This window comes from Babylonia areolata, chromosome 12 (genome assembly GCF_041734735.1).
Source record: "Babylonia areolata isolate BAREFJ2019XMU chromosome 12, ASM4173473v1, whole genome shotgun sequence".
Classification (NCBI taxonomy): domain Eukaryota; kingdom Metazoa; phylum Mollusca; class Gastropoda; order Neogastropoda; family Buccinidae; genus Babylonia; species Babylonia areolata.
The window spans coordinates 29,212,716-29,284,804 of NC_134887.1; the positions used below are offsets into that span (position 1 = coordinate 29,212,716).

A 72,089-nucleotide genomic window follows, 5' to 3' on the forward strand; every position below is an offset into this window, starting at 1 on the left:
GGAAGTGTCGTTATTTATCCAAAAAATCAAGCACGAGTTTTGTCCCTTTTCACCCGTGCGGCCGCGTGCGCTCGGTTCGCACGACCGTGCAAAACGCGGCGTAAAATTTACGGGTCCAAGACGGCTCAGCATAACCACTTTCACCCGTTCCCAGTAAGCCCAGAGAAGGATTTTCCTGAAACCGAACGCGCAATTTGCGCCGCAAAACGTGCGGCGCGTTTGGCACGGTTCAGTATAACCACGGCTTAATCTGTTGTAATTTAGAGAACACTACGGGGACAAGACAGAACTGTGCGTTGTGTGCGTTGGTTGGCGATGTCTTCTTGTTCTAGTACCTCAGTGATGTTTTCCATGCATGAATGCATGGACATGGCTGATCCTATCAAATTATCCATCCTGTGATTAGAAGTCCATGCATGACGATACTTTGTTTAGAAAAGCAACGGATCCAGCTGAATGATGAGAGCTGGATTTTATATCATCTGGACACAGGCTGCTGAAGCTTCTTGACATCCGAAGATATGGCGACACGGAATAGTGAATTGGCTGAATCGCTCACAAATGGTAGTGTAGTGCGTTTCAATCTAGAATTGGAAACTGGTGTTGGCTTCGAGTGACCAAACATCTGTGCAGTGAGTTCGAATGTTGCTTGTATATCCTTGGTTGTATTTGTTGCTCTTTGAAACGCTGAAGTGTTACAGTTTTGAAACTACAAAAGAATGGTGTTGAGTTGGAGCAAGATGGGATTGGTAGTGTGTCTGCGTATCTGTGTCATTATTATATTACTTTCCGTGATGTCCAAGGTGGGTTTGGTGTGTGTACATGTCAACATCATCATTGCATAACTTTCCAAGATGTCCAAGGTGGATTGGTAGTGTTGCGAATGCTATGGGGGTCAGGCGTATTTCAGAGGTGTGTGTTCAAGTGTCGACGTCATTATTATATAACTTTCCATAATGTCTAAATGCGGCGCCAAAATAGAATCAATTTAGCGACTCCAACTGGTAGAAAGTGTGCCCTTCTCTGACAAGGACGAGGAGTCTCGGCAACAGGAGGGTTCCTGCACACTGTAAACATGGATGTATGAGATTTGAGAGTCTACACACCCAGTTAGTGTTGTATCCACCAGTCCTGGAAGCCCCCACCAGGCCTAGAAGCCTCCTGGGACATAAGCTGGGCCATTTTCTGCCAGAAGATTCTTCCTCCTCTCCATTTCTGTAGCCTGACGTACTTTCTCTCTGCGACGGAGCTGCTTCTGTTCTTGGCTGTGATGACTGTGAGCCAACCTTGATCTGTCCCGCTGCTGTCCAAGTCTTGTGGTGTTATCTCCAACAAGAGGACCTTGAGCAGTCATAAAATTGTGGCTTGCTGTGGACCCCATGTTGAACTTGCCAACAGACAGCAACATTGTTGCCTCAACCTTGTCGAGAGAAGCGAAAGTGTGTTTGGGGTATCTACTCCAGATGACACCATGACTGCTTTCACTGGCATTCTGTGTCTTGCCACGGATGCGTCTTCTGAGCAGATCTGGATCTGCTAACTTTCTGTAGACTGGCTCCAGCTTGCAGAAAATCTCTTTTGAGATGTAAGTGTTCATGTTGCCCTGGTGTCGTGGAGCTGGCTGACCACGAGCTCTGGCTCAGTTGAAGAAGCACCATGACTGTCTTCCTTGAGGGCAAAAAGTATGGTGAGGTGCTGCATCAGTTGAGGTACAGTGCATCACTGAAGCCCACACTGCACGTGCCGTATTTTCCACTGTTTTATTGCTTCTGATGGCTTTGGTATAGTAAGCCTGCAGTTTGTTGATGGATATGTGTGTCAGCTTGCCGTATCCTCTGCCCCAAAGGGTCACCCCATGCTTGCTGTTGTCGGAAACCTGGTTCCTGACTGCAGTTCCCAGTCTTTTGGAGACATGGTTGATGCACTCCTCTTTGCTGATCTCAGTGTTATAGGGGTTCAAAGCCACAAGTTCATTGTATGTCTTGCACTGTTGCAGTCACCATCTGACAACATAGTGGTGTAGCAAAACTTGTGCTTTGCTACTGACCGGGTCCAAATGTCCTTTGCTCCAGTGACCTCCATCATGCCAGAGTATCCTTCAAAATTCTTCTTGCTGTCCTGCCTGTAGTCTTCCCACCAAATCTGATAAACGTTCTCTCCACACTCTTGCATTCTTTTTCCTGTGGTTTCACATTTTTGGCAAAACTTGCTCATAACATGGTAATCAATGCAAATACCAGTAAGCAGATCAATAACACACCCTATCCCAACCTTTGAATTGTGACCTCTGGTGTGCCAGGTCCCATCATAACTAACTGCAATGTCAATAATACCATCCACTGACTCACAGGATTCAAGACCTTGTGTGCTTCCCTGACAGCTTGGGCAGCATGCTCTAAGAGGTGTTCTCTTTCAGTCTGGGAGTAAACTGATAAATGGCTTCACAGTGACTTTTGAACGTCTCAGAACTAAGCCCATGGAGGTCCAGGTACTCAGAAAATTTTTTCAGCTTCCTGGCACCAAAGCCACACAGGATACTAGCAGTGACAGTGCGTCTGGTGATTTCAAATGCACCACTCTCACCTGGCATCCTTGATGAAGTGTAGTTTGCGCCCAGAAGAGAGTCACAGTTTGTGCATACAACCTCTAAATACACAGCAAACCCCCTTTTCATCTCTTCATTCGATGCTGAACTGTATGGTAGACTGCCCACATTCTGGACATGACAAAGCAGCAAACAGATTTGCAATTTCGTTCAGGTGTCAGATCGTTGTTGGAAGGCGAGGTGACGCAAAATTTATCGATCCACTTCTCGTGTTTGCACTCGAACTGTCTGCACTTTTGTCCCCTGAATCACTCGGCTTCCTAGATTTTGAATGGAATGACTTGAACTTCTTCGCACTAGAACCCATTTCTGAGGCGCATGCAGCTGAAGTCGATGGTAGCCTGTTTTGTTAGAGACAGGTTGATAATTTTTCAAACAGTTATGATCCAAAGATGGTTTCTTGATGAGTGAACGTACAACAGCAGATTTGAAGCTTTCAGGGAAACAACCAGACAGTAAGGAAGAATTGATGACATGAGTAATATGTGGCAGTAGAACATCAATACATTCAACCAACAAAGAAGATGGGACAGGGTCAAGCTCACAGGATTTCGGACAAGCGCTCAGACACACTTTCTTCACAAAATCTTCAGTAACTGGTTGGAAACAATGTGAAACAGGACCACTGTACACGCATTCTTGAACGGGTGAAGAAGGGAGACACAACAGAGTCAAGCTTCTTACGAATGCATGCTATTTTGCCGGTGAAGAAGTCAGAAAACTTTTGAGGGAGTTCCTGCACCGAAAATGTTGTAGGGAGAGGCGTGTTTTTCATTTTACCTAGTAGATTGTTGGTAGCGTTGAAAAGCTGTTTGGCTGTGGTGCATGCAAGGATTTTAGAAGAGTAGAACTCTGACTTTGCCCTGTCAACAATGTTTGTTACACTATTCCTGGCTGTCTGAAAAATGTCCCTACTGATGGTCAAACTAGTGGCACGCCAGTGCCTCTCAGCTCTCCTCTCCCGCTTGGCCTCCAATAGTTCTGGTCCCACGGTGTTGTACCAAGGCGACGGGGGACGATTGGAGATCAGTCGACGGGGCGTGCCTGTCGAGTACAGCACGTAGGACAGTGGATAGCTGGTCAGCAGTGGGTTCAAAAGGGGTATCAGTCAGCAGGTCAGCTTTAAATAAGTCTAAGTCAATTGAGGTCAGTGTGCGCACCTCCCTGTACACACGGGGCGTGGGAGGTTTGGTGAGGTTCAGATGACACGTTACACTGTGATGGTCGGAGGGCAGGGTGTGATAGACGGTGGTAGACTTCAGGAGGCAGTCCTCATTTCTGTGCAACACTCAATCGACGATGTGACCACGATTGTGTGTAGGCTCGGTTACAGACTGGTTAAGATTGAACAAACTGACAATTTCAAGTAATTTAGAGGTATAAAACTATGGGGGTGAATCAAAATGAAAATTAAAGTCACCGACAATAAGTAGGGAGCCTGGTAAACTGTTAGCGTATTCTAAGAAGTCCGGAAACTGTTCTATGAACATCGTATCAGAAAGTTTATTTTTCTTGTTTGGTGGCGGACGGTACAGGCAGAACACATTGAGGTGGGAATGTGGCAGCGACAGTGAAAGCTGGGCCAGTTCAAAGGAGGCATGGTTGAAGGGGAAGACGGTACGTTGTGTGTGGGAGCAGTCTGTCTGACACAACGAAGGCGATTCTTCCCCCGCAAGTTGTTTTAACACGAGGGAAGGAGGTGGCAGTGTAGCCAGGGGGAGCGAGATCTCGATACTCAGCTTCATCCCCAGTACTGCAAAGCCAAGTTTCTTTGATACACAGGACGTCGAGGCTGATTGAAAGCAGATGTCCGTTGATCGCTGAGCGTTTGAGGTGAGGACCAACTGACTGGGCGTTGAACAGACGTAGAGAAATTTGAGCTGAGTGGTGGGAGGGAAAGGAGGACAGAGGTACATGAATAAGGTTATTAAAGTTGATGCATTTAACAGTATGTTCAGTGGAAGTTACAGTCCAGTACCACACACAACAGCTATCTTCCTCTGTGACGTCCTGCACGATGAGTGCGAACACGTGGGAGGTGGCAACCTATACCCACACCTCTGATGGCGTCGATGACAGAAGGTGCAGGAGGCACGGACAGGAGCTGGTCCCGTGTGTAAGACACATGGGGGGAATGAACATCAAGCGAGGGCCTGTGGTAGAGGTCAGCTTCAGGAACACGTGGAGCGGGCTGCGCATGCGAAAGGGGATGGTGAAGAAATGGCGTGCTCTGACAAGCAAGAATACTTGCCAGGTCACACAGAAAACATTTCCAAATAACTTGAAGTTCCTGTGGCAGAATCACACAAAACAAGCACCAGTGTATACTCCACTCCATCATAAAGCACATACACAACTTTCACGTCAACGCACAATCACATTCCAACACAACTGACAAAAGAATGAGAGCTGGGACTATGCTGCCTGTCAGGCGTAGCCCTACTCTGCTGGTACAGTGCATCACTGAAGCCCACACTGCATGTGCCGTATTTTCCACCGTTTTATTGCTTCTGATGGCTTTGGTGTAGTAAGCCTGCAGTTTGTTGATGGTCATGTGTGTCAGCTTGCCATATTCTCTGCCCCAAAGGGTCACCCCATGCTTGCTGTTGTCGGAAACCTGGTTCCTGAGTGCAGTTCCCAGTCTTTTGGAGACATGGTTGATGCACTCCTCTTTGCTGATCTCAGTGTCATAGGGGTTCAAAGCCACAAGTTCATTGTATGTCTTGCACTGTTGCAGTCACCATCTGACAACATAGTGGTGTAGCAAAACTTGTGCTTTGCTACTGACCGGGTCCAAATGTCCTTTGCTCCAGTGACCTCCATCATGCCAGAGTATCCTTCAAAATTCTTCTTGCTGTCCTGCCTGTGGTCTTCCCACCAAATCTGATAAGTGTTCTCTCCACACTCTTGCATTCTTTTTCCTGTGGTTTCACATTTTTGGCAAAACTTGCTCATAACATGGTAATCAATGCAAATACCAGTAAGCAGATCAATAACACACCCTAACCTGACCTTGGAATTGTGACCTCTGGTGTGCCAGGTCCCATCATAACTAACTGCAATGTCAATAACACCATCCGCTGACTCACAGTCAGGATTCAAGACCTTGTGTGCTTCCCTGACAGCTTGGGCAGCATGCTCTAAGAGGTGTTCTCTTTCAGTCTGGGATTAAGCTGATAAGTGGCTTCACAGTGACTTTTGAACGTCTCAGAACTAAGCCCATGGAGGTCCAGGTACTCAGAAAATTTTTTCAGCTTCCTGGCACCAAAGCCATACAGGATACTAGCAGTGACAGTGTGTCTCGTGATTTCAAATGCACCACTCTCACCTGGCATCCTTGATGAAGTGTAGTTTGCGCCCAGAAGAGAGTCACAGTTTGTGCATACAACCTCTAAATACACAGCAAACCCCCTTTTCATCTCTTCATTCGATGCTGAACTGTATGGTAGACTGCCCACATTCTGGACATGACAAAGCAGCAAACAGATTTGCAATTTCGTTCAGGTGTCAGATCGTTGTTGGAAGGCGAGGTGACGCAAAATTTATCGATCCACTTACTTTTGTCCCCTGAATCACTCGGCTTCCTAGATTTTGAATGGAATGACTTGAACTTCTTCGCACTAGAACCCATTTCTGAGGCGCATGCAGCTGAAGTCGATGGTAGCCTGTTTTGTTAGAGACAGGTCGATAATTTTTCAAACAGTTATGATCAAAGATGGTTTCTTGATGAGTGAACGTACAACAGCAGATTTGAAGCTTTCAGAGAAACAGCCAGACAGTAAGGAAGAATTGATGACATGAGTAATATGTGGCAGTAGAACATAAATACATTCAACCAACAAAGAAGATGGAACAGGGTCAAGCTCACAGGATTTCGGACAAGCGCTCAGACACACTTTCTTCACAAAATCTTCAGTAACCGGTTGGAAACAATGTAAAACAGGACCACTGTACACGCGTTCTTGACGGGTGAAGAAGGAGACACAACAGTGTCAAGCTTCTCACGAATGCATGCTATTTTGCCGGTGAAGAAGTCAGAAAACTTTTGAGGGAGTTCCTGCACCGAAAATGTTGTAGGGAGAGGCGTGTTTTTCATTTTACCTAGTAGATTGTTCGTAGCGTTGAAAAGCTGTTTGGCTGTGATACATGCAAGGATTTTAGAAGAGTAGAACTTTGACTTTGCCCTGTCAACAATGTTTGTTACACTATTCCTGGCTGTCTGAAAAATGTCCCTACTGATGGTCAAACTAGTGGCACGCCAGTGCCTCTCAGCTCTCCTCTCCCACTTGGCCTCCAATAGTTCTGGTCCCACGGTGTTGTACCAAGGCGACGGGGGACGATTGGAGATAGTCGACGGGGCGTGCCTGTCGAGTACAGCGAGGACAGTGGATAGCTGGTCAGCAGTGGGTTCAAAAGGGGTATCAGTCAGCAGGTCAGCTTTAAATAAGTCTAAGTCAATTGAGGTCAGTGTGCGCACCTCCCTGTATACACGGGGCGTGGGAGGTTTGGTGAGGTTCAGATGACATGTTAAACTGTGATGGTCGGAGGGCAGGGTGTGATCGACGGTGGTAGACTTCAGGAGGCAGTCCTCATTTCTGTGCAACACTCAATCGACGATGTGACCACGATTGTGTGTAGGCTCGGTTACAGACTGGTTAAGATTGAACAAACTGACAATTTCAAGTAATTTAGAGGTATAAAACTGTGGGGGTGAATCAGAATGAAAATTAAAGTCACCGACAATAAGTAGGGAGCCTGGTAAACTGTTAGCGTATTCTAAGAAGTCCGGAAACTGTTCTATGAACATCGTATCAGAAAGTTTATTTTTCTTGTTTGGTGGCGGACGGTACAGGCAGAACACATTGAGGTGGGAATGTGGCAGCGACAGTGAAAGCTGGGCCAGTTCAAAGGAGGCATGGTTGAAGGGGAAGGCAGTTGTGTACATTGTGTGTGGAAGCAGCCTGTCTGACACAACAAAGGCGATTCCTCCCCCGCAAGTTGTTGTAACACGAGGGAAGGAGGTGGTAGTGTAGCCAGGGGGAGCGAGATCTCGATAATTAGCTTCATCCCCAGTACTGCAAAGCCAAGTTTCTTTGATACACAGGATGTCGAGGCTGATTGAAAGCAGATGTTCGTTGATCGCTGAGCGTTTGAGGCGAGGACCAACTGACTGGGCGTTGAACAGACGTAGAGAAATTTGAGCTGAGCGGTGGGAGGGAAAGCAGGACAGAGGTACATGAATAAGGTTATTAAAGTTGATGCATTTAACAGTATGGTCAGTGGAAGTTACAGTCCAGTACCACACACAACAGCTATCTTCCTCTGCTTGCGACGTCCTGCACGATGAGTGGGAACACGTGGGAGGTGGCACCCTATACCCACACCTCTGATGGCGTCGATGACAGAAGGGTCAAGTGCTGCATGAGGCACGGACAGGAGCTGGTCCCGTGTGTAAGACACATGGGGGGAATGAACATCAAGCGAGGGCCTGTGGTAGAGGTCAGCTTCAGGAACACGTGGAGCGGGCTGCGCATGCGAAAGGGGATGGTGAAGAAATGGCGTGCTCTGACAAGCAAGAATACTTGCCAGGTCACACAGAAAACATGTCCAAATAACTTGAAGTTCCTGTGGCAGAATCACACAGTCTCAGTGTGATAGGGGTTCAAAGCAACAAGTTCATTGTATGTCTTGCAGTCACCATCTGACAACATAGTGGTGTAGCAAAACTTGTGCTTTGCTACTGACCGGGTCCAAATGTCCTTTGCTCCAGTGACCTCCATCATGCCAGAGTATCCTTCAAAATTCTTCTTGCTGTCCTGCCTGTGGTCTTCCCACCAAATCTGATAAGCGTTCTCTCCACACTCTTGCATTCTTTTTCCTGTGGTTTCACATTTTTGGCAAAACTTGCTCATAACATGGTAATCAATGCAAATACCAGTAAGCAGATCAATAACACACCCTAACCCGACCTTGGAATTGTGACCTCTGGTGTGCCAGGTCCCATCATAACTAACTGCAATGTCAATAACACCATCCGCTGACTCACAGTCAGGATTCAAGACCTTGTGTGCTTCCCTGACAGCTTGGGCAGCATGCTCTAAGAGGTGTTCTCTTTCAGTCTGGGATTAAGCTGATAAATGGCTTCACAGTGACTTTTGAACGTCTCAGAACTAAGTCCATGGAGGTCCAGGTACTCGGAAAAATTTTTTCAGCTTCCTGGCACCAAAGCCACACAGGATACTAGCAGTGACAGTGCGTCTGGTGATTTCAAATACACCACTCTCACCTGGCATCCTTGATGAAGTGTAGTTTGCGCCCAGAAGAGAGTCACAGTTTGTGCATACAACCTCTAAATACACAGCAAACCCCCTTTTCATCTCTTCATTCGATGCTGAACTGTATGGTAGACTGCCCACATTCTGGACATGACAAAGCAGCAAACAGATTTGCAATTTCGTTCAGGTGTCAGATCGTTGTTGGAAGGCGAGGTGACGCAAAATTTATCGATCCACTTCTCGTGCTTGCACTTGAACTGTCTGCACTTTTGTCCCCCGAATCACTCGGCTTCCTAGATTTTGAATGGAATGACTTGAACTTCTTCACACTAGAACCCAGTACTGAGGCGCATGCAGCTGAAGTCGATGGTAGCCTGTTTTGTTAGAGACAGGTCGATAATTTTTCAAACAGTTATGATCAAAGATGGTTTCTTGATGAGTGAACGTACAACAGCAGATTTGAAGCTTTCAGGGAAACAACCAGACAGTAAGGAAGAATTGATGACATGAGTTATATGTGGCAGTAGAACATAAATACATTCAACCAGCAAAGAAGACGGGACAGGGTCAAGCTCACAGGATTTCGGACAAGCGCTCAGACACACGTTCTTCACAAAATCTTCAGTAACCGGTTGGAAACAATGTAAAACAGGACCACTGTACATGTGTTCTTGACAGGTGAAGGAGACACAACAGAGTCAAGCTTCTCACGAATGCATGCTATTTTGCCGGTGAAGAAGTCAGAAAACTTTTAAGGGAGTTCCTGCACCGAAAATGTTGTAGGGAGAGGCGTGTTTTTCATTTTACCTAGTAGATTGTTCGTAGCATTGAAAAGCTGTTTGGCTGTGATACAAGAGTAGAACTTTGACTTTGCCCTGTCAACAATGTTTGTTACACTATTCCTGGCTGTCTGAAAAATGTCCCTACTGATGGTCAAACTAGTGGCACGCCAGTGCCTCTCAGCTCTCCTCTCCCACTTGGCCTCCAATAGTTCTGGTCCCACGGTGTTGTACCAAGGCGACGGGGGACGATTGGAGATCAGTCGACGGGGCGTGCCTGTCGAGTACAGCACGTAGGACAGTGGATAGCTGGTCAGCAGTGGGTTCAAAAGGGGTATCAGTCAGCAGGTCAGCTTTAAATAAGTCTAAGTCAATTGAGGTCAGTGTGCGCACCTCCCTGTATACACGGGGCTTGGGAGGTTTGGTGAGGTTCAGATGACATGTTAAACTGTGATGGTCGGAGGGCAGGGTGTGATCAATGGTGGTAGACTTCAGGAGGCAGTCCTCATTTCTGTGCAACACTCAATCGACGATGTGACCACGATTGTGTGTAGGCTCGGTTACAGACTGGTTAAGATTGAACAAACTGACAATTTCAAGTAATTTAGAGGTATAAAACTGTGGGGGTGAATCAAATGAAAATTAAAGTCACCGACAATAAGTAGGGAGCCTGGTAAACTGTTAGCGTATTCTAAGAAGTCCGGAAACTGTTCTATGAACATCGTATCAGAAAGTTTATTTTTCTTGTTTGGTGGCGGACGGTACAGGCAGAACACATTGAGGTGGGAATGTGGCAGCGACAGTGAAAGCTGGGCCAGTTCAAAGGAGGCATGGTTGAAGGGGAAGGCAGTTGTGTACATTGTGTGTGGAAGCAGCCTGTCTGACACAACAAAGGCGATTCCTCCCCCGCAAGTTGTTGTAACACGAGGGAAGGAGGTGGTAGTGTAGCCAGGGGGAGCGAGATCTCGACACTTAGCTTCATCCCCAGTACTGCAAAGCCAAGTTTCTTTGATACACAGGACGTCGAGGCTGATTGAAAGCAGATGTTCGTTGATCGCTGAGCGTTTGAGGCGAGGACCAACTGACTGGGCGTTGAACAGACGTAGAGAAATTTGAGCTGAGCGGTGGGAGGGAAAGCGGGACAGAGGTACACGAATAAGGTTATTAAAGTTGATGCATTTAACAGTATGGTCAGTGGAAGTTACAGTCCAGTACCACACACAACAGCTATCTTCCTCTGTTTGCGACGTCCTGCACGATGAGTGCGAACACGTGGGAGGTGGCAACCTATACCCACACCTCTGATGGCGTCGATGACAGAAGGGTCAAGTGCTGCAGGAGGCACGGACAGGAGCTGGTCCCGTGTGTAAGACAAATGGGGGGAATGAACATCAAGCGAGGGCCTGTGGTAGAGGTCAGCTTCAGGAACACGTGGAGCGGGCTGCGCATGCGAAAGGGGATGGTGAAGAAATGGCGTGCTCTGACAAGCAAGAATACTTGCCAGGTCACACAGAAAACATGTCCAAATAACTTGAAGTTCCTGTGACAGAATCACACAAAACAAGCACCAGTGAACCTGGGTCTGAATTAAAGACTGAGGCTGTGATTGCTAGGTCTAAGGCTTGTTCTAATGTTTGGGGCGCCCTTAGCATAACAAATTTGGAGATACTGGGCAATAGTGCACTCACTATGGTCTCCATAGTTTCTTTTGGATTTTTCCCTAGCTGCTGGCCCTGTCGAGACATGGCAGCTAAGAAATCCTCCACCGACTCCTGAGGTATTTGTCGGCGTTGGTGGAATTGTTTCAATCACATTCACCTGGTGGATTCATGCGGTTGAAACCTCCTAATCAGTGTGTTACGAAGCGCACTGTATGAACCATGCACAACTGAGCCACTTTCTACGCTATCCAACCACATTTGAGCTTGTCCTTTCAGTAACAGGCTGAGGACAGCTCGTATATTTTCGTCACTCCAATTTTGAAGTGACGCATATTGGTCAAACTTTTTGATCCAGTCCTCTTATGTCCTGACTGGGTGATCCAGAAAAAGGTTCTGGCATCAGTTTGTGTGAAATTTGTGCCACTGAAGGCATTCTGAAGGAAGATATTTGCCCTGTCATATAATATACTACTCAAAGAAAGTTAAGGGCCAGGCAGAAAAACTGTCATTTGAATTGGACAAAGAATACAAAAGTTGATTTTTATTATTCGGAACTTGTTAGTTATTGTACATTATGGATTTATTTCTTCTCATCACAGTCTGATGGTTGTGTGTTTAATTCATCTGTTGGTTGGAGTCTACTCTCTGCCTGTCCCTAACTCTTAGATATTAAGGCTTTCCTCCCTGTCTGAAGTCTTACTGTGTCGGGCAAAGTTAGGCACCAAACATGGGGAACCAAAAGAAAAGTTACGTGTTGCACCTTTTTTCTTTTTTTTTTTTTTTTTTTTAACCAAGGCAGTTTCCACATGATATCAATGTTTGGACTGTATGTGTCATCAGTGGTGTGAAAATCATTCCCATTTTCAGCCCTGAAATGGCCCCTCTGTTGTCGGCTGGGCTATAAGTGACATGATTTAATTTGTTTTTGTCACCATCCTCAGTGTTATTTTTTTCAAGTTCATGTATCTGTTTACTATGGCCATATGGTGCAGATGGGTCATCTTCACACTGATCTTAAGTGTGACTCTGACTGCCACCAACAAAATTAGTGTACCTCAAATAGTATTGCTCAACAGACCTGGAGAAAATGTCTACAGCTAAGTCTGATTCCATACCACCTGAAGATCCTTCATGTGTCAAAGTACACTCACTATCATGTTTGGCTTTGCCAGTCCTTGAACCTCTGAGTATGTTTGTCTTGTTTCAGCCACTAATCACAAGACTTACATGACTTGCTTTTGCTAGCTGTGTCAAGTACTTTACCTGTGTCATACCCTACCAATGTAGCTACCCCTATCTTTGAGGTGTGACCGCGGGTCATATATGTACCATCAAAAGAGACATCAACTTGCCTCTTCACTGTTTCTTCTTCTTCTTTTGCTAGATTATGTTCACATTCAGCAGCTGCTTGCATACTTCTTTTCTGAACAGTACTGGCAGCCTTTTCAATTGTTTGGTTAATTTTGATATGAGAACTTCTTTTGACAGGAGGAGGCAAATCCATGACTCCACAGAAGGTTTGGAGTTCCGCAAGGTCACAGTCGATACAGCGCATGGCAGATGCTGCACGGCGAATCACTGAACTTATTTTAAAATTTCCTCCAGAAATTTGGGGACAAGAGGGTAAAGATGTCTAACACAAGCATTGTTTTCACAATGAAAAGCAAATTCACTGCCCAGTCCTGCCCGTATTACTTCAGTCAGCTGCACACTATTCTGACAAAATTTGCAAACAGTCTGAGATTCTATGTTTTGGTTCAGAATGGCCAGATCGATCAATCTATAACCCTGTGTCTGTGAGACTTCTGACAGATCAGTACAATCTTCAACTGAATCTGTTTCATCATCTGTTTCAGTACTGTCGCTAGATTCATCACTACTTGCTTTCATTAAATCATATAAATTTTAAAGCTTTACTTCACTTCGAGTGGGCGTGGCACTGAAGTTTTCATTGTTGGGGGAGCATTGTTGCATTGAATCGATCAATACTGAAGCAGACGATTCTAAATCATTACAACTAAACATTTCGACATCATTTTCGGTCTTTTTGTGTATCAATTTCCTTGAAAAGTCCTGCGTTTACCTGTCTTCCCACGCCTTTTAGGGGTAATGTTCAAATGTTCAATAGAATACTAAACTCAGGGGGACTGTTTAGACAAAAAACAAAGGGTGTCTTAGGCTCACCTCGATGCGCTAAGTTGAATGGAACCCTCAGCTAAGCTGTACGACCACTACTTTCCCATGAAACTGCGACAATTTTATACACAGTAAGCTCAGCCGATCACAACCAGAGCAACCACCTGCAAGCCATTTTGACTGCTGATCACGTGTAGTAATTTTTTTTTTTTTCAGTTTTGGATCATGCTCAAGCTGATTTTTAACATACGTCATGTTACAGCCACAAGCAATCAAGTACTCAATTGAAGAACAAATTGTTGCTGTTGTTGTTACATTTATTTAATAATCGAAAAAAATCATGGCAGGTACAATTATTAATTGGTGGGATGTCTTGATTAACCCACCTGGGTAACATGGCAACAGAAGACCAAAACCAAGGCAAACTACTTGCACAGTTGATTAGTGAAAAATTAATGGCACTGGAAAATCACTGTCCTGTGTTTGAAAAACGTAAACAGAAGATAATAAATTGACACTTTCAGGGATCGCGCTAGACTTTTTCAAAACGCGTGCAGCTTACGCAAAGTCGGCAAAAAAACGCGTAAGTTAGAGTCAGAATTGCGTCAGACCTATGACACTAAATCAAAGGTTTAAGCCGACGATGTTGAAGTCGCAAGCTGCTCAGAAGCATCAGCCGGAGATTGCTCTGGAGCAATAGTTTCACGACTAGACGAAAAAAACGATGACAACTTGCGCTGCATATTGAGTCGATTCCGTGACTGAGATACAATGGAAAACAAAAAACACGCTATGGCGTAGGCTAGCCGAGTAACGTTCAGCAGTCAAACAAGCTGTTAAGAGTCACGTAGGCATCTCGGAGTGCTCCGCATGCACAGACACTTTGTCTTGTACCGTCTGATTCAGTATCGCAAACCTAGCTGCCAAGTCAGTCCTAAAGTTGCATTGATACGACTTGGAGTAAAAGTTGTTTTGCGTAAGTGTTACGCGTGAGCGCTGTGAAAATGCGTCAGCGAAAATCAAAATGCGTCAAATACGCGAAAAACATGTGTTAACGCGATCCCTGCACTTTTGCAATACAAATGGGTACAGAAAACAAACAGCTGTTCATATGGCATTTACAAAATCATTTACATGGGTGGCAAGCGTAGGGTACTTCATTCTCTGCTCGATGTGACCGTGCATACTAGTTACCCCCAACAACTGGAAGACGAAGCTGAGGACAGCTGGTAGTCCTCAACCCTCATCCAACCATACCAGGTGGGCAACATTAGTACTGCTCCCGTATGCATGTCAGCAGACGGGGGAAGCATGAACGTTGCCCATCCTTGTACTTGTTCCTCCACACGAACTCGTACAGGTACGATTGGAAGGGCCTCGGACGTACCGAACTGTCGCTTCAGCTTCCTCTTTGCCCTCATCCATGTGTTTTCGATGTTGTTGGTGTGGATGGCGGGGTTGTTGGGGTCCACGAAATGTTGTTCATGCACGATCACATCGTGCAGGTATATCCCCCCACCTAACTGCTCCAAGTGGTGGTAGGAACGCCATCCATCCGAGATGATGTGGGAGCCAGGAAGGATTCACTCCAGGATCAGGGCCTCAAGCGTGGGCCTGGTCTGGTCTTGTACTTCCACCATGAAGCACTGCCCTGTCTCCCTTTCAATGCCCCCAAAGACCCAATGCCCCTCACGCCACTGGCCCCGGTGGTACTTCCTGTGGAAATATTTGGTCTCGTCTATCTCCACGACTATTGGTTGCCCAGTCTGGAGATCGAGGCTGCCGATCTGCTGCGGGTGGCGGCGCAGGTCTTCATCACAGACCTGCACACACACACACACACGCACACACACACACACATAAACTCAATTTCAGAAACAAGCATATCCAACCCATAGCAAAATATACCAAACACAAATATGAACATTATTATCGTTTTCTAAATGAACCGTCGTGAGCTACAGTGAAGTTTAACCCCAAAACTTTACATTTAGGAAAATTGGGGTGAGGGTGAAAGTATACATGTTGAACTTGTATATCATGCTTACCTCACGGATGAAGTTGCACCAGTCGACGACTGTCGTGGTGCTGATCCCCAGCTCTCGGCAGATCTGGCCCTGGGGAAAATCTGCCGCCCAGAAGTACAGCAGCAGGATGCTCTTCGTGAGAGACAGGTGCGAACGTTGGAACCAGCTGTCAAACCTGCAATGAGATGGATTGAAATGTTTACTGCTTAACTTATTACTCAGAAAAGGGAGAGGTGGAAAAAGGGGAGGGTGGCGGTGGTCCCTCTTTCTTTTTTGCCAGAACAGATGCGATAAGACAGAAAGCGAAAACAGGGTGCACATAACACGTACCATAAGCCACGAAAACGTACCTGATGCTTTTGGTGGCACCTCGGCACTGGGCCGGACACTTCCAGCACTTGCCGTCTATATGACCATTGTAGGTGGAAACGGTCATGTCATTTCCACAGGCGTGGCATAGCAAGTGGTTTCTCATCAGGCCTCTTCTCGCCAACCACTGTATGGCCTCTGTGGTATCCACTGCTGGAATCAATTCCAGCAGTGTCCACTCCTCTTCAAGTACCTGTTGGGGCTGCAAAACCTGGGCAACAGGAACCAAGTTTTGAGGGTTTCTTGGTCGTCCGCCCGCCATTTTTATATTTTCCGCGGTTCTTACTTCTTCTTAGCACGCGGTTCCTACTGTCGGTTTCCAATGAAAACACATAAAGATTCCTACAAACTCGGGCTTGGAGCAACAGAAATGAAGTGGTGGTCAGAAAATCAGATTTTGCGCCGAAAAAGTCAACAACCGAAATTGACATTTTGCAGGCTCGTGCATCTTTGCCGACACTCCAGTATCCTTTGTACCAATTTTCAGAATGATCGGTTCAGTAGTTTTTCCTCTGGAACTTGCCATGCCACAGACACACACACACACACACACACACACACACACACACACACACACACACTGTTTTATCAATTTGTGATGTCTTTGTTGCAAATGGGAGTGGGAGGGGGGGGGGGGGGCAGGGGCGACCATTTGTGCTAGAATGTCTAACGTGACAGCTAAAAAAAAAAAAAAGTGAGGCGACAGAGGGGCACCTAGAGTCTAGGTGTAGCCCGGCCTCCTTAGAGTGTCAGGAGTTAAGGGCCGAAACACTTGATTAAGGGGGTTTTCTTCTCTGAAGACCCTGTGTTGTCCAGCTCTCCGCAGAGTTTCTCTCCACTTCCTACTTTCGGTTTCCAATGAAAACACACACAGATTGATGACGCGTTCACCCACGTGATCAGCAGTCAAAATGGCGTGCAGGTGGGGAAGGAGTACTCGGCTTACTGTGTATTTGTCGCAGTTTCATGGGAAAGGAGTGGTCCTAGAGCTTAGCTGAGGGTTCCATTCAACTCAGCGCATCGAGGTGAGCCTAAAACACCCTTTGTTTTTGTCTAAACAGCCCCCCTGAGTTTAGTATTCTAAAGTTGAAGACTACCCAATCAGTCTATAACACATGAAGCTACGCACAGCAGTGTACACATCCGGTTAGGTCCGCCATTTTGTTTTTCGTCTGCACTTCCGTTTTCGATTTTGTCGTCTGCATACAGTGTCCGACTGTTGAGTTGAACCGAAACTTGTACAGTCACAGACTGTCTATATGAGTGCTTAACTGCATCTAAACACATTTTGGGTAATCCTGCAGTTTAGAATACTAAACTCAGGGGGCCGTTCAAATGAAAAAATAGAGGTGGTTTTAGACTGACCTTGATGCGCTGAGTCGAATGCAACCCTCAGCTAAGCTCTACGGCCACTCCTTGTCAATGAAACAGAGACATAATAAATAGTAAACTCAGTCGGTCACTTCCCGAGCAACTATTGGCGAGCCATTTTGATTGCTGGTGACGTGGTGTTTACGTCATCAACTTCTGTGTGTTTTCGGTAGAAACTGAAAGTAGAAATCTGTGGGTTTAAGACGGACAGCGAGAGAGAGGAGAAGTTAAATTTACGTCCTCCGGCCCCCAGAGAGGGCCATATGGGACATTAAGGTTGGCCCCGATGTTAGGGCGTATTTGCCCCTACGGACAGCAAAGCGTGTCTTAGGCTCAGTTTTGAACCCCTTTGCCACCCAAGATTAAGGCTTTTTCGTTGCGTTCTGGTGTTTTCAGGGTAGTGTGTGGCCCACGTCCAGTCTGCATGATCTTCGGACTACTGTCTTAGGCTCACCTTGATGCACTGAGTTGATTTTGTGTGTGTGTGTGTGTGTTTTCAACTGAGTCGTTTACGTTTTGCCTTGGAAGGTGAAGGCCGTGTATGGTGAAGGGTCATGGAGTATTTTTAACCAATGACAGCTCTCGCTTGCAGCTGTGTGGTTGCAGACAAGTGTGCAAGTTACGAGTGTGCAAGCTCGCTCTTAGTCGTAGGCCACCTGAAAACAAAAGCATGCAAAGCTGCCAAACCCACTTTGATTGAAGGTAAATATGAGCCATTTTGACTATTGATTTTGTGTATTTTCTTTTTCAACTGTGGGATCATGCTCAACCAGCCACAAGCATTCAAGTACTCCATTGAAAAACAAACTAGTGGTTGCTGTTGTTACATGTATTTATTCATTTACACTTCTGCAGCAATGACTAGTTTTACCATTCATGTAATCACCCAAGTAATTTCTATTACTAGGTACAATATTGACAAGAAAACTTTTCTTGATTTCAACATAGTCACTTATTCTCATTGTTGGTAATTGTTACCATCACACAATGGACATACCCATGAATCCTACATACTTGCTATTTGCCTGTTGGCTGCCACCATCACACAATGGATTCATGCATTTATATACCCAACTTTCATAAACTGAATGCAAACTGCAGTACTTTCAACAATGAAATAAAGCCATTCCCTTTAAGAACAAAGATCAATAATTAAAAAAAGTTTTGCTTGGTTCACTTGTAAAGTTGTAATACCCTTTCATATTGGTTTTTGCCATCACACAATACACATGCACCAAACATTCTTAAATTGTAATTGAACTACAATATATTCAACTTTGATTATGATATAAATCCAAAGATAAAAAAGGAAAAAGGTGTCTTTGTTCACTAGTAATACTGGTTCACAAAAAGTTGCTTTCATGATCATACAATGGACATATATTGATTCATTAATCGATTTTCAAATTCCAATACACTTGAAAATGAACTCAAAATGATGATATTTATCTTAACTTCCCCTCCCCCCCCCTCCACACACACACACACACACACACCTTTACCAATTAAAAAAAATTGAACATAACCATCTACTAACGGCTCAACAAATGCAGTATTGAACATAATAATGATACAAAAACATGCGGAAAAAAAAACAGGTCAGTAAAATCCATGAAGATTATGATAGACTGAAAAGATGAAGTAAAAATCTGTATGGTCATATTTCATACATTGTACAGCATATATCTATCAGTTACTAACAGTAACAGAAAGTCATACTGCTTAGTCCAGCAATGCAAAGACCCCCCCCCCCCCCAAAAAAAAAAAAAAAAAAAAAAATCCTATCTCATAATGAGTATTTTGGAAAAACTGAGTAATAATGTATGAACACGTGAATCAAATACTCATAAATTGTAAGCAAACTCACATACATTAAACTGTGATACAAATCAAAAGACCAAAAAGGAGAAGTGTCTTTGTGCACTTGTAATACTATTCACAAAAATGTTGCTTTCATGATCATGCAATGGCACATACATATATATTGTTTCATTAAATGCATTCAAATTTCAGTAAACATCACAATTAAACCATATTATTATATTCATACAAGCAACAGATTAATAGGAAAAGGTAACTTAAGTAATGCTGCTTCAAATTTGACTAGCTGTCAATGTCACATTCTGAAAAAAAAAAAAAACCAAGGATCCAATTAAAACATGGAAAATCCAGAAGACGAAGCTGACGACAGCTGGTAGTCCTCAACCCTCATCCAATCATACCAGGCACATGGGCAACATTAGTACTGCTCCCGTATGCATGTCAGCAGACATGAGAAGTACGAACGTTGCCCATCCTTGTACTTGTTCCTCCACACGAACTCGTACAGGTACGATTGGAAGAGGGCCTCGGACGTACCGAACTGTCACTTCAGCTTCCTCTTGGCCCTCATCCAGGTGTTTTCTATGTTCTGTGTATGAATGGCGGGGTTGTTGGGGTCGACGAAATGGTTCTCGTGCACGATCACATCGTGGGTGTACAACCCCCCTCCGCCAATCTGCTCCACATGGTGGTAGGATCGCCACCCGTCTGATATTATGTGGGATCCAGGGAGGATCCACTCCTGGATCAGCGCCTCAAGCGTAGCTCTGGTTCTGTCCTGCACTTCAACCATGAAGCACTTCCCCGAGTCTCGCTCTATACCACCAAACACCCAGTGCCCTTCCTGCCACTGGCCCCGGTGGTACTTAACGGTGGAAGTACTTCGTCTCGTCGATCTCGACGACGACGGGCTCCCAGGTCTGGGGATCGAGGCTGCCGATCTGCTGCGGGTGGCGGCGCAGGTCTTCATCACACACCTGCACAACGCGGAGTTGATGTGGTTGATGTCTGCTCCACTGACGGTAACGGTAGATTTGCAGCTTGACTCGACGGCAAAAGATTATCCTTCACTCTTTTCTTTGGGGCCATGTTGTTGCGTGGATGTTTGCTTTCAAAATGGTGATGATGAGACTGACACTTTCACTCGACCAACGCGGTGCGAGCACCACGGGAACGCCTACAATGCAGTATGAACGCTGTGTGCGCGGTGACAACTCCTAGCACTCTGTGACAACGCCACGAGCGCACAATGACAACTCCTAGCACTCCGTGACAAGGCCACGAGCGCGCAGTCAGTTGCAAGCTAGAACGCAGTGTGAACGCTTTGGCAACGCTACCAACGGCATGGGCACGCAGTAGACGTTGTAACAACGCCGCACACACGCAGTCTATCGCCAGTTAGAACGCCGTGGGAACGCAACTAATGCTCTGTAGAGACGCAACACTTGTCACACCTAAAAACGATTTTCTGGTATTTTCCGATTTGACAGCGTTCTAGCACGCAGTGAGAACGCAGTGGGAACGCCGTCCTAGTGTGACAGGGGTCTAAGTAGGGTGTCCCTGTCAATTGTACTAAACTGATCTCTAATTTCTCTAAGCAGCTTTGTATCTCCTACACCAGCGGATACCTTTGCAGACATCAGGTTGGGTTCAATAGACAATAGGTCATATGACCGGAAGAACATAAAATCAATAGGTCAAATATCACCCGTCCCGGGCTTTTTCAAACTTTAATAATGCACAAATGAAAGGAAAATGTAATACATTGGCCATTCTGGTCATTCATTGACTAGAAAAAAAAGAAGTTAAGAATGTCATTGATTTCTGACAAGAAAATGCAATGTTCTGGTCTTCTGAAGCTCGCGAAAGGCAGCGATAAAGATTCGTTTCGGATTTCATTTCGTCACTGATCCGTATTTTAATAAACCAGTTTATAGTCATTTCCTGTAGGAGCAGACAACAAAGCGAGAGAGAGAGATGGTTACTTTGGCTGACCGACTGGTCATAAAAACAATAAGTCATGTGACCTGGCAACTTGAAAAACAATAGGTCATTTCAAAATTAAATGCGTCAATGACCGATGTCGAACCTGATCCCTGCCTTTGCAGCAACAAATGAGCGCATTTCAAGTAACAGTTTTAAATGACATAATTCTGTCTCGTGACCAGTGTGGTTTAAACAAAAGACAGCGGTAACTTTTCCAGTATGAATGTATGTTGTGACCGTCATGTGGCAAGTACATTTTCCTTTAATTTTTGATGTTTCCTGAGTTTTTATGTGTCTCTTGCATTGGTCTGCTGGCACACTCTTTGCTACATTTATTTCAGACCGATTACAGTAATAAAACTCTGTAACACTTTCAGTCCATTTCTCAGGCCCACGTTGCTTGACAAAATGAGTTTTAGTAGTTTTTTTCTGTATCTGACCGCCAAACTTCAAATTCTTGTTTACACTGGAATGTTTTGGACTGAATATTTAAAATTTTTCCCATGTGCTGCATTGTAGTGATAAATCAACTGCTTCAAATTATACGCTACAAAGTCACACTGCTGACAGTTACAATGTCCTGTAGTGTGGGGTACTTCCATACCAGGGTGGGATTTTTTTTATATGGCGTACGAGGGCATCATGCCTGGAGAGAAGAGAATCACAGTAGGGACATTCTCTGCTTGGTCTCTTTGCCTTTCGGAAGGAAGATGGATCAGTGTCGGATCCACCAGGTGGATTATTTGGTGGTTTCGTGATGGACGGGGGAATTCGCTTATTTGGTGGAACATCAGCAGAGGGAGATGGCTTATTTGGTGGAGCACCAGCAGAGGGAGATGGCTTATTTGGTGGAACACCAGCAGAGGGAGATGGCTTATTTGGTGGAATACCAGCAGAGGGAGATGACTTATTTGGTGGAAAGCAGAGGGAGATGGCTTATTTGGTGGAATACCAGCAGAGGGAGATGACTTATTTGGTGGAACACCAGCAGAGGGAGATGGCTTATTTGGTGGAATACCAGCAGAGGGAGATGACTTATTTGGTGGAACACCAGCAGAGGGAGATGGCTTATTTGGTGGAACACCAGCAGAGGGAGATGACTTATTTGGTGGAACACCAGCAGAGGGAGATGGCTTATTTGGTGGAACACCAGCAGAGGGAGATGGCTTATTTGGTGGAACACCAGCAGAGGGAGATGGCTTATTTGGTGGAACACCAGCAGAGGGAGATGGCTTATTTGGTGGAGCACCAGCAGAGGGAGATGGCTTATTTGGTGGAACACCAGCAGAGGGAGATGGCTTATTTGGTGGAACACCAGCAGAGGGAGATGACTTTGGTGTGGATGAAGGGGCTGCTCCCCATGCAGGTTTCTTCTCCTGTGGTGGAGAGCCAGGAGTTGCTGCCTTCTGTTTCTGACCAGGTTGTTCTGTTGCTGGCAGAATGTAGCACAGGTTCACAGAGCCTGAAACAAACCATGCCATGATTACCCTCCGCAAATATCTTTCATATCGCATGGTGTTGTGCCAAAAAAAAGGGGCAAATAGATTTGCACACTATTACATATGTTTACCAATAAATCAGGCACTAATTTCATTCAACATAATTCAAACACCGACTTCTCGATTATATTATATATGTTTCCCATTTCCTGTGCGATATTGTTCCAAGCAGCCAACAGCATGTCTCGGTTTGAGTGGTTCTTGTCGTCTTTGTTATAGATGAAAGTTCGAATCCTCACTGCAGCGATCAACCTCTCGTCGTCCATGTTGGAAAGGAAGTGTCGTTATTTATCAAAAAAATCAAGCACGAGTTTTGTCCCTTTGCACCTGTGCGGCCGCGTGCGCTCGGTTCGCACGACCGTGCAAAACGCGGCGTAAAATTTATGGGTCCAAGACGGCTCAGCATAACCACTTTACCCGTCCCCAGTAAGCCCAGAGAAGGATTTTCCTGAAACCGAACGCGCAATTTGCGCTGCAAAACGTGCGGCGCGTTTGGCACGGTTCAGTATAACCACAGCTTTACTGTGTTGGGCAAAGTTAGACACCAAACATGGGGAATCAAAAGAAAAGGGGTCATACTAAAATGCGAAAAGACACAAAAATACACCGGAAAAGAATGTGGTGAAAAGACATGAAAAGTCCTGGAATATCTATTCTGATGTCTTTTCAGATGTCTTTTCGCGTCTTTTCAGATGTCTTTTCGCGTATTTTGAGTAAGAAGCAAAAAGATACGAAAACACATCTGAAAAAACATGTGAAAAGTCATGGAACATCTTTATTTAAAACTTAGTTAATTAGAACCCCTAAGGAATCATGTTTTCCCAAATCCTTTATGTATATAATATGCAAAACATCCAAACCTTCAAATAATAACACTAGTGTCCAAAGAATATCACAGACGTCCTGTTCTGGATGCCTTTACTCGTTTCTTCTGCCCAATTTTTTGCCCTCTGGCTCCAGGGGTCAAGATACCAAAAGTACTCCGTGAAAAAACCCCTCAGTCAAGACGCCAGCTGATATGAGAGGGGGGCAGCTGTAACCATAAGACCAAACACCCACAACAGAATAACATTACAAACTAACACACACACACACACACACACACACAAAGATGCACAAATTGTAAATAAAAGGATTAGAAAACCTTCTGGTTATGAAAAAGAAGGGAACATATGCTAGTATTCCACAACCTGCACATATCTACATGACCATTACCTGCATACACTCACACATCCATACGCATACAAACTAACACAGTTTCTCTTATTAAAAAAAAAAAAAAAAAAAAAAAAAAAGGCTGGGGAGGGGGCTAGGGGATGGACCTTCACGCGCCGATGTCCCGCCATAGTATAAAAACTATAAAATAAATGTCTCTCTATTACTAAGAATAAAATACCAGGTCTGAAGGTCTCTCTCTAAAAAAAAAAAAAAAAAAAAAAAAATACACACACTCACATAATGTCTGTTTATCTCCCTAAAAAAAAAAAAAAAAAAAAAAAAAAGCGTGGGGGGGCAAGAGGGGGTTTAGGAGAAATTGATGAACATGCTAAGATGTCCCGCTATAGTGAAATTCAAGGTAAAATGTCTATCTAATCTCATCTCATCTCATCTCATCTATCCCTTGACCCGTGGGTGGGTCGTTGGGGCACCATGGATGACTGCCTGGTCAGCTCGCGCCACCTGCCTCGGTCCTCAGCGGCCCTTTGAGTTGTGGCAAATGGCAGGCCCGTCCACTCTTTGATGTTGTCCTCCCACCGCTTTCTCTGTCTGCCTGTCTTCCTCCTTCCTTGTACGGTACCCTGCAGGATGGTCTTGGCTAGGCCGTCTGATCGTGTGACGTGTCCATACCAGCGGAGCTTGCGTTCCTTCACTGTGGTTAGCAGGTCTTTGAATGGGCCAATGGCGTTTTGGACTCTTCTTTTCACTTCCTCATTTGTGATGTGGTCTTTGTATGTAATGTTCAGGATCTTGCGGAAGCATCTCATTTCCAGGGCCTGGATTCTTCTCTGGAGTTCTGCAGTGAGGGTCCAGGATTCGCAAGCGTATAGAAATATTGAGAAGATGAGGGAGCGCATTAGTCTGATTTTGGACGAGAGGGAGATCTTTTTGTCCTTCCATATAGTCTTCAATCGACTCAGTGCGGCAGTAGTCTGCGCGATTCTGGACAGGACCTCTGGTTTTGAACCCTCGTCTGACACAATGGCACCCAAGTATTTGAAGGAGGAGACTTCTTCCAGTTTTTCACCGTTTACGTGCAAGTTGGACGTTACGCCTTGGCTGTTGTTGGTCATAACCTTGGTCTTCTCGGCACTGATCTCCATGCCGTAGGCTGATGATGTCTTGTCAAGTTTGTGCACAAGTTCTTCGAGTTCTTTCTCTTCTCCTGCCAGGCCATCTAATACTAAGTGCAAATAACAATTCCAAAGGTCTCTATAGTATAAATGAATAAATCTTGATTGGGCAGTCCTGCTGGACACACACACACACACTAAAAAAACCCACACAAACACAAAAATGCGCATAAAGTAAATGGAATAGAAAACCATCTGGGTAATGTAAAGGAGGGGAACATAATGTTAGTGTTCCACCAACTACACACATCTACACCACCATTACATACATACATTATTAACCCATGCAAACACATATACTAAAATATACAAACTAACACACAAACATTAACTAAGACAGTTAGGGAATTGTACCAAAAAGCCCATATAAGCACCACTGAATGCCCAATAACACATACAAAAAAAAAAAAAAAAAAAAAAAGGCTATCTCTTGATCTAATTCTTTTGGCTTCCAGGGGTCAAGACATAGATCAGTGTCTCCGTCGGATGATGTTGCTTCGCTTGATCTTCAATGCCCTTTGAAATTTCTCCAGGTGGCGATGTCGTTGTTCATCAGTCTTGGTGCACCATGCTGCTGGCTGCACAAAATATTCTTCAAAGTCTTCGTGTAGTCGGGTCGGTGTAGTCTGCACTCTCCGCACCCCATGATAGCAATAGTGTCCAATGAACCTCACAGACGTCCTGTTCGGGATGCCTTTTCTCTTTTCTTCTGCCCAATTTTCTTCCCTCTGGCTCCAGATGTCAAGACATGGATGTCTCCGTCGGATGATGTTGCCATGCTTCGCTTCATCTTCAGTGCCTTTTGTAATTTCTCCAGGTGTCGTTGTTCATCAGTCTTGGTGCACCATACTGCTGGCAGCACAAAATATTCTTCAAAGTCTTCATGTAGTCTGTACTGTCCGTGCCCCATGATTGCCCTCTCAACATCGGTGTAGTGGCCTTGGACTATTTCATGGATGGAATCTATGAGTTGAGGTATTGCTTGTGGTCGCCAGTCTATTTTCATTTTCATGATGTGATTCACACTTTCGCAATTGTTGTTGGTCCAGTCGTGGGATGCTTCAGTCCGTGTCAGGCTGGTGTCTAGATTTTGCTGCAGAATGGGGAGGAGACGGTTGGTAAAGTGTTGAAGATAAGCTGGCGCTTGGTCATTGATGGTTGTCTGTATGTCGGTGAGTCGTTCTTCAAAGATAGCTGTTGTCGGTGATGATGTGAGTCCGCCAGGTCCGAACACTGCTGAGACTATGGTGTTTCGTGTCCTTGTTGCCTCGCCGACCTTATCCCGCAGATACGTTATCATGTTGTTTTTCAAGTGGCGTGAACATGCAATGAGGCTGCTGGTTGGAAAGACAGATTTCGCTGCTATGCGGATGGCCATCTCTTCGTCTGAGCCTATCACCGGTTCCTTGGGTGCATCTTCAAGCTCTTGCTTAATGAAGTGGAAGAATGTGCTGTAGGTCTTCCTGTCTGTGTTTCCGTGAATCAGTGTTGGGCCGATGAACAGTGGATGTGTCTTGGTTGTTGGGCGGACGATCCCTAGATGCTTGAAGACCGTGGGGGTGACATGTAACTGCCCAAGGTTAAAGGTCTTGTCAACGCCGAGAACAGTGCCCTCCCCAAGTGGAGAAGAGCAGCAGAACCGCCGGATATCTTGAATTTGTTGTGTTGTGAATAAGACGATGCCTGGAGCGTGCTGTTTTCTGTGGAAGATTTCTTGTACAAATGGGTGATCATGGATGGCGTTGTGGAGGTGGTTAATGTTGTCTCCAAGATTGTTCCCTCCCTGGTGCTGTTTGCCGCAACTTTCATCTCAAACACTTCGTTGCTTGTTAAAACACGGTGTTTTGGGCCATTTGCTCCTTTGCTTTTCGATTTGGCTGAGGTTGATGGGCGCTGGAGTCCAAACACGTTGTCAACCTCTTTCTTCCAAGATGGGGAAGAATGGGGTTCTGTTATCTGTGACATCGGGACGTTTCCATCTGCCAACAGATCAGTCTGCAAAAGGTCTGCAGAGCCTTCAATCTCTACATGAAGTCCATTCAGGAAAGTGATGTCATCATTGGTCAGCAGTGGAACAGTGGTGACTTCAGCAGATAAGTTTTGGATACACTCAAGTTCTTGTTCAGTGATGTCCATCACATGCACAAAATCCCCAGATATTGTTTGAGCAGCAGGCTGCAGGGTAGCCACAAGTGGGGTGGCAGCCAGAGATGTACTGGCTAGGGATTGTGCAGTGGCCGGAGGAGGTGGAGCAGTGGCCGAAGGAGCTGGAGTGGTGGTCAGAGGTGGAGCGGTGGTCAGAGGTGGAGCGGTGGCCGGAGGTGGAGCAGTAGTTTCAGGAAGTTGGGCAACGTCATCTTCATCATTGTTGTGGAAGGGTTCAGAAGGGATGAAGACGCTGTCGGGAATTCTGTATCTATTCAAAGGCACAATGCCAGTGGCCTCAAAGGCTTTCTGGATGAGCGCCTCCCTCATTGTTTCATCCCAGGTCTTCTTCAAGAGTCCTGGCCAAGATATTTTGTTGATGGTGTGGTCTGGACTGTCACTGAGGTACTCAATGTACGCCCTCCTGTAGGCTCTCTTGAAGGGCCCAAAGACCACCCTGTCTAAGGGCTGAAGGACATGCGTGGTGTGTGGTGGCAGAGCAATAATATCGTCGGTGATATCACGTACTAGTGTAACCAACAATTTCCTAATTATACAGGAGAGCAGGTTAAAATTTTGGGTGCATTTTAAAATTCAACCGAGAGATAACTGCAAGCCACATCATGCTCAATTTTGGATATGATATTCTTCTTAAAGTCAATTTTATTCTCTCAATGCAAGTTACAAGAAATAATGCACATACTTTGCAAAATTTATCGTTTTTACAGATACACTAGTACGTGATGCAATTTTTTCCAATCTAAAATGTCAGATACGATATTTTTATACGATACGCTAGTACGTGATATCTATTTGTCAGAAAGCTTTACAAAATGTGTGTGGCTTACATCACTTGAGATTATAAAAATAAAGCAAGTTACACCCGGTTAAATTAGATTAGCTTTATTTTTGCAAAGCAACTAACAGTATGAACAAATGAGTGAAAAATGAACAAGTGCAAACCAAAATGTTTTCCAAATAAACTGAATCTAATTTTTCTTTGAATATAATAAAAGCAAAGAAACGAAAGCAAAGGAACATGACTTATTTGAGTCAGAATGAGCCTTAAAATAATACAAAATGCACGTACTCACTGGGTTGACGTTTCTTCAAAGGAAACCAAGGAACATGACTTTTTGGAGTCAGTATAAGCCTTGAAAATAATCCAAAATGCACATAGTCAAGAGTTAACATTTTTTTCAAAGTTGATCAAGGAACATGACATTTTGGAGTCAGAATGAGCCTTTAACATAATCCAAAATGCTCACAGTCAAAGGGTTGAAGTTTTTTCAAAGTTCTACGCAAAATGAGGCAAATTCATGTAGAAACTTTTGTGTTCTCTGATGTTGACAACAGGTGTCGTTCCCAGGCAAAGAGAAAGTAGATCATTATGCTTTTCTTTTGAGATCTTGTTAGCTTCTGCGTTCAGCTTACGGAGATCACATTTGTTAATGTCTTTTTGCAGTCTTTTGAGAGAGAGAGATTTAAATTCTTGATCACAGTGACTTGTTTTATAGAACACTTTGTCAAGATGTTGCTTTGAAACCTTAAGTTCCATCACTCTGTTCCAGTTGAAGGAATCTTCACTTCCCGAACTTCTCCTTGCTTCCAGAATACGAAGGTCTTTTGATAGGGTTTTGAAATCCAAAAAATCATCAAACTGCAGCTGGTGAATGATGTAAGGCTGCTTAGGGCGGGCAAGACTGAAAACAGTTGTCAGTTGGGATGGTTGAAACAGATCACCTGCTGAACTCACTGCCTGATTTATTGCACTATGCGCTGAGTCACCCTCATTTTGACCATGATAGGATTCAAAGAACCGGAGCGATATTTCCTGCAGATTGGTGCTTTTGCTAACTGTATATAGCATCATAGCTGGCATTATTGAGTTTTTGTTTTGGCCGGCACATCCATCAGAAAATAGATAGGCTTTTCTTACTCCCTTCACATCATAAAACTTCAGGGCTTCGAAAACTCCTGTTGAAATCTCACATGATCCACGTTTGCTGGTTGCTTCATCCCAAGTAAAGCAATGGCAGTTCTTGTCACCAATGTTATAAAAAGTAAGGTTGTACACAGCTAGTCTTCTTTTGTAAAATAGGGCACCTTCCTTTGAGATTGGGAGATAGATGACCTGTTGCAGGTCAAAGCTTGCACAAAGCACTGCTTCATCTTGTACAGCTTCTTTCTTACATTGATCCTTCAAGTCTCTGACTTTTTGTTTTTCCCCTACATGAATCTCATATCTTTCTCTAAGATTTTCCTTCACTGTTTCGTCTCCTTTAAGATAGGTCATGCACAGAGAACATTGGTCCTTTTTGGGTCTGTGTATCGAAAGATTTTTTTCCTTAAAAATTTTCTTGTAGAGAGCAAAACTTGGTGGATTTGGTTGAGGGTTCCATTCTTTTAGAAATAAGTTGTACATTTTTCTTTTTGTCAGGTCTGGGTGCAAATAGTCCCTTGTGGTCGATTCTCTGCAAAAATGAGACTCAACTCTTGGAAATCTATCGATGTGACCTTCAATCTTTCGGCGCATCATTTGATCTCTAGCTACCACTGTTTCTGATTGTCTTCCTCCTCTGTTGTCCTTTGTCAATGTCCCTGTCGAGGTGATCTTGCTGAGTGCTGTTCTTGTGGTCTGTTCTGATAATGCTAAAGTGTTAAGGAAAAACACCTTGCAAACTGGGACAACATTTTGATTGATGGTAAAAAAATAACTTTTAGTTATTTGTCTTCGTGATGGCTTTTCCGGCTTGCTTTTCCTTTTTGTTTGGGAGCATTTTATATGTCTGACAAGGAATTCCCTTTGCAACCTGAGATCTGCCAATGCATAGTAGGACTGAAATAATTCATGCCTCTGTTCATCACTAATCGTGGAACATTGTCTCACGCAAGTCTTTTCTTTACATCTTGTTTTCATCTTTCTTGCAGCAATTTTCTTTTTTGTGGCATTACTTGTATATTCTTGCCCCATACTTCTTTGACGTTTTGCTTCTTTCTGTTTGTTTGGCCGGGGCATCTTTTTCTTGGCAACTTCCCTGGCACTACCCTCAACATTATAATCTTCAGGTAATGCCATGTTATGGTGGACATCATCCTTTGGCATAAAGTCATTTTCATTCGTTTGCATATCACAGGGAGCACCAGAACTCACTGTTGTCTCAGTATCTGCCTGCTTATCTTTTTCAGATTCCCCTATTGCCAATTTATCTACCTCACAAGTTTTTCCTTTGTCTCTCTTCTTACGTTTGACTGCACCGTGCTGGGAACAAGACGATATTTCCTCGTTGAAATGATCAAAACAGACCAAGATTTCACAATCAGGACAGGCTGCCCACACTTCTTTCTTGCATCGTTTGACCTCACATTGTCCAGGATTAAACTCTGGGTCTTTATCTGAATCATAACATTCAACAAGTGACATCCCCTCACTACTGCTGGCTTCACTCATGACCTCTTCAGCCCCCTCTATTCCATCATTACAGTTCTCAGGAGTTTTAAATATGCTTTGAGTTTGATTGTCATCTTTGCTAATTTCATTAGATTTTCTATTTAGAATATTAATTGTCTTTTCTGGGTCTCTGCATTTTTTTTGAAGAACAACAAGAGGAATGTCATCATCAGAGTTATTGTCATTTTGACTCTCTGGCTTTTGCAAACCAGTAGCATGTTCTGGACAAGACCTGCCAATCTTGTTTGGATTAGTTTGCAATTTGATAAGTGGAACATCTTCCTCATAGTCTCTTTGCAATTGGATAAGTGGAACATCTTCCTCAGAGTCTCTTTGCAATTGGATAAGTGGAACATCTTCCTCAGAGTCTCCTTTACAATCTGCCATGCTTGACGTTCTTTGTATTCCTGAAACGACAATAAAACGACAATTAGTGCAATTTTCAAAACGATCGATCCAGTAGTTTTTGCTGGGCGATGCTCCACACACTTTTCTTTACACACACACACACACACACACACTCACACACACACACACACACACACACACAGTGAGACACAGAGGGAGAGAGAGGGAGAGAAAACGGTATTCAGTTTTCATGGAGACGCTACTGTACATGCTCTCTCATTCTGCCAGTTGACCTCAGTTTTGCGTGGTTCTGTGATTTTGAATAGATCTAGAGAATGGCAGCAGGGAATGAAGTAAAATAAGATTATGACACAGACTCCAGTCGTAAATTGAAAAGAGCCTGTCATTTTTTAAGCTTACTTTTCATCACCATTATCATCATCATCGTCATAATAATCATCATCATCATCACCATCATCATCAGCATCTAGAAGTAAATAATAATTGAACAAACCTGTGCTCAGTGAAATTTCGTAGAAACAAGCTCCTGCTTCCCCAAGTTTTCTTCTGAGAAAGACGCGCCAAGTGAGTGAAAGTTTAGTCACACATCCGGCGTACGTGACCAACGGCACACACCCATTGAGAAGATCTACTTCATTGAGCCACTTACGCTACTTTGTGTGGCTAACAATGTAAATGGTCATTTGGATGCAAAGTGGATCTCACGTACTAGCGTATCATCCAATACGCTAGTTCGTTGTATCACTTTATGGGAAAACAAGCCATGCGCTAATACGTGATAACGCGATATCTCAGTAAAGAATGCAGGCAACGATACGCCAGTTTGAGTCGACCTAGATATATGTATAAGAATGTGTGTCATGGTTGTAACTCCATTTTGACCTAAATGTTGGTTACGCTAGTACGTGATATCACCGACGATATGAATAGAGTTCTGGCGTGCTGAATCCAGTAGTTCTACAACCTCATGGCTGCCATGGCTGTCCAGGATGAGAAGCTGCGGCCTTTCTGGACCACAGTGTTTTAGAAATACATTTTTGATCCATTCCACCCCCAGGACCTCGCACATCCATGCATTATCCTGGTATGTCCAGACTGCATCTGGAGGTCCATTCTGTGTGGAGAAAGACTGGACGGATTGCATTGTCTTTCCTTTTACCACACAGAATGGAGGCATAGCCCTTCCGGCAGCGTTGATACAAACAAGTGTTGTAACACTATCCCGGCTGTTGCTGCTTCTGGCTAGCAGTTCCCTTGTTCCTTTTTTGGCAAGAACTTTGCCTGAATTAGGGCTGAACTGCAAGCCAGTCTCGTCGCAGTTCCAGATGCAGTCAGGTTTCTCTGCGATCCCAAGGGTGGTGATTATGGCTTCAAGTTCGTCAAAGTATTTGTTGACGACCGTACGTGTGGTCCCCTTCATACGGTTTATACCGCAGTTCTCCGCACTGTGGATGACAAGATCTGGTCTCCTAGCTTTGAGACACCTCCAGTAGTCATCTCCTGGGATGTCAATTTTGAACATGGTCTTCAGTTTCAACCTTTTTGCGATCATCCCCACTTTCATGAGGAATTGCCTCTTGGTGATGGGGAAGCCAGCTTGGGCAGCAGCTGTAACTTTATCAACTATTTCATTTTCCAGCTCCTCGGGTATAGATCTTCTTCTGCCTGGCCTCACCTCCACACTCGACCGTCCTTTCATGTGGTCCCTTACAGTGGTTTTGGGGACCCCAAATTCTTTGGCTGCAGCCCCAAAAGACATTCCCCCGTCTCTAACTGCTGCCAGAGCACTCTGGAGAGTCGCCATGTCGCATTTTAGATAGATACCCTTGGATCTTCTGGGCATGATTTTCAGTTGACTGGTTGAATTGGCCTGTAAAAGACAATCAATGACAATCAAAAGAGAATGAGAGAGAAAAAAGCAGAGAGAGAGAGAGATGATATAGGCCATTTCTATCCACCGGCACACACACACGCACACACACACACACACACACACACACACATATCAACGCTCACATGTTGACATGAACCCAATTTAACTGTAAGAATGAGTAGGCGAAGTTCCCCCGTTGCTGTGGGCGATCTTCCCCCAAATATGTTTTTCATGAGGGGAAATTCGCCCACACTTTAATCTGTACTTTTGTTGTATGTCGATGTCTTTTATTATTTTTTAATTAATGTAAATCAATTCCTTAAAGTATGCTAGATATGACATGAAACATGAAAATCACGATCGTAATGAGATACATACCTAAATAGTAATAGTTGCAGTCGGCGTGTCTGACCTGGTTTCCGTATCGTGCTGACGTCACCAATGTAACACAAGAATGCAGCAGCATGAGATGACGTGGGAAGACTTTTCGCGCCGACTTTTTACAGCAAGCGCTTTGATTGGCTGGTTTCTGTGTAGGGGGATAAGTGATACATGTGGTGACACAATTTGGAAGAGTCCATGTGTAGGGGTGAATGTGTAGAACTGCTTGGAATTTAGGTAAGGTTTGTGAGGACGAACTTCCCCCGAAAGGGAAAGTGGGCGAATTTCCCCCAGGCCACCCTAACCGACTTCGTTATATACGACATTCTTTTAGTCATGTAAAGAAGGATTTTTGCCGGGACCATGGGTTTTGATTCGTTATATCCGAAATTCGTTATGTCCGACTTCGTTATAAGCGGCTTGGACTGTACAAGGGACTATATAGGCCTATACAATTTCGCTCATTACAAAAAGGAGTATTATTCTTAATTATCTTAACTTTTATGAACAGTAACATGGTTAAAATAAACTAAATTCATATATAATTGCATTAACAATACAAGAGGGTAACACACATTCTCAAACAATGGTACTTACGTGATAAAGTTGAAGCTGAGGTTTTTCTCAAAATTTCTGGAATCGTGGTGCCAAGCGTGGTTCTACACCGGGGATGACGCGATGCTTCTTTCGCGCCTATCCTGGAATTCTATTTTTGGTCATGGATATTTTTAGCGGTGGTTTCTGGATCATTGGGATTTCCCTAAACATTGAAGTGCATGGACGAGTCGATTTGTTTCATAGGGGAGTGAGGATTGTAGTTTTAATAAAGGCACTGGTGAAAGTGAGCGATTTTGTATTGTGGGCGAAATAGGAACTAGTAACCCTTATGACGCCACTCTGTTCCAAAATTCGTCAGCTAAGCAGTGTTGTGTGCGCGCATACTCTGTTAATTGGCTGTAGCTGTTAAGAGTCACGTAGGCATCTCGCAGTGCTCCGCATGCACAGACACTTTGTCTTGTACCGTCTGATTCAGTATCACAAACCTAGCTGCCAAGTCCCTAAAGTTGCATTGATATGGCTTGGAGTAAAAGTTGTTTTGCGTAAGTGTTTTACGCGTGAGCACTGTGAAAATGCGTCAGCGAAAATCAAAATGCGTCAAATACGCGAAAAACATGCATTAACGCGATCCCTGACTCACAGTTTACCAGCACATGGAATGAATGCATGCGGGGAATCACAAAAATGTTTTCAGTAATTCCGTTTGGTGTGCCAAATCTGGAAACAGGGGACCACACAAAGGGCAGGCTGACCGGGGCAGCTCTCACAGCAGAAAGAACTTTCAGTTCTTTTCCCCTGTTTTAAGCACTCCCTGCACCTCCTGGTGGGGCGCTGTTTTTTCTCAGTGGGTGGGACATGGGATGGGAAGTGCCTCTTGAACAACCGCACACTGTTGTCGGTTCGGAGCTGAGCTGGCAGAGGTGGGCGCTGGTTCTCATACAGGAGGGCAAGGATGACCTGCAGCTGGAACTGTAGAAAGTCCATCTTTGGAGTGTTGGGCTGCTTCTTGTAAATCAGGTAGGCATTCAGTGTGGCCAGCTGAATGAGGTGAATGCTGACCTTTTTATACCACCTGAATGTTTTTCTGGTGGCACTGTAGGGCTGGAGCATTTGGTCTCCCTTGTCCACAGCTCCCATGTAGGAGTTGTAGTCCACCACACATTTTCGTTTCACCACTTCCCGTCTCTTCCTCTGGACACGTGTGGTGCTCTCGTCATGCATGGTCGACAGCATGTACACCACCTTGCTAGACATCCACTTCAGGAACAGAAGCTCCCCGTCCCTTCGTGCTTGCACGTCTCCCTTGGCTCGAACCTGCAGTTCCCGCATGGCTGGTGGTACCCTGTTCTCCCTCACAGTCAATCCAGTGGAGCAGGATGGTATCAGAAATGTGAGAAAGTCATACAGATACCACTTCCGTCGTTTCTTAGCAGTTTGCCCAGAGACTGCAGTTGACATCTCTCTGTGCTTCTTCCTGAAGTGATCCCGCAGCGAAGCCCATTTGTTCTTGCAGCCCGCCGCAGTCACTGAAATCATGTTAAAAATGAACAGTAATGAATTGTAGCTGCAGTAAAAGTCATTAAATTATCCTGGGAGTGGAACACCCAGACGAACAAGCTGTTCCAAATCTGTCCAGACCTAACCTAAAAGAGACCCTCCCATGGTGGGTGAAGAATAGAAAGGAGTCTGTACTGTGCAGACTGCGTGCGGGGCACACTTTTTTTTTTCTTTTTTTCTTTTTTTATACTCGTTCTTAGGCCTACTTGTTGAAAGGGGAAGGGGCCCCTCGATGTATTCCCTGTGATGAACCTCTCACCGTGAAACATGTGCTCCTTGGCTGTTGGGATGTGCATGACGTCAGACACAGAAATCACATGGCAGTTTCTCTGAAGACTTTGTTTCGTGATGTCCCTCCGTGGGCGCTGATGGACTTCTTGAAAAAAGTAAACATTTTTAATCAGATTTGAAGGTTTTAAACGATGGAAGCTTTTTTAAACTTTGAGTGAAAAGCTTAAAGCAGTGACCTGTTTTATTGGGTTGTTTTTTTTTGTTTTGTTTTTTTACCCATGTAGTAGGTATTAACGTGGCGATAGCCTTGAGATGGCCTTAGTGGTCTAAGCACCATAATTTAATTTAATTTAATTCACACTGATCATCTCATCTGACCAGTTTCCTGAAGCTCTTTTGGTACAGCACACAGGATGGTTCAAACCTCATGAGTGGATCAGTCAAGCTGAGATCAGTGTTCATGAAGCTCAGCAGTGATGAGCCTCTCACCGTGAAACACGTGCTCCTTGGCTGTTGGGATCTGCATGACCGATGACGTTCGACACCGACATTACACGGCGGTTTCTTTGAAGACCTTGTTTCGTGATGTCCCTCTGTGGGCGCTGATGGACTTCTTAAAAGAAGTGAACATTTTTAACCAGATTTGAAGGTTTTAAACTATGGAAGTTTTTTTCTAAACTTTGGAGTGGAAAGTTTGAAGTGGTGACTCGTTTTAATTGTTTTTTGTTTTTTTTTATCGTTGTAGTAGTTATTAACGCAGTGATAGCCTTGAGATGGCCTTAGTGGTCGGCGAGGCTCTAAGCACCATAATTTCATTTCATTTCACCCTTCTTCCTGTTGCATGCAACACAGTCACGAACTGGCCTCTTCATCTTGGCACCTTCCTTTGCAGGAATGTAGACAGCCGTATGTGTCCCTATCAGTCTTTGAGGAGGATTTGGGCACTTTCTTCCTTTGTTAGAAGGCACAGGGGCATCAGGGGACTGCAAAACAAGTGCATGCACTACCTCCCATCTGAACTGGTAGTGAGACAGGTGCTCTGGCAAACTTGTTGTGCAGACAGAAGGCATTGCACAATGCGACAGTAAACAGATAAAAAAAAAAAAAAAGAAGTTTGCACCACCACTTCACTGTCTTTCTCAGCAAGGAGTAGTTCTTGATGATTTGATCAGCAGTATCCACCCCTCCCATGTTGTGAATATAGTCCACAATGCACAAAGGCTTGAAGACATGGCTGCCCTGATCATCAACCTTTTGAAGCATGGTCTGCTGTGGTCCATGAATGGCCTTAGTGGTCAGCGAGGCTCTTGAGCACCATAATTTCTTTTTTTTTTCTTGGTCCATGAATGGTCAATAAGATGTGAACATCACGCTTGTCATGATGTTTAATGGCAAACAAATTATCTCTCAATCGAAAAATGCTCTCCCCCTGCTGCAATGTGACAGTGTCACGTCTTGTTTTTTGCTTCCTAAAAGCAGCTGGCATGCCTTGCCTGGTGACTCTCACTGTCCCGCAAGCATACGTTTTCAGCAAGTACAGTTGGTGAAACAGTTCAGGGCTGGTATAATAGTTATCCATGTACACCATGTGGCTCTTGTTTAAGAGTCCCCAAAGTGTCGGCAAACTCAGGATGTGGGTAAGTTGTCCGTCGGCGTCTGTGTGGACGTCGTCTGGATCGCAACGTCCACCATCCTGGTTCTGACGACAGAAGCGTAAGACGCCTCAGGCAATGCAGCCTCCACTTGTTTACAGGCTTCAAAGAACGATATTTTCATTTCAAACTGATAGGCCTAGTTTGCATCAGTTTGACATGGTACAGTATATGACACCAAACATGGAGTATAATACAAACTCCTTTCACTGTGTTTCTCACTCAGTTGCATTAAAAATAGGTTTGATGGCCTCCATGATTGCTGGGGCTAGATTTCCACTGTGGGTAAAAGTATCAAGCCTGCCATCCCTCTGTGTCTGTAGGTAGGGGCACCACTGGACACTGCAGAAGTTGTGTGTAGGATTGGCATCAGTAGACGCCTTGTGGAAGAATACAGCCCACACCGCTTTCCTCATTTCTACCAGGTCCCCCTTGTTGCCCCTGATTGCATTTCCATAGTAAATCTGCAGCTTATCACACACAGCATCTGTAAGTCTTCTTTGACCCCCTATTGGCTTCCCATCTGACAAAACCAGGCCTTTGAGGCTTTTCTTCAATGCCCGAAGGCGGTTACCCATCCTCTTTTGGATATGGCCCACACATTCTATTTTTTCCACAAGCTTTTCCTCCCCATAAGGCTTGGAATCAAATACAGTTTTAAAACTGTTAGTGTCCCCATCCCCAATGAAGTTGGAGTACCGCAAGTTGTGGCGCTCCACAGACCGTTGAAACATGTCACGAGCTGAGGCGCTCTCCATGGATCCAGATGACCCCTCGTGGTTCTTCGTGCACTCCATTGGATGGCCCACCTCCCACTGCTGGTACCGCTCACTGTTGTTGTCTTGGGTGGCCCAGTACTGGCAGCTCTTGCACTTCTTGCTCTTCACTTCAGTGTCCAGCACCTTCCCTGAAATTAAAGTGACAACACAACTGTCAGTCTGTGGTGTACGTAACAAAGACAAGCGCAAAATTGTGCGTGCACTTGCAAATAGGAACGCTTCAAAATTTAAAAAAGAAAAAAATCATTTTTTAAGTTATGTTATTCCCTGATACAAAACAAATAATTCACAAATATGTAGTGAAAATATTATTCATCTACCAATTGCTACTCACCTTTCATACTGTCAAAAGATTATAAAAAAACACACACACACATATATATATATTGCAGGCCTACATTTACACATGCACACACACACTCACACACAAATACACACACTTACACATACACACACACACACAAACTACACACCTGTTTCCAGTCCAATAATGGTTGTAGCACCAACTGTCGAGGAGTGTCCTCTTGTCATCCACGACCCGTCACAGGATATACTGATGTCGCGGGGACCATCATCACCATCTCTTGCAGCTACATACTCCATCTTGCCTGCATTCTCCATGCTCTTTGCAGCAACAGTAGTGGCAGCCTTTTCAATCGTCTTGTTGATGGTCACAGTGCTACTTATCTGAACAGGTGGTGGTAAATCCATTAGTGCGCAAAACACCTCAAGGTCTGTATGACTCCGTCCAATGGCACGCATTGAAAACTCTGCACGGCGGTTGATAGAATTTATGTTTATATTCCCAACTGGAATTTGTTCATTTGAAGGGAACTGCTTCTGATCACTACAATGCTCATTATCACAATGGAAGGCAAACTGGCTGGCTAATCTAGACCTTTTTACTTCAAAGAGCTGGACACTACCCAGGCAAAATCCACACTTCAGCTTCGTCGTCCTCGTAGTCATCATACTCATCATCATACCTGTAGTAGGTATCACACTGATCATCTCTCCTCCTTTCAGTAGGAGCCGTCCTCGAATGGTAGTGGTCAGAAGAGCTTTCCTTGCGTTGTCTGTACGATGTTCCCAGAACAGTATCCATCTCATTCAGTCTCTGTATCATCCTCTCCTTTTCACGCTGTCTTTGATTGTCTTCTTCCATCGTCTTCAGAAGTTGAAAGTCCATCAGTCTCTTCCTTTGATCTTCCACAGTCTTGGCGTACTGCTCCTCCAGAAATAGTCTCTTTCTCTCATTCTGTTGTTCATTTTCTTCTATCTCCCTCATAAGAAGTTCCCTCCTTTTGTCTCCTCCTTTCTTTTCAGAAACTCTCCTTCTCATATCAGCAGCTCTCTTCACCTCAGCAGCTCTCTTCTCCTCAGCAGCTATCCTCGCATCAGCAGCTCTCCTCAGCTCGATAAGTCTCTTCATATCAGCTTCTCTCCTCAGATCAGCTTCTCTCCTCAGCTCGGTTTCTCTCCTCAGCTCAGCTGCTTTCAGCTCAGCTGCTTTCAGCTCAGCTTTCAGCTGAGCTTCTCTCTTCAGATCAGCTTCTCTCCTCAGCTCAGCTTCTCTCCTCAGCTCAGCTTCTCTCCTTATCGTCTCTTCTCTCAACAGCTCTGCATCTCCCTCGAAGTCTCCTGCTCTCTGCAATTCTCCTCTTTTCCTGATCACCTCTCTCCTTGTATCCTCTTCCGCCCGCAGTTCTTCTCCAACCAGCTTCTTCCCCTGATCCTCTCTGGTCGAGATAGAACTCCTGCTGAGCTCTTCCTCTTTCCTCTTCAGTTCCTCCTGCCTCCTCTTCAGTTCCTCCTGCTTTATCCTCAACTCATCCTCTCTCATCCTCATTTCCTGGTGCTTTTGCAGCTCCTCTTCCACCTTGGGATTCAGAGGAGGAAATTCCTCGGCTGCCCCACTCTTGACCACAGAGGCGAAGCTTCTCGCTGTTGAGATAATGGGAGATGTCAATGGCTTTGTGGGTGTTCTCGCCTTCCTTCTGAGCGCATGCCACTCTTCAGATTCATTAGCAGCCGCCGCTGCTTGTAGTTCTCGTCTGTTGTAGTTGTTGTTCTGTCTCCCTTGTGTGTAGGATTTGCCTCCTCCTCTTGCTGCTGCAGCTGCATATTCTTCGTCATACACCAGTTTGAATGACAAAGGGCTGTCTGGATCCTTGTCGTCTTCAAGTCGGTATCCCTTGAACTTGATTCTGAGAACCCCCTCCATGTTTTGCTTGGTTCCGTAGAGTGCCAGGTACCTGCTCTTCCACTGACGGAAGACGAACTTGTTGAAGATCATTGGGTTTGTAATAACCATTCCCTGAAACATGGTGTACATCAACTCCTCTGTTTCATTGGTGGGCCAGATGGTCTCAAGTATCTCCAGATACTTCTTCGCATTTTCTGGGGTTTGCTTTTCCATGAACTCATGATTTGTCAGTTTCTTGTAGATCTCAAGAAGTCTGGGTATGTCAGGAATGACCTTTCCGCCAACACTGAAGTTAATCAGTGAGTACTTTAGGTTTGGAACATGCTGTTCATAGTCCGCTGAAGTCGCCATGATGATAGTAATACAATTACTTGTATCTACCTTACACATATTAACTTCAAATTTATTAACGTTTATGTTTAACATATTGAATAGCATTCTTAATTTGTTCTTTTGATCTTCTTTCACCATTTTTTACAAGAGGAATACCGCGCTCTCTTGCTTCTTTCGCATAATCTGCATATGTTTTTTTAGTTTGATTATTTGAATGAGACTTCTTTATGGGTTTTTTATTAGTTTTCTTAGGTTTCTTATTTTTTAATGAATATGATTTAACTGACGGCTTTGAAGATGTTGTAGATTTATGTGAAGTTTTTTTGGTAGTTTTTGTTGGCATTATAATATATATGTTTATTCAATAAAAAAAAAAATCATATCAATAATTAATTAATACCATCTTTCCATTTTTTATATTCTTCAGTAACTTTATCTTTTTGAATATTAGAAAAATGCCCCCAAAGTAAATTTGCTTCAGCCTTTAATCGTATTTCCCCCTGTTTCTGTTTAAGAGTTGGATCATTTGCCATTGTTGTACTAAAATATTTTTCAGGATCGTGTTTAATAAAAAACTCTCTTCGATAATCAGATGATGTTCGCCATTTCCATTTAAAAAACTGCATTTTGTTTTGAATCTTTATCTGAACATTATCTTCATTATGGGCATATAAATGTATGCAATATTTGACGCAGTGAAACTTGTTAAAGAATTAGCTCCAGCTGAGATAATTTCAGATCGAAAGAGATTTTATCCAATTTTTTCGATGATTGATAAATTTGTTGCCGAGAATAAACTTCTAATTGGCCCAGAATATTCATCGAACTTATTATTAAAAACAGAGCCCTTTAAAATTAAAACAATAGATTTATACTCGCGCGAAAATATTTTTTTAACTGCCAAAGAATTAGCATTTAAAATTTTTAGTATTGATCCATTACATTTAACACGTTATACTTCAGTAAAAACAATTATTCCAAATGAGTTAATTTCTATTTATGTTGATTGTAGAGAAATTGTAAAAATAACACAATTACCTATCTATCGTAATTTCAAAATTTTTGATATAATTATCTCATCAAAATATAAAGGTATTTTTTCAGATGAATTAACGTGCGTTGGGCCGGATCTCCAACTTGGTAGAATATATCTTGATTTAATGAATCCTCTTCAGGTTGAAAAATGGAAAGAATTAGTTCAAACTGAAAAGGTTATGAATGATCGATTTTTGTCGGAAATTAGGATAAAAATAAATTCAACATTAAAACAATTAGGCGGAGATGTAGCTCCTCCTTCTCCTCCATCAAAAATTATCCCCGATAAACTTTTGGATTTTATTTATAAAAATAAAGAATGGGTATTTATGGGCAAGAAATCAGATAATAAAAGAATTCAAGTTATTACCGCAAATCCTTTATTAAATGAAAACAAATTAATATTAAAATTTTGTGACTCGATTGGAATAGATATAAGCTCAACAATTAATAATCTTTATTTTCCGCCAGAATTTCGCATTGAGCGCTTAACTCTTCATTATAATAAAATAACATTCATGGATATATATAATATTGGAGAATTTTGCCCGATTCCATATATAAAAAAGAAGGGCATTAAACTTGCAGTTAAGCAAGTTTTTTGTTTGATTAATATTTTAGATTTTTGGACCTTACAACTTTTATTTCGAATAAAAAAAAAATGAACCATCTTATACGAAAATCGTTTTACAGCGAATTCATGAGCGACAAAAAGACGCCGAACAAGGACATTTTACATTTCCTTTAAAATATATTGGTGTATATGATGATCATATTTTAGCGGCAAAACGAAAAATTATTAGCTCTGTACAAAAGGTTAGGAACTTTCCTTTTTATCCTGTACAATTTCAAACCGACGAGGCTTTAGATCTAATTTAAGTTCAATTCCACCGGTTGCAACTTCATGCCGAAAGGCAACTGAAGATCTTCGTGAAGCTATTTTTGCAATATCGGCCATTTCTTTACAAGTTTGGCAAATATAAAGTTGTCTTTTTTGATTAAATATTGCTGATCGGCCACAGTTTCTACAAATATAAATCTCCATCCCATCAGAATCATTATATGTTTTTTCAATTGCGATTTGATTTGCTCCTTGGCCATAGATAACCCATAATTCCATCTCACCTAATCTTAATCCTCCCTGCATTCTTTTTCCATCAAGAGGTTGTCCTGTAAGAGGATTTGTTGGCCCTCTATCTGAAACAGCATATCTGTTATCCATTACAAATTTTTGTAATCGTTGATGAAAAGTAGGACCAATAAATATAGCAGCGTCAAAACATTCTCCAGTTAAACCATGATACATTCTACTACAGCCATTAAATCGATAATTTAAACTATTTAATTCTTTCGATAATTCTGCTACATTAACTTTAGTAAAGGCAGTGCCATCGGTAATTCCTTTTTTTGAATTAATCAATCCTAGTGTTGTTTCGATCATTTGTCCGACTGTCATTCTCGAAGGCAATGAATGTGGATTTACAATAAGATCTGGTTGAATACCTTCTGATGTATAAGGCATATCAGATGTTGGAAGCACAAGAGCAGTTATTGATTTATTTCCTGATCGACTTGACATTTTATCACCGACACCGAGAGGTCTTGTAAATCTTAATTTTACAACAGCAAAGGATTTTCCCTGAGCATTTTTTGGGACGAAAACTGCATCGACAATTGCTTGTTCTCTATATTTATATGTTACGCTTCTATCAATAAATTCGATTTCATCTTTTTTTGATGGATTTTTTACTACTCTTCCGATAATTATATCACCCTGATTTACAATAGTTCCTACTGTAACAAATCCATTTACAAGTTTTTCATAAGATGCGCCCGGTTGTAAATTCTTTGTATTACTAATATCGGGAGTGCAAAATTTTTCACCATTCTCAAGCTCTACATGTTCTGTGCGAAAAAACGATCCATAAAATCCACCTCTATCAATATAACCCTTTGATACAATAACAGAGTCTTCTTGATTATATCCGCGATAAATACAATAAGCCACAATAGTATTAACTCCATTTGCGGGCACAAAATTCTGAGTTATCGTTTTAACGAGTGGCATTTCATTATAATATTGAAAAAATCTATTCATATCAGTTCTAAATGGCCAATTAAATGTATACCAACCACCTGTTTGACGCCCTTGATTTGTTTCATAAGTAACACGGGCTGGTTGTGTATGATTTGCAAAAGGAGAAACGAGAGCAGATAATCCAAATATTGCAGCTGGAGGTGATATGTGAGTATATTGTTTTAAAACATTATGTTGATTTTCATAAAAATCATCAAGACTCGCTGGAATTAAAACATTTTCATGTTCTTCGGGTGTAATATATTCACAAATTCCATCTTTTAAAAGATCATTAAAATGAATTTTTTTCTCAAAAATATCCCGTATGTGTTTAGTAGTTAATTTAATCCATTGTTTAAATTGTATAATTTTATCTTTCCATTTTTTATCGCCTTTATTTTTTGCTTTTAAAGCCTCTGCGCAGCTTTTATCATATTCTTCAATATTTGAATAAACAATAATTAGAGGGCGGATAAGACGCCCAACATCTGTCCAAAAATCTAATTCATCAAACACGGCATCCCAACTTATTGTTGTTCGAGAATGTATAACACCTTCTCGTCGTAAATTTCTATATTTTAATGAAAGTTCGAGACCACTTTTACAACATCCAATCCAATATCCATTTACAAAGACACAACTTAATTCTTGTTGATAAATCTCAGTATTAGAAATTGAATCAAGAATAAATACCAATTCATCCTTCTGAAGTAAATCTTTTAAGCTTTTATCTTCAGTAACATTACAAACATCGGCCGTAATTGCTAATTGTTTTGACATTCCTACTCGTTCTCCAGTATCAGCTGATTGAGCAACACAAATATAACCAGTATAAGATGCATGAACTCGTCTCATCATATCAGCTCTTTCCGTTTGTTTTGATGCACTTGATGAATTATGGGCATTTACCGTTCTTAATGCAGAGATAACATTTAAAAGATTTTTTCGTTCAAGAGCTTGTGTTGAAACTCTATTTACAACCGCATGTTGTTTTATTATAATTGTCTTATTTCCGGATGTAATACATTGTTCCATACTTCTATTTAAATCAACCTCTGATGCGGATAAAGGATTTTGAACAGCTTCAATAATATTTCTTGATGTTAATTCCTCAAATGGTGCTTGTTTCATTAAAGCCGATAATGATCTAAGTATTGGATGAATAACTGAAGTATTGAATAAAGGTTTAAAAGCTTTAGCGAGGGAAACCCCAGGACCATGTACGCGTTTTGTACGATAATTATCTCGATCAGTTGGCGATAAAATATTAAACTCAACCATAAACATTTTTCGAATTAATAAACCTAAAAAACGTAACTTTTTAGTTCTGTGTTCAGGAAGAAATCCAATATGTGGAAATAAAACTCTATCAAAAATATTTAACAATCGTCTATTAAGATATTGAATTGCTCCTTCACTCGTTTTATAATCTGTTGACTTAACGAAAGATGATAATTTTTCGGCCAGAAATTGAATAATTTTTTCACGATCTAATTCAGTAAGAATAGGTCCAAATATTGAATCTGGAGCATGAAGAGATTTAATAATAATTTCTCTAAGATTTTTTTCAATTGATCCCGAAGAATTAATATTAACTACTTGTTTTACAATTTCTTCATCAGAATTCATTCCTAATGCTCTAAAAACTAAAAACCAAGGTAATTTCAATCTCGAGAATTTTGTACTATTAATTTCTATTGTTATAGAACCTGTCGGCGTCCATCGTATGATTATTTGTGAACTATTTTCAAATGCTCCACCAGGTTGGGATATAAATTCTCCTCGTATTATTTCATTTGGTACTGTTCTTGTTAAATAGATTAATAATGTATTATATTTTATATTTTCAAGTAAATCAACGACCCATTCAACACCTCTTACAATAAAATATCCACCACAATCATTTGGATCTTCTTGAGATCCTTTTTTAATTTCTCTGGGCGCCCCCCACATATGACATCGATTACTTCCATACATAATTGGAAAGTTAAAAACGCGGAAGCTAGGAACTTCGGCTGTTTTAATTTCTTTACCTCCATCCTTATAGTGAGCCGTTAAAGTAACCTTTGCACCTAAAAAGAATCCCCCCGAATAAGAAAGACCACTTAATCTGGCCCTTTGAGGTAAAAGATCGTGCAATTCACCCGTTTCATGATGAGCATATTTTGGTTTTTCTATTTTTACTTTATTAAATTCAATCTGTATTTGAATAGATTCGCGTGTTAAATCAATATCAGTTTGATCTCTTAGATCTTTAATTGTTGTATCAATATTAAACATCTGAGTAACAATTTGTGGTATTCCAGATTCAATCAATTCATTAAATGAATTAATTGAATACCCCGCAAGACCTACATTTTCAACTGTACTTAAAATAAAAGCATTCAGATCGGAGTCTTTTAAATCAGTCATTTATTATATATAGTAAAATGAATATCAAATTCTTTTTAGAAAACCATTCTTTATTTATAATAATAATCTAAAAGGATCGATCTTTAGTTGAAAAATGATTGTTGTTGATACACGAGAACAATTAATTTTAAAATATCTCCATGGAATCAGAATCGCCCAAATAAATGTTGGTGATTTTTTAATTTGTAATGAAGATGATGATATACTTATTTGCATTGAACGAAAAACTTGGCACGATCTTGCTTCTTCTTTAATCGATGGTCGTTATAAAAACTTACATAAAATGTATGATCTTCGAAATAAAACGGGGTGTCAAATTATATTATTAATAGAAGGCGAAGATCAAGGTTTAATTGGTCATACAGATAGATTAACACTCGATAAAATAATAAGGCGGTGGATGATTCGTAATGGATTATTACTAGTAATTCGATAAGTGAGACTGCGAAAATTTTAATTGAGATTGATTCATACGCTTTAAATAATGAAGTTTATAAAAATAATACAACTGAGAATAAAATAAGATTACAGCCTAAAGATTTATTAGGTAAATATCGAGAAAAACCTATTATCGAAATGGTAATTTCTGGGTGGATAAATCTGCCAAAAATTGGAATAATTAGCGCAAAAAAAATAATTGCAAAAATAAGTATTTGTGATTTATTTACAAAGGATGAGGATGATATAAAAAAAAATAATACATTTAATGGGCATATCAAATAAAGAAATAAAATCATTATTAACTGAATTAAATAATGGAATGAAACAAAATTATGAATGTAAACTACTTGAAGGATTAGATGGTATTGGTTATGCTCGCGCGGAATGTTTAATAAATACATTTGGATCAATGAAAAATTTAGCTACAACTTCCCGGGAAAAATTATCCCAGACTATTCTTGGAAAAAAAAAATGTGGTGATATTTTAGCCTCAAAGATTATTGAATTTATAAATTTTACTGAGGCGCAAGATTATCAACCAGATCCTGATCAATGTCAACATCATCAATGTTAAAAACTCCAACTTTAGCTTTGATATCTTCTGCCATCGTTCCAACGCCCCCGTAAGCCTCAATATTATCCCCAGAGGTATCTTCAGAAGAATAAACTATACCTCCAAATAAATTAAAATTAAATTCTCCGGGCTCAGATAATAATCTTTCAGATTTAAAAATTTCTTGAATTTTTACTCGGATAAATTTTTTTATTATATTTTGTATCCATTCGGGAATCTTATTCAAATCAAACAGATTTAAAATAAAACGACAAAGCGCTTCGATCGAAAATTGAACAATATTATTAGGACTTTGAGTTTTTTCGATTGCTTTTCTCTTTTGCGAATAATTATCTGAGATATCTTTAAGATAATCTCCTATTTGAATTAGTTGATCCATTTCAAGTTCAGTTTCATGTAAAAGATTAACTAATTCATGTTGTTGAAGTCTCGAATAAAAACGTAAATTATTATAACGACTTAGAAAAACTCGAATTATAGAATCAGTATTCGAAATACGTGGATCCATATTACTTTCGATTGGAGGAGGAGTAACTATTCCATTAAATACATCTTGATAATTTAATCCTTCACTACCTAAAGCAAGAAATAAATTTATATTTATTTCTGGTAAATCTAATTCTTGAACCGCTCGAGAAATAATTTTATAATCAAATGTCCATTTTTTTGCCCAATTATTAAAACTAGTATCGGTTTCGCCATCGTGTACTTGTTCATCTTGTTGAAGAGTTAATTCTTCGCGCTTTTCTTGATCATTTTCAAATTGAGTAATATATCGATCAAAATATTTTCTTGCTTTTGTAATATTATCGAGATATAATCTTATAAAAATAATATCAAGTCCGCAGCTTTCACATATATTATTTTAAAAAAAATGAAATCCGCCTTCTGGACATCGAGTTTCGAAATAAGTAAAAAATGCTTGGAATTTAACTAAAGCAATAAGAGAATTTTTAACTTTATTATTATCGAGGGTGTGAATTTCAGATCTTTTTATACCACAAATTGAACATTTTAAATCAGTAAGTTTTTTTGACGATCGTTTATAAATTTTATTAAATTTAAATTCTTCGTTTTCATAAATATAAATATCCCAGTTATGTTTTAATCCATTTTCATCATATATTTCTCCTAACTCGAGAATTTTAGATAAAAATTTTCTCTCTGATGATAATGGAAAAGAGTAAGTTAATTCTCCTTTCTTTTTTTGTTTTTGAAATAATGATTCCTCAATTAATATTAATGAGTCATATTTTTTTTTATCTTGATTGCCTATTAAATAATCGAGGATAGCAAAATATGAATCATAAAAAATTGTTTCTCTTTTCGTTGGATCTGTAGGAATTGGAGGTCTATATAGATTTTTATATTTATTTTGTCGATTATTCATTAAATCAAGTATAGGTACTCCGAGGGCAACTGTAAGTTGATCAGATAAGGGTTTAAATGCATCTGTTATACCAACCATTTGTACGGCATAATAGATAATTGGATCTGTTTCGATTTCTTCATTTAAAAAGGATAAAATTGATGTATTTAAAGAAACAGAAACAAATTCTCTTTCTTCCGTAAGACTTGCATATGCTTCACGAAAACTATTAACAATAAAACCCTTTGTAATTTTTGATTCTTTTAATAATAGTTGATTATGAATTTGTAGAATTCTATCGAGTAGTTTACCAACTAATATACTCACTGGAGTATTAACATAATCAAACCCTAAAATACCAATTTTTTTTTCCCTCGAATAGTATAATATTCCCGCAAAAGCATAAACTGTTGTAAGAATTTTAAGAAGAGGAGAAATTTCTCCTCAGCTTGGATGACAGGTTCTGGGCTAACAATCCAATGTCAACAACTCTGTAACCTGTAGGAGGTTCTAAGTCAAACACAAAGTCATTCTCATCACCTTCGTCTTCTGTACTAAATGAATCAGAGAAGTTCTCTGCACTTTTGATCTTCAGTTCAGATCAACAGATGGGCGTGGCACTTTCATTTTCGAGTGAGGCATTTTCATTTTCCACCGATAGACTGTCATCATCACTCGATGTTGACCTCCCGAAACCTGGAGGGGGTCAGGCTGGTGTTCTCCTGACCCACTCCCGGGAGGGTCACTACCTTGTCGTGGTCGGGAGGCTTAGTGGCCAGTGATCGAGCGAGCTATGTCGGCGGGGGCATCAGTGCTTCTTGGGGTTTGGTGCTCTGGTCCCAGGTCTTAATTGACAGCCTACATAGCCATCGTAGCTGTTAGGGCTGAATAAGTGGTGGTTTTGTACTGATGCCCCTGATAGGGCTTCCCATGCCGAACAGGTCGTGAGTGAGGCCCAAACTAAACGTGACCCACTGTCCCTTTCGCTATTCTTTGTTCTTCTTTTTACCGCCTCTTTTCTGTCCTCAGCTCCCCATCAAGCCTTCTTTTCCACATTCTTTTTTTCTCTGCGGCCTTCTTTAGGCCCGCCGTGTTTGCCGTGCGGCGCGACCTGTGATGGAGGGGAATGAGATCCTGGGGATTGAGAGAGCACGCTGCTCTCAACACATCCCTTTGGCTCGGACCTCTCCTAAGACAGGCGGCACACATTGGCCCGTGTGTGTCAATCGGCTACCCCTTCGTGGGGCTGGGTCAAGACTGGCAGTTTAGTGGCTGACGAAGGTAACCCCCGTAGTGCTCGGCTCTCTGTCCCCGGGAGCTGGGCATGATCGGGGGGGAGCACGTTGGAGCTGGGCTGCTGGTTGTATATCCCTCCCGAAACCTGGAAGGGGTCAAGCTGGTGTTCCCTTGACCCTGGCCCCTAAGTTGGACCCCATGGTGGGTGGGTAAGGGAGGGATGAATTCACATTTTTCTTTCAACATGAATCCTAAACAAATACACCCCCCCAAACTCGGAAAAAGACGACGACAGGGAACGGACGACTCAGACTCTGAGTCGGAGGTCGTCGAGACCTCTGGTTTTTGGCCATCATGGCTAGTGATGGAGGGCGCTGATGACGACAAGCCCTTGTCAGCTCTCAGCCCCTTCGCTGTCCAGAAGGGCTTTCAGTGCCTGGCAGGATCGCTCAGATCCATCAAGAGGCTGAGGAGCGGAGCGTTTTTAGTACAGACAGAATCCAAAAGACAGACACAGCTCCTTCTGAAGGCGACCACTTTCGTGGATAGGGCAGTGAAGATTTCCCCTCACAAAGGTCTCAACTGCTCTAAGGGAGTCATCAGATGCCCGGAGTTGAAAGGTGTGTCTGAGGCCGAGATCAAGAGCGAACTGTCCTCTCAGGGAGTGACCGATGTGTACAGGGTGACGGTGAGGAAGGGGTCGGACAGAGTCCCGACCAACACTTTCTTCCTCACCTTCTGCTGCCCGGATGTCCCCAAGGACATTCGGGTCGGATACCTGCTAGTTAATGTCAGCCTGTACGTACCGTCCCCTCTGAGATGCTTTAAGTGTCAGAAATTCGGACACGTGAGAGACAGATGTAAGGAGGAAGAGGCGTGTGGCACCTGTTCGAAGGCGGCGCACCAGGGCGATTGCGTCAGTGCAGCCCTGTGTGCGAACTGCGGAGGTGGCCACCCGTCCTCATCGAAGGACTGCCCCGCCTGGAAGAAAGAAAAACAAATTCAGAAAGTCAAGACAGAACAGAAAATTTCCTTCTTTGAGGCAAGGAAACAGGTGGAGGCCGCGTCGCCTAGGACGTCGTATGCCTCTGTCGTCAGATCCGGGACGGTGGACGTCGCAGTCCAGACGACGTCCACAGGAACGCAGACGGACGACTTAACCGCCTCGTCGGAACCGTCGGCCTTGGGTGGAGGCGCTGTGTCCACCCCTTCCCATCCTGCGCGGCAGTCCTCAGGGGCTGCTGGGCGGGAGAGAAAAGCCTCGGGCGGAGGCACGTTGTCCGCCTCCCGCCCCACCCCACCCCCCGGGCCCCCTCGCCCCGCCTCTCGTCTGCCTGGCCCTCGGGCTGGCGGAAGTGGCCGGAAGCCCCCCGCACCTCCAAAACTCAAGGAGGGGAGGGCTGCGGCCACGGCGGGATCGGGAGGGGCCGAGGTGGTGGATATTCCGACACGGTCGGAACCCGAAAAATTTATGTCAAAGAACAAATATTCCATCCTGGCGGACCTTGAGCCACCGCAAGTGGAGGAGCAGGGGGTAGCGATGGAATAGGCTGCTGCTTTAATTTTTTTTTAAAAAAAAACCTTTTTAATGGCAGTGATCCACTGGAATATCCGGGGATTCCATGCCAACTTCCAGGAACTCCAGCTGCTTTGTCGTGCTTTGAAACCTTCAGTGCTGGCACTGCAGGAGACTCTGCAAAGAGATGGCAAGGTTTTATCTCTCTCTGGTTTTAACTCCGTTTTTAAACCCGCTCAACCGAAGCAAGAGGGGCTGACGGGAGGTGTCGCTCTTTTTATTCGAAAGTCCCTTTTATACAGTACAGTTCTTTTAAGCACCCCTTTACAGGCGGTGGCAGTCAGAGTCACGCTCGAGAAAACCATCACTGTCTGCTCTCTCTACCTTCCCCCTTCCCTCCGTGTTCTGAGGCAGGACCTCATGAACCTGGTCGACCAGCTCCCACGTCCGTTTTTACTGTTGGGCGACTTCAACGGACACTCCCCGCTCTGGGGAAGTGAGATGACATCGGCCCGAGGTCTTCTCTTAGAAAACCTTCTCTCTGACATGGACTTGTGCTGTCTTAACGACAAGTCTCCCACTTACCTGCATCTGTCCTCTGGAAAGCTCTCGTGTTTAGATCTGTCGGTCTGCGATCCATCGTTGGTCCTGGACTACGAGTGGAAAGTGCACGACGATCTGCACGGGAGTGACCACTTTCCTGTCGTCCTCCGCCCCACAGATGGAGAAGGTGACTCTCTGCCTGACCGCCTGTACTACGACAAAGCAGACTGGAGTTTTTTTACCACCAAGATAAGAGCGGAGCTGCAGGAAGAAACAGTATTGAAAAGCAAGGACCCTGCTGACGCTCTGACTCGAATCGTTTTAGATTGCGCCAAAGCAGCAGTCCCATCGTCTACCTCCAAGCCTCAGGTCCCTAGAACGCCCTGGTTCAACGCGGAATGTCGGGAGGCCCGCAAGTCTCGGAAGAGAGCGCAGCGACGCGTCTTTCGGAGACCGGAGTCCGATAGCGTTCGAACCCATCAACAGCTGAGGGCGAAAGCCAGGTATGTTTTTAAAAAGAGCCAGAGGAAGTCTTGGAGAGATTTCTGCTCTTCCTTAACCTCCAACACACCCAAGAAGAAAGTGTGGAGGGTTTTAAAAAGAATTAAGGGCAAAAACGCATGCCCGACCTTCCACCATCTTAAACTTTCAGACGCTCTGGTCACAGAGAAGAAAGCAGTTGCCAATTTGCTTGCCTCCACAATAGAACAGAACTCGAGATCTGCTAACAAATCTGCTCGCTTTCTTAAAACCAAAAACCTGTCAGAAAAAACACCATGTAACTTCTTTTCCGACAACACAGAGAATTACAACCTTCCTTTCACAATGAACGAACTTAAATCTGCCCTTCAGACCTGTACGGATTCCTGTCCAGGAATGGACGAAGTCCATTATAAACTCCTAAAGCACCTTCCCCAAACCTGTCTGGACACCCTGCTTAAAGTTTATAACCACATCTGGGTCACAGGCTTCTTTCCACCCTCCTGGCGGAAAGCCCTCATAATCCCGCTGCCGAAACCGGGAAAAGACCCCTCGAACCCCTCCAACTACCGCCCAATTGCACTGACCAGCTGCGTCTGCAAACTGATGGAGAAGATGGTCAACGGTAGACTGATGTGGAAACTAGAGACCGACGGCCTTCTGGCGAAGGAACAGTGCGGTTTCCGCAAGCATCGCTCTACCGTTGACCATCTGGTTCGTCTGGAAACCACGATAAGAAATGCTTTCGTCAACAAACAACATGTGGTGGCCATATTTTTTGACCTGGAGAAAGCTTACGATACCACGTGGAAATTTGGTATTCTTTCCGACTTGCACAAGCTCGGCTTCCGAGGACACCTGCCTCAGTTTATCCACAATTTTTTACAAGACAGACAATTCCAGGTGAGAGTCGGCACCACCCTGTCCGACATTCACGAGCAGGAGCTGGGTGTCCCGCAGGGGAGCATCCTGTCGCCTGCTCTGTTCAGCATCAAAATTAATGACATCGTTCAATCCGTTCAGAAAGGATCGGACAGCTCGCTGTTCGTGGATGATTTTGCTTTATATGCAACCGGCAGCACGTACGCCAGCATCCAGCGACGGCTTCAGCTCTGCGTCAACAAAATCCAGTGTTGGGCAGAGGAGAATGGCTTCACATTTTCGTCCTCCAAAACTGAATGCATCCACTTTCATAATTTTCGCCAATTCTATCAGGACCCTGAAATCCGTCTGGGAACATCCACCATCCCGGCGGTCAAGGAAGCCAGATTTCTAGGGTCGTCTTCGATCAGAAGCTGAATTTTCTCAGTCACATTAAACAGCTGAAAATATCTTGCCTAAAAGCCCTGAACATCATCCGAGTTGTGGCACACACGAACTGGGGTGCTGATAAGAGGACTCTCTTGCACCTCTACAGAGCCCTGGTCCGGTCCAAACTGGATTATGGAAGTGTTGTATGCGGCTCGGCCAGACCGTCCTACCTGAAACTGTTGGACCCTGTACACCACCAAGGGCTCCGTCTCAGCTTGGGTGCTTTCCGCACCACCCCTGTGCACAGCCTGTATGCAGAGGCGGGGGAACCGCCTCTTTCCAACCGCAGACTGAAGCTGACCCTGAACTATTATTTGAAATTGTTTTCGGAACCTACAAACCCTGCTTACGATGCTGTATTCAACAACCCTTTCGATAAGAAATTTACAGACAACCCAAACTGCATACCTCCTCTCGGACTCCGCATTCAGCCGCACTTGGAAAATGCCGATCTGGATGTCGGTGGCATCTCAGATTTCTCTAAGTTCCCTGACAGCCCCCCGTGGACCTTTACAACACCTGAGGTCCGATTCGATCTGGCCTCGTTACCGTAAGGGACACCACCAGTTCTCAGGCCTACAGAACCTACTTATTTCCGGAACTGTAGACCACAAATTCCCTCAACTTTCAAGGCCTCTTCACTGACGGTTCCAGATCAGAGGACGGAGTCCCGCCGGCATCTGCGTTCTGTCCCGCCTTTCTGACCGGCCCTCAACGAACACATCCTGTCTGACAGCTCGGTATACAACGCGGCGGAACTGACTGCACTGGTCCTGGGTTTTTAAAATGGTTCCTCCTCTTCCAAACAGAAAGATTCATGATCCCTTTTCCGACTCCTTATCAGCCCTGGAGGCGATCGGCCTGCAGGAATAACACTCAACCCAAACTGCATGGGAAAAAATTTATAGAAACATTTACTCATCGCAACGAGAGAAAGGAAACGAGGTTGTGTTGGCCTGGGTTCCCGGGACATGTTGGCATTCTTGTGAAACGAAAGGGCGGACCTGCTGGCCAGGAACGCTGTAAAGAAAAAAGAATTTCCAGAATCCTTGTACCCTATACAGGACATGAAGCGGAAGGTCAATACTTACGTTAAAGATCTTTGGCAAGAGAAATGGAACACCCAGATAGACAACAAGCTCTTCCAGATCCGTCCGGACCTGGGGGAGACCCTCCCTTCGGGGGTGAAGAACAGAAAGGAGGAATCTGTGCTGTGCAGACTGCGTACGGGGCACACTTTTTTTACTCATTCTTACTTGTTGAAGGGGGAGGAGGCCCCTCGATGCGTTCCCTGTGACGAGCCTCTCACCGTGAAACACGTGCTCCTTGACTGTTGGGATCTGCATGACGTTAGACGCAGACATTACACGGCGGTTTCTTTGAAGACTTTGTTTCGTGATGTCCCTCCGTGGGCGCTGATGGACTTCTTAAAAGAAGTGAACCTTTTTAACCAGATTTGAAGGTTTTAAACTATGGAAGTTTTTCTTTAAACTTTGGAGTGGAAAGTTTGAAGTGGTGACTCATTTTAATTGGTTGTTTTTTTTAGCCTTGTAGTAGTAATTGACGCGGCGATAGCCTTGAGATGGCCTTAGTGGTCGGCGAGGCTCTAAGCACCATAATTTCATTTCTTTCACTCGATGTTGAATCCTTTCACTTCTTCATCACTAGGCTTCTCAACAGTATCAACGAGTCTTTTCTTAGCCTGTACAAACTGGTTGCCACGAAACTTGCCGCTTCTTAGACCTACCTTTGGTATTTTTCTATCATAAGGCATGATGACAACAAAACAATAGAAAAATCCACAACAAAATAGCCAAAATAATCACTCGAAGTCAACTAGCTTACACGAAGACTGCCCATACCGCGTGTTTACAAAGGGAGGTAACGCGTACTAACCGGTGCTGTGCAGGGGAGCGGTCATTGTTCGCTTTGAATGGTGGTTATGAAGGAGAATAGTTGGGGGGTTTTTATTTTCGCCATTTTCAGTCAAAATCTTGATTTTTTTTTATTAGACACCCTACCTAATTGATGGCCATAGCTCCGCAAACCGATGGACGGAATTAAAAAATTCAAACAGTGTGATAAACTACAATGAATTTACTTTACAATCTAGACTCTATTATCTTAGCTAAACCCAAAAAAAGTGATTTTTGACCAAAAATCTGACCGATAATGCCACCTTAATAAAGGGTCGTGTTCATGCACATGTGCCCACTCAACTCCATTTGTTGGTTGGTTGACATCGCCCACTGTAAATTATTCACAAAATAATCGAAGTGTTGGCTGTTTGATATTGTTGGTTGTATATCAAATACAGTGAATCTGATTGCTGGTTGGTTACACAGAACTTCCGAAATCTATTTCCCATCCATGGAAACTTCCACTGTACTGTCAGTGGTCTTAAATGATTTTGTCTGAAATAAAACAGTTTGTATGTATCATACGGATCATGCACATTTTGGGTTCCAGGGACCCTGACAAGGGGCACACATTTCAAACACCTTTGCCTCTGTGTGAGCACTTGAGGCAAACAGTTCAGCATTCCACAGAGAGGGGAGACTGAACATGTGTGGGCCCGCGCACACATGTGAACTGATAACGCAGAGGTAAGCTAGGAGTAGGGAGAGGGAAGGATGCAGCTGTGGGCCTGCTTGGTATGTACATGTTCCGTACATAGTTCCAAAAAGTTATGTAACGCAGGGAATCTGTTGATAAGGCGAAAAGTGTATCTCCCAGTTGCCATGCCATTGAAATCAATTCTGAGGAGAGACAAGGGCAGATATCCCAAGGACGTGACTTTTCTGAGGAGTTTCTTCAGTCGTCAGCTTTGGCAGGATGGGACCGACAATTCGAGCTCCTGGATCTTTCTCCATATGTATTGGCAGAAGTGAAAATAACATCCAGAAATTCTGGCGCCGGGAAGCTCTGTTTCAACGGCGGTGTGCAGCGCTTGTTCAGAATCGCAAATGACAGGTTGAGGTTGCCAGTTTGTGATGACATAGTCTTCTGATGGGTGGTTTTCACAAATTGAAACACTTGCCGATAGTGTCCTGTGGGCTGATGGTGGTTTTCACAAATTGAAACACTTGCCGATAGTGTCCTGTGGGCTGATGGTGGTTTTCACAAATTGAAACACTTGCCGATAGTGTCCTGTGGTTCAATTCTCTATTGACACATGCACCAATGGAACAGCGTGACCATGTATTTCTCCAAACATTTCCAAAACTTGTTGGAATGGCTGGGGGCACACTCAGAACGTTGAATCCACATACGTGACTCGACATTGCCCCAGCCGTATCAATCGTTGTCTGTGGCAAAAGAGAAATACCCCAGTCATCATCAAGATGCTGCAAGAATCGGTCTTGCAGCCATGTCTCCGCCCAGGGTCTATTTATTTGTAACTCCGCCATTGCTTCTGGATTGGTGGCATGTTGGCACGTCTGGTCCTCTGGATGAAGGGACCGCACGGAGACCAACATGGGCAGCATGGGGTCTGTCTCCCCCTCCCTGTGCGTGTCGATGTGCCCTGGCAATCTGGGCATCGTACAGTCTTGACAGCCGTGTCGGATCCTGTACAGCCTCAGCTTGTAAATTTTGCGAAACTGAATCAGGTCATTCAATTTAGTATCATCAGGGTGAGTATGTTGGTTGACCTCCACCACCTGAATGACTGCAAAATACTTAGATAATCAAACAAATGACAGAGATACAAGAAATCTGTTTGCATGTGGATTGTGGAAAAGAAAATTTGGCATTGAATTAAATAAAGATATCTGGCTAATCCCTCATATGCAACAAAAGAAATAAGACTGCGTGAACTGCAATGGAAGATCCTCCACAACATACACCCAACAAATATTATGCTGCATAAAATGAATGACTGATGACAATAAATGCACGACTTGCAAAGATGTGATAGATTTTATTGAACACTTCTTTTTTGAATGCCCAAATGTCAATAATTTTGGAAAGCAGTTGAACGTTATGTAAGCAGTAACATTGAAGAGAGAAAAAAAAGTACAGTTGACAGTAAACAACTCATGTTTGGTTTTCAAAACAAATTAAAAACTACATGGTAAATACTATAAACAGAATAACACTTATTGGAAAGATGTGGATAAGTATTGCCAAGAAAACTAAAACGTCTCCAATCTTTGTAATTTTTTGAACAGCAAGTCTCACATCGAAAAAATACAGTTCGTATAGGTACAGAATAAACATAATGCTTGACAACATTGACAATGCTCTGCATATACATGGCACATATCTAAATGTATATGAAAACTACAATGATGTTGACTAAGGTCATAAAAGCAATAATTATGCATCTAATTTATATCATTCCTCTTCAGCTCCTCTTCCTCCTCTGAGTACCTATTATTATTATTCTTATTATTATCATATTATTATTGCTGTTTTGATTATTATTATTATTATCATCATCATCATCACCATTATCTTTTGAGAAAGAATTGGATAAAACTGTCACATACAAGGCACACTAAATGCATAAAGAAACCCAGACATATGTATGCACATGCGGAATATTAAAGTACGCAACAATGTCCATCATTAGAAAACCCACACACAAAAGAAGCATGAATTCCTATCTCCTTTTTTCTTTATCAAACATTGTGTTCTTTTCTGTTTGAATATTTCGCTTTGCTACCATCAGTATTACTATCATTGTTAGTATTATTTTATTCTTTTTTTTTTTTTTTTTCTTGTGGGTTTTTTTTTTTTTTTTTTTTTTTTTTTTTTTTTCTTTTGTCAATGAAGGAAGCCACGTGCAGAGCACAAAGAAAAAAGTATTTTAAACAAAAGAAAAAAGGGAACCCCCACCCCAAAAAAAAGAAAAGAAACAGTGGTAACAATAATAACAAATAACTACATATGAATCCGGGAGAGAACACAAGTTTTCCTTACCTGTGGAAATTAGTCAAAAGGACCAGTGTGTATTGTTTTAATTGATCCACACAATGTACGTCTTGAAGCAAGGCGCATCACAAGCAAAATGGCAAAACAATTTTGAGTGAGTTCTGTTCACACGTGTCTCTTTGTGAAGGCCAAGGTATTCATGTTAGGGTTGTGTGTCTCAAAGTGGTAACTCTCTCTTTTCACGTACTCATGTTGAGCTGTTGTCAGATGATGTGTCCACCTCCATGTCTTCTTTGTTTTGCAGATTTTTTTTTTTTTTTTTTTTTTTTGTTAAACCTTATATTGCTTGTTCAGAATCTATAAATACGGCTCACTTTGTTGAAAAAAAAAAAGCTGCACAGTTTTTAAAAAATGAATGAAGGCTAAAAAAAAAAACACAAAAAAAAAACACATCAGTAATACACTGATTTAGCAATTTTTTTTTTTAAAGAATGTGAAGACATCCGTCATATTTTATTATGTCCATATTGTCTCAAGAAATGTTTATTTATTTACTTATTTATTTATGTTGTAGTAGTCTTCAGTTTAACGTCTTCCACTTTAAGTGATATTAGAATTTATTTATGTATTTATTTATGTATTTCTTAATAAATTTATTTATGTATTTATTAAGATGTTTTACTATAACACATATTCTTGAAGCTCTATGCATTTTACAGTATCATGTCATTGCCAACATTGCATGATTCCATGACACTTTCATTTCTCTTTTCCGGTCCATTTGCAGGTAACCCTGTATAACGACCACAACAGAAAGATGATGATGAATGAATGTAAGATTTGTGGAATGGATGAGTGAGAGATGTGGAATTAAAAAATTGTTGTTCCTTCCAAGATTCACCTGTCTGTCCTGGCCGAGGGGCCAGCCAAGGTATGGAATTCCCAAGAGAGGGAAATTATTGGCTGAGTCAGCAACCCAGAACACCTTTATGCCATAGCAATCAGGCTTGCTGGGTAGGTATTGGGTGAAATTGCACCTGCCTCTAAAGGCACAAGCTGCTCATCCACAGTTAGAAGGGGCCCAGCAATGTAATAGGTACTAAGGTTTTTGTTGAATTCGTCACAAACGTCTCTGAAAGGGGCAAATGAATCTTTTGCTCTTCTGTTTGATCTTGTGGATTTGTCATCAAATCTCAGACAACACATGAGGATTTTGAATCTGTCCCTACTCATGGCTGCTCTTGCAAGACTGACCCCATATTCCTGATCCCAAATTTCGCTTGTGGAAAGCATGTTCTGCTTTTTGACCCCCCAAAAAAGCAACATGCCAATCAAGGCCTCAATCTCAACATCGTCACAATCTTGCCATTTTTCCTGGTACTGATTTTGTCCATACAAATTTGTAAAACGGACAATGTCTTTAATGATTTTGTCTGAAATAAACAGTTTGTATGTATCATACGGATCATGCACATTTTGGGTTCCAGGGACCTGACTAGGGGGACGCTTGAACATGTTCTTAGACGGCGTCTTTCTTTTTCGGGTCACTGGAACTTTGCTCCATCTTGTTCCGTCCTTTGCTGTATATGTGTTGGAATCTGGTGGCACTTCTTGCTCCTCACCTGACTGAGAAAAGACTTCTTCATCTTTTTCGAAATCTGGTTCATCATCACTAGGGGACGTAATTTGAATTTGACGTCACCAGCTGAATACCACTGAGGCTCTGGGGCACCTGTATCTTTGCGGGCAAAAGATATTGTATACGCTCGAGAAGACTTGGTGAACTGACGAGGAATGCAGAGTTATAATATCAGGGAACTTACTCCTGGTGCGATATGCAGCCAGTAAGGATTTTGTTGTTAAGAAGGAAGGTACTTCCTCTTGACCCATGCCCTGAAATGGCCCCATTATGGTCGGCTGGGCTATGGTATAAGCACCGTGATTTGAGGTGCAGCAGTTGCCAGCGTGGTGATAGCCTTGAGATGGTCTTAGTGATTGGTGAGGCTCTAAGCACCATGATTTGATTTGTCAAAGGGGACTGGTGGGTTGAAAAGGGGGGAGAGTATTCTGTGATCCTGGATCCTCCATGTTGTAACCAGCATTCCTGGACCTAAAAGCAAAAAATCACTTCTCTTTCTCTCTTATTTTATTTAGCAGATTAAAATGTGCACAATAAATAACACACACACATTGTGTGAAAAATGCATAGATCATGGACACATGATTATACTTGGTGCAACATCAGTACACATACAACTGCTCAGCTGGTCCAAATTCTCAAAGCATAAATTCTCAAAGCAATCACTTGCTGGTCTACATAATATGATTTGAAGAGTCATATACCAGGTAATAGTTTGCACTGATTCTAGTGATTTAGAGTAAGGATGCAGTTTTGTGAACTGTTTATCAAAAAATGTAGTCCACATATGTGCAGTCATTATAGAATCATATAAGCATGACTGTGCCATCTCCCATGTTGCTGATACCAGAGTAATCCCTTCTTTTGGTTCAATAGCATTTTGGTATTCAGCCATGGAATCCTGAAATAGCCCTCTTGTAGTTTGCTGTGCAACATTTTATTTTAGCTAGTGCCCTGACCCCCCACCCCCTCCCTCGACACCTATGTTCGCTGTCACTCGGAGAGTATGTTTCCTCTTAGTTAATGGCTAGTATCAGAACCTCCACTGTTCTGTTCCTTGTTTTTTCTCCAGAACAAGTTGACAAGATGTGGTGTAATATTACTCCATTTTGATGAAGAAAATTTGTTTGCATGAATGACAATATGTTTTTTGTGAGAGAGTTGGGAGAGAGAGCATGTTGTTTTTCATCATTTGTTTTGTGTGCTGTTGATTGTTGTTCATTTGCAGTGAACTGAAGTGTGTTTGAAAATTTTTAACATTTTTTTCAATGATCATTGTTCTGAACTTTGGTGAATTTATGTATGCATTTTGTTGTTGTTTGCCCATATTCATGTTTTGATGTGTACCCAGTAGAAATTTTAAGAAATTCTTTGCTGATCAATAAAGTAATGAAAACTGCAGTCTGTGTGTTGCAGATGTGCCTGTCTGTGTGCTGCATGTTTGTGTCCTCTTCAGTCTGGGAGCCCAACTGAGCTGTCCATGTTCCTGTACAATCCTGTCAGTGCAGGCACACAGAATGCTCGTTGGATCTCTCTCTTACACACACACACACATTTCATCAGTGCAGGCATTCATAGCAGACATTCAAGTTGAATTAAATCCTTTGTAAACATCAGCCACCTTGGTGGAGTTCTTGTTAGCATCGCTGGCTGACAGCTGGTAGGACACGTATTTGATTCCAAACTGAGGTGGGTTTTTTCGGCCCACAGCCAACTCCTATCCAGAATTGCCTCAGGTGTGGTGGACTTAATAGGAACTGTAAGACTGGGACCACACAGTCAAGTATCATATGTGTGACTATTTTGTTTACTTACCCCATCATGTAGGCAGCCATACTCCGTTTTTTGTGAGGCGTGCTGCTGGGTGTGTTTCCAATAACCACCTAATGCCAACATGGATTACAGAATCTTTAACGTGTGTATTTGACCTTCTGTGTGTGTATACACACACAAAGGGGATTCAGGCACTAGCAGGTCTGTACATATGTTGACTTGGGAGATTGGAAAAATCTCCACCCTTTACCCACCAGGCACTGTTACCAAGATTCGAACTTAGGACCTTCAGATCGAAAGTCCAACGCTTTAACCACTCAGCTATTGTGCCTGTCAGTGGAGGCCTGTAGAGTTCACTTTGGAATTGAATTAAATCTGTGTATACACGTTACAAGTATACACATTCTCTCTCTTTGTCTTACACACACACATGCACACACACATCCTATCAGTGCAGGCACATAGGGCGCACATTGAATTTGATCTTCTGTAAACTGCACGCACACATAAACACCAAACCACACAGACAAGATTTCAGTTCAGTAGTTGTTATTCTTTTCTTTTCTTTCTTTCTTTTAAAGTTCTAATATTGTAGAGGAAGCATTTGAGAGGGAAGTGGTCAAGTTAAGATGGCCAATGATACTGATCACTTCCAAAACACACCAATAAAAGGACGCCACCTCAGAATAACAGTTTGAGTGCTAACACTGTCTGGGTCAATCAGTACCTGTCCAAAAGCCCAGTGACCAGTCCCTCCCTTCACAGCTTGCATCATTCCATTGATTTCAGTGTTTTTATTCCTGCGACTTGATTTCAGTTCTAAATCCCTTTTGGTTGGGACACCATCCCGTTGCTTTACACTGTACAAAGTATATCAAAGAACTGCATAATCTGTGAAACTGAATGTGTCTTTGCTACCTGGGCTAGTTTCCTGAATACCACACATATACATTATTCTATTGCCTCCAAACGTACATCATCAAGCTGACATACATATATATATATATATGTGTGTAAATATACTGTGTAACTGTTGCATGACTGACGACCACAATGAAATTTGTTACCGAGGCAAGTATTCCTTCACCCCCAACACTGTAAGTGTAACTGGACCTTTTGGGTGTTTTTTTTTTAATTTTGTTTTTACTATTACTTTCTTTATAATACACATTCAGATAAATCTGGACAATAGAAATACTGTGCCTGTTTTTTGGGGTTTTTTTTTTTTTTTTTAATTCTAAAAACAGTGAATCCTGGCTGAGAAGTTGAGGCACTTTCTGCAGTATTGTCTCCTGAAACAACGAACACATGTAGATTCAAATTTCAAGTGTCTTAGCATACAGATTATTCCATGAGCTGAAAGGACTGATTTAAAAAAAAAAAAAAAAAATCTGAAAAGTTTACAGCCAGTGTCCAAGAACTGCTTTTAAACACACTGCTTGTCTTGATAAATGGAAACAAAGTAAAGTAGTGGGAGGAAAAAAAATTGCCCTGATAGAAATCCAGAAAGTGAAAATACTCCCCATCTGTTTGATACATGCTCTGCATGGTCAAGATGCCTGACCAACACATATATAGCTCAAACAAGTTGGTCAGGCCTTTAAAGCCTAAGTCAAACAGTGTTTCTTTGTATCGCAGGTGAGTGCGTTAATTCCTGGCAAGAGACGTCAAATAATTGAGAAATACTAACAACAACACACACAAAAAAGAGATTAAAAAAAAAAAAAAAAGAGGTAAAAAAAATCACCTGTATATAATGTAAAGAATTTGATTTATATATATATAATATAAATGACATGCCATTTTGAAGTTAGGGTTTGTTGTAGTTTTCAATTCGGGGTCTCTATATTACTGAAACAGAACAATAGTTTTTAACTTTGGGTCTCTGTTAAGTGTTATTGAAACAAAACGGTTTTAAGTTTGGGTTTCAGTATTTCTCAGTTCAATTACTCAAGGCGTCACAGCATTTGGTTGGACAAATCCATTACACGCTTCGCCACATCTGCTAAGCAGATGCCTGACCAGGGCCAGGTTTCATGAGGGAATCTTTGCAGTGCTAAGTTTGCTCAGAATTAAAAATGTTCTTTAGTATACAGAGTTGACACTGGAGTTCTGAACATTCTTAACGATAAGCAAACTTAGCGCTGGTAAGTTCCTTCATGTAACTCACTCCTGGAGCTAGTTTCATTGTTTGGACGGAAGAGCCTAGTATGGTCGTAACCTGCTACTAACTGTGTGTAGTATGGAACTGACCAATGGCGTAGTTTGGTCAACGTAGGCATTTAGTCACATATAACTGTCAAAAAGTTGGAACCAAGCAATGCAACTGGCTCCAGCAGCGTAACCTTATATATATATGCTTAGTCAAGCTTTGAGGGGAAAAGGAAAGGGATGCATAAACAAATAAATGGATGTCATTAAATTAATGAATGAATAAATCAGAATGAATAAATAAATCTCAAAATAAATTGGAAATAAATTCATGAATGAATAAATCTCAAAATAAAATAGAAATAAGTATGCAAACAGATAAATGAAATGTAGGAAAACAAAATATTAAAGCAAACGAGAGAAAAAAAATATTAAAGCAAACCTAAATTGTTTCTGTCTGTGAAGCACAGCAAACAAAATACACCACCTGAAATTAAAACTGCTTAAAACGTAAATCTAAAGAATTAAGCAAATCAATTACACCACTGATGGGTACACAAAAACTAGTAAGCTGCCTTTCAAACTCGTGTGATAAAATTAACCCTTTTGCTGAAACAGAGCCATGTGAGCACTGACCACTGTCTGCGACTATGCTGACCAAACTACAGGCTTTACCAAAAAAAGAAGGACCCCTTTTCCACACGAACGCTGCACAAAAAAATAAGAACCGCTTTTCCACACAAACATCAGATACAGGTTTCACAAAAAGTTATGAACCACATTTCCGCGTGAACGCTTCACATGAAATAAGAACCATTTTTCCACACTAACATCAAATGCAGGTTTCACAAAAAGTTTCAGATCCCTTTTCCGTGCAAACATCAAATCCACGCTTCATGAAGAAAGAAAAAAATGAAGGATCCCTTTTCTTCTCTTCTTCTGCGTTAGTGGGCTGCAAACCCCACGTTCACTCATATGTACACGAGTGGGCTTTTACATGTATGACCGTTTTTACCACACCATGTAGGCAGCCATACTCCGTTTTCGGGGGGGGTGCATGCTGGGTATGTTCTTGTTTCCATAACCCACCGAACGCTGACATGGATTACAGGATCTTTAACATGCATATTTGATCTACTGCTTGCATATACACACGAAGGGGGTTCAGGCACTGGCAGGTCTGCACATATGTTGACCTGGGAGATCGGAAAAATCTCCACCCTTCAACCCACCAGGCGCCGTCACCGTGATTCGAACCTGGGACCCTCAGATTGACAGCCCAACGCTTTAACCACTCGGCTATTGCGCCCGTCGGATCCCCTTTTCCAAAGGGACATCAAACTAAGATAAAAACAAATTATGTCATTTTGGGGCAGACATTTGACTCAGTGACAAAAGAACGATACTGAAAAAAAATTCAAACTGATCTGATAGAACAAGCAAAGCCTTGCAGTGCAATGTTACCCCCCAAGTTCTAGAAGTCAAAGAAACAGATAGTGGCCAGTCCAAGTGGTCTTTAACATTTTGTGAAATCTATTGTGTGACTGACATCTATATTAAATTTATTGACAAAGAACTTGTGATACATGGCATATGAAGTGATTCAACAGAAATCATTATTGCTAAAAGAAGATGCAATGTTAGCTTTAAAAGAACACATACCACTCCAAGTCTTAGTATTCTCTCTCTCTCTCTCTCTCTCTCTCACACACATATATATATATATATATATATATATATATATATATATGTGTGTGTGTGTGTGTGTGTGTGTATAAATATATGTAACAGACAAACACAGTTTTTGTTACACACCTTCGAACAGCCCAGATGAAAATATACTGCTATGTACAACTTGGAAATTGTAAATTACAAAGTGAAAGCGAAATCTTTTCACACACAACAGCAGATAGTAAGACCGTATGTCCTTCAACTATGCTGTCGAAATACTGTATCACATCTGTAGTATATACTTTTTTTTTTCTCTCTCTTTTGCTTTAATATTTTTTTTCTAGTAATTTTCTTTTATACTTAAAACTTCAAACAGAATATTCATAGTACATGACTGACTCTTACCTCCCAACACCCCCATCTTCCCAATCTTTTGTATGTTCTATTAAACTACGAACATCGATGAAGACAACAAAAGAAATGATAAGGTTAGAAGAAAGAAAAATTAAGTAAACATATTCTCCCCTGTTTGGAGCATCCACCGTTGTGAAACGGATAACAAGGAGAAAAAAGTACATTACAAAAACAGGTGAAATATAAATCACAAATAAATTCTATCACCAAAGCAAACACAATAATTGTAACACAAATAATTACAAAAACAGGAGAAATATAAATCACAAATAAATTCTATCACCAAAGCAAACACAATAATTGTAACAAATAACTACAAAAACAGGAGAAATAAAAATCACAAATAAATTCTATTACCAAAGCAAACACAATAATTGTAACACAAATAATTACAAAAACAGGAGAAATATAAATCACAAATAAATTCTATCACCAAAGCAAACACAATAATTGTATCACAAATATAAAGGATGTTTTTCACGCGACATAAAATGTCCCAAAATGCACCTCCCATCCCCACCAGTAAAAACAAAAAAAAACCCGTAAATAATGAATACAGCCCACACAGCATGATATTAACAGCAAGTACTGTAGTATTTTTTTCTGTCACAACAGACTCCCTTGCATGAAATTCGGGGCTGGTCTCCCTGGGGAGGGATGGTGGGTGTGTCACCTCAGTGCACTGCAACCCATCATTTATTTCCATCTACAACTGTCCTGCAAGTGCGTATACTTTTCTATCAAAGTGGAGTTTTTCCACACAATTTTGCCAAGTTCTGGGTTGTTTTAAGTGCATGCAGCGACGGGTGCAATACCGAGTGGTTAAAGCGTTGGACTGTCAATCTGAGGGTCCCGGGTTCGAATCACGGTGACGGCGCCTGGTGGGTAAAGGGTGGAGATTTTTCCGATCTCCCAGGTCAACATATGTGCAGACCTGCTAGTGCCTGAACTCCCTTCGTGTGTATATGCAAGCAGAACATCAAATACGCACGTTAAAGATCCTGTAATCCATGTCAGCGTTCAATGGGTTGTGGAAACAAGAACATACCCAGCATGCACACCCCCCAAAACGGAGTATGACTGCCTACATGGCGGGGTAAAAACGGTCATACACGTAAAAGCCCACTCGTGTACATACGAGTGAACGCAGAAGAAGAAGAAGATAAGTGCATGCAGCAATGCCACACACACAGAACCTCTGTTCATCGTCTCACACGAAAGACTGGCACCCAGACCACCACTTGGAAGTCTAGTGGAGGAGGCAGGGAGAGCAAAAATCTCAGTCCATATACTGGGCTCAAACCCATGAACACTCGCTTTCTAGCTTGGGCACATTACCATTAATTAACTTGACCGCAAAGCACCATTTGCGTCTCCTGTCTCAAGACTGGCAAGTTTGCAACAACAACAAAAACAGCAAAATCATACGGTTCAAACCATCACCACACAGGAAGACAACTGAGTAGAAAATGCTGGACAGCGAGCTGACAGACCTGAGAGAGCTTCGGTAATGATGTTAATTACTGCTGTTTATCCAGAATGGCCAAAGGGTGGAGCGATGTTGGTGTGTCCTCGTATGACCTTCACTGACCTTGATACAGCCTTCACTGACCTCAATTTCACTTTCACTGACCTCAATATGACCTTGACTGACCTCAATATGGATTCAACTGTGGATATCACCCGCATTGTGTACCAGTTCATGTATTCTGAAATGATTATTTTAAAAACACAACCCACACGGACTTACGTCTGGTTAATTAATAGGTGGATGTTAGACACTTAAATATACTGGAAAACAAACAATGTATATTTATTTTGAAATCGCAATACACACAAAAATATAATAACAGACAAAGGTAACTGTTCTTCATGGACACAACATTCATTTCTTTTGTTGACAGTATGGATTTTTTTTTCTTTCTTTCTTTACAACTCGGATTTGAAGTGGGGGAGGATGAAGGTTCAAGCACCAGAGTAAGGAAGAACTCAAGACGTGTATCAATTCCTGCGGCTGAAATTACAGAATTGTACATTTAACGATGATAATATACATCAGTATATATGTGTGAACTGAAACGCACACAAATTTGACATAAATGCTGAAGAATATGTATGTATAAATGATACTCGCTCACATGCTCTTCATACACACACACACTCCCACATTCTCTCTCTCTCTCTCTCTCTCACATACACACACACACACACACACACACACACACTGAACCTCCCTTCATATAAGAGAAAAATTCAAACACAAACACACACTGAACCTCCCTTCATATAAGAGAGAAATTCAAAGGCAGACAAAACTGTACTCGCATGCTCTTCACACACACACACACACACACACACACACACATCCCCCGTCATATGAAATGGAAATCCACAAGCAGAGCCAATCAGTAACACAGACAAATGAAATATACAATGGAGAGAGAAGAAGACATCGTCGACGAGGGCAGTTGGGGGGGGGGGGAAAACCGATCAATCATCTCTCCCCGTGAGATCAAGCGTCCAGGTCTCCGTTCCCTTCTGAAGAGTCTTCTTCCTCATCCATCTGGTCTGCACACCATCACACACATCCGCTGTTTCACAAACAAAAAAACTGACAAATAACATATTCTCTGACGGGCGCAATAGCCGAGTGGTTAAAGCGTTGGACTGTCAATCTAAGGGTCCCGGGTTCGAATCACGGTGACAGCGCCTGGTGGGTAAAGGGTGGAGATTTTTATGATCTCCCAGGTCAACATATGTGCAGACCTGCTAGTGCCTGGACCCCCTTCGTGTGTAGACGCAAGCAGAACATCAAATACGCACGTTAAAGATCCTGTAATCCATGTCAGCATTCGGTGGGTTATGGAAACAAGAACATACCCAGCATTCACGCCCCCGAAAGCAGAGTATGGCTGCCTACAAGGCGGGGTAAAAACGGTCATACACGTAAAAGCCCACTCGTGTGCATACGAGTGAACGTGGGAGTTGCAGCCCATGAACGAAGAAGAAGAAGAAGAAGAAGACATATTCTTTTTACAGTAAAGTGTGCTGTTTCTTCTGTTGTACTCACCCTGCAATTCTCAACACATTTAATTAACGATACATGTGGGCACGAAGAAGGTGCAGGAATACGGGGAGTTTGTATTATACTCGTGCACACCATAAGACACATCTGCTATTTCACAAAAACTGACAAAAAACAATTCATTTTCACAATCATGATGCGCTGTTCTCTTGTATTCATCCTGCAATTCTCAACGCGTTTAATTAACAATACATGTGAGCACGAAGGGGGAGGGGGATGGGCAGGGGGGGTGGGGGGGGTTGCAATAAACTCCCAGTTAGGTTGAATAAATTTACCATGTCAAACTGATGCAAACCTGGCTGAAATACATAGATTTTAAAAATTCTTCAATGTACAGACTCACTAAAAATACCATTTTAAGAAAAAAAGAGACATTACTTGTAACACACACACGCACCTCCCAACTCATCTTCCTCTCTCTCTCACACACACACACACACACACACACACACACACCTCCCAACTCATCTTCCTCACACACACACACACACACACACACACATGTGCTTGCTGCACACTGGTTCATCATCTCATCCAAATGACTAACGTCCTCACCACCACTCACAGGTTAGTGGAGGGGGAGAAAATTCTGGCGAATGTGGGATTTGAACCAGCACCCTCAGATTCTCTGGTTCTTTTGTTGTCCTCAGCAGACACGTTACAACTAGGCAACCACTCCTGCATACATCTTTATTAATCCTAGAGGACACGGCATGGCAACTTTAAACCCTGTCAGTGCCTAGATGGTGAGGTACATAAACAAAACAATCATGCAAGTGAAATGTTACATGTCTATATTTGTTGTATTTGTATTTCTTTTTATCACAACAGATTTCTCTGTGTGAAATTCAGGCTGCTCTCCCCAGGGAAAGCGCATCGCTATACTACAGTGCCACCAATTTTTTTGTATTTTTTCCTGTATGCAATTTTATTTGTTTTTACTATCGAAGTGGATTTTTCTACAGAATTTTGCCAGGAACAACCCTTTTGTTGCCGTGTGTTCTTTTACATGCGCTAAGTGCATGCTGCACACCTGACCTCGGTTTATCATCTCATCCGAATGACTAGCGTCCAGACCACCACTCCCGGTCTAGTGGAGGGGAAGAAAATATCGGCGGCTGAGCCGTGATTCGAACCTGTGCACTCAGATTCTCTCGCTTCATAGGCGGACGCGTTACCTCTAGGCCATCACTCCATATATGTGTGTATATGAGCGCAACTGAAACCTGACTGAATGATACAGGAAACAAATGAACGAGCGCCCAGTGACAGCTGTCAGTCGGCTCCACCCAGGTAGGCAAACCTGTTGTGCAAATGACTCCGTGTTTGTAAAGCACTCAGAGCTTGGTCTCCGACTGACGGGCGCAATAGCTGAGTGGTTAAAGCGTTGGACTGTCAATCTGAGGGTCCCGGGTTCGAATCACGGTGACGGCGCCTGGTGGGTAAAGGGTGGAGATTTTTACGATCTCCCAGGTCAACATATGTGCAGACTAGTGCCTGAACCCCCTTCGTGTGTATATGCAAGCAGAACATCAAATACGCACGTTAAAGATCCTGTAATCCATGTCAGCGTTTGGTGGGTTATGGAAACAAGAACATACCCAGCATGCACACCCCCGAAAACGGAGTATGGCTGCCTACATGGTGGGGTAAAAACGGTCATACACGTAAAAGCCCACTCGTGTGCATACGAGTGAACGCAGAAGAAGAAGAAGAGAAGAAGGTCTCCGACCGAGGATGGGCACTATATAAGCATCCATAGCATCATGATGATAAGTATCCAACAGAAACAGGCAAAGGAAGAAGGACTGACCGATGAAGTTGAGTTTACACAGGGGACAGGTCCTGTTGCTGACCAGCCAGGGGTCCACGCAGCGAGTGTGGTACTGGTGCTGGCAAGGGAGCACTCGCAGCTTCTGCAACACCACCACCACGCTGGCATCTAATAACCCTTTCAGTGCAAGGCCTGTTTTATGCTCGTTCTGTTCCTGTTCTTCTTGCTTCTAGTCCAGCCTGACCGCACAGGGCCATAATTATCAGGACTGTCAAACCATAGAAATGCTCAACCACGTCAACACAAAACTGTCACATCTACAAAAAAAAAAAAAAACCCACCAAGACAAACCAACAAAACACAGTTCATGACATATCCCAACCATTTCGCTCCTTATGGCAACCCCCGAAAGCGGAGTATGGCTGCCTACATGGTGGGGTAAAAAAAAACGGTCATACACATAAAAGCCCACTCGCGTATATACGAGTGAATGTGGGAGTTGCAGCCCACGAACAAAGAAGAAGAAGAAGAAGCTCCTTATGGCAAATAAGACTGGGCCATGCTGAGGTCACCAGCCATTCCCAGATTACAAAATATCATAAACAAGAGAGGCAAGGCCTTCAAAACTCACTTGTGATACACTTTTTTAAAAAATCCAAGCTTTTTATGTATTGAGTATAATTTCAAAATGTAATGTTTAAGATGAGAAAGATCAGTGTAAAGCAAATTAAGTCCCCTAGCGTTAATTACAGAGTAATTTCCCTTTTTTACTATCCGCACCAAAACGTTTGCAAAATAAATAAAACTTCCATGCTTAGCAAAAGAAGTTCCTATTTGAACAAAAAATGATAATAATGACTGCTCTTGTTGTTGGGTCAGAGTATCAGATCAAAGTGCCAAGTTTAGAGAATACAAAAAATATAAATATAACAGTAAATGCAGTTTGCATATAATGAGGCTTCATTTTTTTTTGTTTTTTTGTGCCCATCCCAAAGGTGCAATATTGTTTTAAACAAGATGACTGGAAAGAACTGAATTTTTCCTATTTTCATGCCTAATTTGGTGTCAACTGACAAAGTATTTGCAGAGAAAATGTCAATGTTAAAGTTTACCACGGACACACAGACACACACATACACACACACACACACACACAGACAACTGAACACCGGGTTAAAACATAGACTCACTTTGTTTACACAAGTGAGTCAAAAAAGGAAAAAAAACAGAACTTCAAAACCAAACAAAAAATACATTAAAAAAAGGCCATAAAGGCAAATAACTCTGCAGAATGG

General features: G+C 42.5%; 4 protein-coding genes and 2 pseudogenes across 4 annotated transcripts in view; all 6 read right to left on the reverse strand.

The window, feature by feature from the left end:
• Positions 1-14,726: 14,726 nt before the first annotated feature.
• On the reverse strand, positions 14,727-16,114 carry LOC143287885 (uncharacterized; annotated as a pseudogene).
• Positions 16,115-19,462: 3,348 nt separating this feature from the next.
• On the reverse strand, positions 19,463-21,671 carry LOC143287886 (uncharacterized; annotated as a pseudogene).
• Positions 21,672-26,404: 4,733 nt separating this feature from the next.
• LOC143288507 (uncharacterized) lies at positions 26,405-27,472 on the reverse strand. Its single transcript, XM_076597084.1, has one exon. The coding sequence runs from the start codon at positions 27,353-27,355 to the stop codon at positions 26,417-26,419; it is 939 nt and encodes a 312-aa protein (XP_076453199.1). The 5' UTR covers positions 27,356-27,472; the 3' UTR covers positions 26,405-26,416.
• Positions 27,469-31,395, reverse strand: LOC143288506 (uncharacterized). Its single transcript, XM_076597083.1, has one exon. It carries the CDS (start codon positions 30,861-30,863, stop codon positions 28,323-28,325), a length of 2,541 nt encoding a protein of 846 aa, XP_076453198.1. The 5' UTR covers positions 30,864-31,395; the 3' UTR covers positions 27,469-28,322.
• A 7,380-nt stretch (positions 31,396-38,775) lies between these two features.
• LOC143288138 (uncharacterized) lies at positions 38,776-40,745 on the reverse strand. The gene has a single exon (XM_076596430.1). The coding sequence runs from the start codon at positions 40,551-40,553 to the stop codon at positions 38,799-38,801; it is 1,755 nt and encodes a 584-aa protein (XP_076452545.1). The 5' UTR covers positions 40,554-40,745; the 3' UTR covers positions 38,776-38,798.
• Positions 40,746-66,982: 26,237 nt separating this feature from the next.
• Positions 66,983-72,089, reverse strand: part of LOC143288509 (RING finger protein 215-like) — a 19,813-nt gene continuing 14,706 nt past the window's right edge. The window contains exons 9-10 of the mRNA XM_076597086.1: positions 70,834-70,936; positions 66,983-68,503 (exon numbers count right to left, since the gene is read on the reverse strand). Coding sequence (XP_076453201.1) covers positions 68,448-68,503; positions 70,834-70,936 — 159 coding nt within the window. The 3' untranslated portion in view covers positions 66,983-68,447. The remainder of the gene's footprint in view (positions 68,504-70,833; positions 70,937-72,089) is intronic.

Excerpts from the sequence above, each read along its gene's own strand:
- LOC143288138 (XM_076596430.1), bottom strand. The coding sequence starts at position 40,553 with ATGGTGAAAGAAGATCAAAAGAACAAATTAAGAATGCTATTCAATATG.
- LOC143288506 (XM_076597083.1), bottom strand. The coding sequence starts at position 30,863 with ATGGCAGATTGTAAAGGAGACTCTGAGGAAGATGTTCCACTTATCCAA.
- LOC143288507 (XM_076597084.1), bottom strand. The coding sequence starts at position 27,355 with ATGAGGGAGGCGCTCATCCAGAAAGCCTTTGAGGCCACTGGCATTGTG.